The following is a 72,089-nucleotide window of genomic DNA, read 5'->3' as shown; positions in this document are numbered from 1 at the left end:
ATGAATTATTTTTTGGATAACCTTATTTCATTGATTTTCAAATATTTTCACATTTATATTTACATGGACAACCATACTTTCACATATAGCATCTTGAGACAGAATTGTTTTTATAGAAATTGATATAATATGTTACACTTCTATTTTTTTTTCTCTTTTAAAGTGGACGATTGTATTGCGTAATAAAAAAATGGATTTTTTAGAGACTTTTTAAATAACTCATTTTATTAAATCCCATGATCAGTCGTACAAGTGAAAATCGAATATTGATATAATTTATAACAATTTATGAGAAAGTCTTATGTTGATAGTTTCTCACAATGACTGCCCAAATATTTTTATTGTTTTATTATTATTATGGGTAAAAATTCGTTAAAGATAAGCATGTTTCTTGTAGCTTAAATATCCTTTCAGCCTCAATTAGTTTATAAGTGAGCATCATAGGTTCTAAATCAGCCTTTCAACTAATTTTCCAAAGACAACGGTTTTGAATTTAATAAAAATGTGTCGAACCATTAATCGATGAGGCATTAATGCGGTATCGAAGTCTTCGGAAGTTTAATTCCCAGGTGGTTTAATACTGTGTTTTTAATCATTGGATGAAGCAGACTGGGTGAGATGTAACTCTCGTCACAGGTCAGATGTGGATTCCGAAGTTGAAACCAAGTTTTGAAAGCTCATTTAGAAGTTTGGGATTTTAGGAGAGGATGATAATGAGTTGTATGAGGAAGAAATATGAAAGATGGATACGAGAGATAGAGAATGCAACTGCTTGAGGGAGAAGACTACATCGGGTGTCCAATGAGTTATTTTCCGGATGACCTTATTTCATTGATTTTATCATATTTTCACATTTATATTTACATGTAGAAAAAGTATTTCATGGACAACCATACTTTCTCACATAGCATCTTGAGACATAATTGTTTTTAGAGAAATTGATGTAATATGTAACATTTCTATTTTTTTCTTTTAAAGTTGACGACTGTATGGCGTAATAAAAAAATTGATTTTTTAGAGACTTTTTTAAATACTCATTTTATTAAATCCGTTGATCAGTCAAACAAAATAAAATCGAATATTGGTATAATTTATAACAATTTATGGGAAAGTCCTAGGTTGATAGTTTCTCACAATGACTACCCAAATATTATTATTTTTTCTTATTATTATGGGTAAAAATTCATTAAAGATAGGCAAGTTTCTTTTAACTTAAATATCCTTTTCGCCTCAATTAGTTTATAAGTGAGCATCATATGTTCTAAATGAGCTTGTCAAAGAATTTCCCAAAGATAACGATTTTGAATTTAATAAAAATGTGTCGAACCATTGAACGGTGAGGCATTAATGCGGTATCGAAGTCTTCGGAAGTTTAATTCCCATGTGGTTTGATACTGTGTTGTTAATCGTTGGATGAATCGGACTGGGTCAGGTGTAACTCTCGTCTCAGGTCAGATGTGGATTACGAAGTTGACAAGAAGTTTTCGAAGCTCAGTTAGAATTTCGGAATTTTAGGAGCTGATAATAATGAGGTGTATGAGATAGAAATATGAAAGATGGACGCGAGAGATAGAGATTGCAAGTGGTTGAGGGAGAAGACTATATCGGGTCTCCAATGAATACTTTTTCGGATAACCTTATTTCATTGATTTTATTATATTTTCACATTTATATTTACATGTAGAAAAAGTATTTCATGGACCACCATACTTTCTCATATAGCATCTTGAGACATAATTGTTTTTAGAGTAATTGATGTACTACGTAACACTTCTTTCTTTTTTCTTTTAAAGTAGACGACTGTATCGCGTGATAAAAAATTTGATTTTTTAGAGACTTTTTTAAATACTCATTTTATTAAATCCGATGACCAATCAAACAAATTAAAATCGAATATTGGTATAATTTATAACAATTTATGAGAAAGTCTTCTCTTGATAGTTTCTCACAATGACTGCCAAAATATTATTATTGTTTTCGTATTATTATGGGTAAAAATCCGTTAAAGATAGGCAAGTTTCGTGTATCTTAAATATCCTTCCAGTCTCAGTTAGTTTTCAAGTGAGCATCATAGGTTCTAAATGAGCTTGTCAACTAATTTTCCAAAGACAACGATTTTGAATTTGATAAAAATGTGTCGAACCATTGAACCGTGAGGCATTAATGTGGTATCGAAGTCTTCGGAAGTTTAACTTTAAGGTGGTTTGAATTGTGTTGTTAATCGTTGGATGAATCGGATTGGGTTAGATGTAACTCTTGTCTCAGGTCAGATGTGGATTACGAAGTTGACAAGAAGTTTTGAAGCTCATTTAGAAGTTAGGTATTTTAGGGGAAGATACTAATGAGGTGTATGAGAAAGAAATATGAAAGATGGATGCGAGAGATAGAGAATGCAAATGCATGAGGGAGAAGACAATATCGGGTGTCCAATGAATTCTTTTTTGGATAACCTTATTTCATTGATTTTATCATATATTCACATTTATATTTACATGTAGAAAATGTATTTCTTGGACAACCATACTTTCTCATTCAGCATATTAAGACAGAACTGTTTTTAGAGAAATTGATGTAATAAGTAACACTTCTATTTTTTTTCTTTTAAAGTGGATGACTGTATCGCATAATAAAAAAATTGATTATTTAGAGACTTTTTAAAATACTCATTTTATTAAATCCGATGATCAGTCAAACAAGTTAAAATCAAATATTGGTATTATTTATAACAATTTATGAGAAACTCTTATGTTGATAATTTCTCACAATGACTGCCCAAATATTATTATTTTTTCTTATTATTATGGGTAAAAATTCCTTAAAGATAGGCAAGTTTCTTGTAACTTAAATATCCTTTCAGTCGCAATTAGTTTATAAGTGAGCATCATAAGTTCTAACTGAGCTTGTCTACGAATTTTCCAAAGACAACGATTTTGAATTTTAAAAAAACGTATCTTAAATATTGGTAAAAATTCGTTAAAGATGGGCATGTTTCTTGTATCTTAAATATCCTTTCAGCCTCAATTAGTTTATAAGTGAGCATTATAGGTTCTAAATGAGCTTGTCAACAAATTTTCCAAAGAGAATGATTTTGAATGTAATAAAAATTTGTCGAACCATTGAACGGTGAGGCATTAATGTGGTATGAAAGTCTTCGGAAGTTTAATTCCCGTGTGGTTTGATACTGTGTTGTTAATCGTTGGATGAATTGAACTGGGTCAGATGTAACTCTCGTCTCTAGTCAGATGTGGATTTCGAAGTTGACAAGAAGTTTTGGAAGCTCATTTCGAAGTTAGGGATTTTAGGAGCAGATAATAATGAGGTGTATGAGGAAGAAATATGATAGATGGATGCGGGAGATAGAGAATGCAAGTGCTTGAGGGAGAAGACTATATCGCGTGTCCAATGAATTATTTTTTGGATAACCTTATTTCATTGATTTTCAAATATTTTCACATTTATATTTACATGGACAACCATACTTTCACAGATAGCATCTTGAGACAGAATTGTTTTTATAGAAATTGATATAATATGTAACACTTCTATTTTTTTTTCTCTTTTAAAGTGGACGATTGTATTGCGTAATAAAAAAATGGATTTTTTTAGAGACTTTTTAAATAACTCATTTTATTAAATCCCATGATCAGTCGTACAAGTGAAAATCGAATATTGATATAATTTATAACAATTTATGAGAAAGTCTTATGTTGATAGTTTCTCACAATGACTGCCCAAATATTATTATTGTTTTATTATTATTATGGGTAAAAATTCGTTAAAGATAAGCATGTTTCTTGTAGCTTAAATATCCTTTCAGCTTCAATTAGTTTATAAGTGAGCATCATAGGTTCTAAATGAGCCTTTCAACTAATTTTCCAAAGACAACGGTTTTGAATTTAATAAAAATGTGTCGAACCATTAATCGATGAGGCATTAATGCGGTATCGGAGTCTTCGGAAGTTTAATTCCCAGGTGGTTTAATACTGTGTTTTTAGTCATTGGATGAAGCAGACTGGGTCAGATGTAACTCTCGTCACAGGTCAGATGTGGATTCCGAAGTTAAAACCAAGTTTTGAAAGCTCATTTAGAAGTTTGGGATTTTAGGAGAGGATGATAATGAGTTGTATGAGGAAGAAATATGAAAGATGGATACGAGAGATAGAGAATGCAACTACTTGAGGGAGAAGACTACATCGGGTGTCCAATGAGTTATTTTCCGGATGACCTTATTTCATTGATTTTATCATATTTTCACATTTATATTTACATGTAGAAAAAGTATTTCATGGACAACCATACTTTCTCACATAGCATCTTGAGACATAATTGTTTTTAGAGAAATTGATGTAATATGTAACATTTCTATTTTTTTCTTTTAAAGTTGACGACTGTATGGCGTAATAAAAAAATTGATTTTTTAGAGACTTTTTTAAATACTCATTTTATTAAATCCGTTGATCAGTCAAACAAAATAAAATCGAATATTGGTATAATTTATAACAATTTATGGGAAAGTCCTAGGTTGATAGTTTCTCACAATGACTACCCAAATATTATTATTTTTTCTTATTATTATGGGTAAAGTGCCTATTGACATCATTATATACACATGTCCAAACTAAAAATATCAAATGGACTTGTTATACAATAGTGCCTAAAAATAAAAATCTAAGAACTATGTACAATATCTTCATTGTACACAACTCCACAGCGGAAGATCACGATAAACAACATCCCTTGAAACATCAGTAGACAACCTCTCTTGAATTCAACGTGCAAGGAATACATGAAAAATAACAACAATAATGGGATGAGATGATAATCTCAGTGAGTTCTCCTATCCTATGTGTCCACTCGGCTCTACAGGCTTTCTACTCGATTCTAACTCAAGTATCCACCTTCCGTTACTTGATCATCACTCGCACCTTGTAACTAGGACTTAGGTAACTAAGGGATAATCACAATGTATGGAAACATGTAACATCACTATTCGGATACACGAAATATCGATCCCCAACCGTACCTACGTCTAGGCCAAGGCTTGGTTCACGCATGCCCGTATGGTCCAACTTTCACGGTTGATACAGGTTCCCCTATAGGACTTGAATCCACTTTTAAGAACCATCACTCGTATGGGACTCGAATCCACTTTGAGTATCTTTCACTGTATGGGACTCTAACCCACTTAGGTGTCCACCTTTCCGCCATGTCCACCATGGTTGGGGCTCAAACCTAATTGAGGCACGAGTCATTGGTGCCACATTCCCACTTACTGCTTTACCTAAGCCCTTGAAGTGGTATGTGCATAATCATAACTAGTTTCGATAATGTGATTAATTCTCAATAACCAATAGGACTTTCGGAGCAACACTCCTCACCACATTAGGACTTTTGGAACAAAAGTTCCTCACCAAAATATCAAAAAAATTCTCATGATATCATATCAATTCTCATGGCATCATAAAATGATCCATTCTTATTACATAAAGTCACACATGTTCCATACAAAGCATATTAATTCATTTATCAGGTGAATACTTGTCCATGATACACACGTAGGTACTGTTGCGTCCAAGCATCATCGCATACCCATTTCCATAACCTAGATTATCTTCTAAGTTGTTAATCAAGTTATTCTCCTAGGTTTCCTCACTCATCTTCATAGGATTTTAAAACATGTTATTTCACATTCAACACAACAACAATGTTTAGCATTCATCATAATATAATTCATAGCATTTGTAAGGCACATAATATACTATAACATGGTACAAGAATAATAGTCTTTTACGTTATCTTTCTAACGCATCCGTCCGCGTCAAAAATGGAGTTACAACACTCAAATAATCTAACAATCTAACTTAATCAAGAATATAGGTTAACACTTGTTCCTTGCACACATATTCAACAACAGGAGCTTAGTCTAGTGGTAAGGCTTGCTTCATACCAAGGAGGTCCCGACTTCAACCCCCATTGGTGACATATTTTAATTTAACAAGGAATTAATTCATGTCAATGGATTGATCAAATAAAACCTGCATAAACTTCCTTTTTTTTCTAACACAACAATTCAATTGATTCCTAAAATAATACTCATCAAAGTTTCACCTTACATCATACAATCATTCCTTAATTTACCCAAGATCATGAAAACATAATCATAATAACAACAAGTTCATCATGGATTCATCAAGTTCATGGTTATGCATTACACACAAAACCTAACCCCAAATTTATAAAATTTCTTCCCCCCAATGCTACACTAGCTAAGAACTCACCTCGAAGATGAAGATGATGGAAAGGATTTGGTTTGATGGTTGATGTTTTCCATTTCTTCTTCAAGACTTCTTCATCCTCCAAGTTTCCTCTTCTCTCTTTCTCTTCTCCTTTTCTCTTCTTTTTCCCCTTTATTTCTTTTCTTTATTATATCTCTATCTCTAATACCTACTCTTCCTTTCTATCTTTATTCATATCCACTTCTTCTTTCTTTTCAATCACCACCACACAATATACATACATAATATATAACTATAATATATAATATCAAGTAGTGATAAAAATATCTCAATTGATATTTTGTCTTCTAGTACCAATTATTAATGTTATCAAAATGTCCCCTCTTGTACTTATTAATAATGGTCCTTCTCTTTTAATAAGGATTGATCTCTTCAGAGTTCACTTGTTACTCTATTGGTCCCAACTGACAAAAGATAGAGTACATAGGAACTCAATTGGTTTTAACTGATAACTAATTAAGTATTCAAGGGAATATGGGATATTACATTCTCCCCCCTTAAATTGAAATTCACCCTCAAATTTCCTCCTCTCGATAAATAAACAATTCTTGCATAAATGTCTTAGACCAACACTTGACTTCTCTTCAATTTCAAACCTCCTACATATTCATTCTTCCAACTTATTTTCCTTGGCAAACTTCTTTCTTATGTGAACTCTCAATACTTTATGGTCTTAACCATATCCTCATTCCAATACTGGATTAACATTTAAACTTGCTCCCACTTAATTCATCTGATATACCGCTCTACATCAGTTGGTCACTTTCCTCCCGGAAACCACGACTTCCCTTCCTTGCACTAAGTGACACAAAACATAATTACGACATCTTATCTTGATTTGGGTAATAAATACTCATTTAATCTTCATAAGAAAACTTATTGATTCCTTGATCACACACAATATTTATTGCTCTTCTTTTATTATTCCTTCAACAAATGCGACAAACTTTGGAATCCATCTATTGATAATCTCATCAACTTCACTTAATCTGATACTATATGCTGCAAGCCTTTACTCCTACTGTTTCACTTCTCTCATACTACTCCAATAAGATAACACCATTAACATGAGATTGTCTTACACCAATTCTTATGAGTAATTATCTCTCATATCCCTATAATCTTGATTAAGCTCTATCATCCATCACTTTTCACTACACTACTATAATTCCAACAGTCGAACACCTGGGATTCCTAGACATTATTGGTTAGCTAACAGTCTACATAGAGGACCACACCTATCCTCCAGAGTGCCCACCACCCAAAACAGTACTAGGACCTCACTGACATCTATTAATAGAATAAATTTCTTGTTGACATACAAAGGTTTAGAATATGACCAACACCCTCCATAAGATAGATATGCAGGAGCCACATAACTACAACCATAAAGGTGTATGACATTCAGATTTATCCTGTGCTTGAATGAACTTATCCAAATTAGCTTGACAATATCTAATTCTTGTTACTATATTCCATATCAAATCCTCTTATAGGGTTCTGATTCTTTCAAGGTTTCTGCTGACACATGATCTCGACCAATAACAAAATAACACCATCAAGGAACTTCGAGTCATCCATGAGACACCACTTCCAAAAGCCTTAAGCAATCTAGAATGTAACTATGAGTTTCCATACTAGTCTCTGAGACACACAATGCTTCACAACTTTAGAAATAACATTGCACTCCTTATCTAGACCCCTTAATCTTAACGTCTTGATCCATCTTCAAGAATCTTAGCTTAAGCACTTACTAATATACAGCATGAGTTACACGGTTAACTTCAGCAACATCTGATTCTCGTTCCTCCTCGAAAGTACAACTCGTGAATCCTTCCAATAGGGTAGAGTATCGTTGTATACAAAAAATACTACTCTCCCGGGGGCCTATATTCGAAGGCATGAATCCAAGAAATTATCGAATGTCATAATCTGACTAACCAATTTACACCTTACTAAAACATATGTAAAATACACAACTAACCTCCTCAAGATCACCACTCGATAAGTCTCTTCCATCTATGTTCCTTATAGTTATTCGTAGTCATAAGAATGTTACTTCCAAGACTTACTTAAATTGAGCATGGGTCACCAGGTGGGTCCTCCAAACATCTGACTTCTATGACATCTCTACAGATGACCAATTACGCATTACACCTTCAAAAATCCCAAATTCAAAACTATCAATCTGACTTATGGTAACTTGTAACTCCATCCTCAATTTGTACATCCACAACGGTACACTTATGAGATTTAGGATACCCTTAGCTCCAACAAGGTGTGAATGTTTATACTCTGTAACCAACCAACCGAACACTACTTAAGAAGATAAATAACAACTAGACTTCCAATAAGCCACCATTACTCTTGAAATTCAACAAGATGCACTTAAGATGAACCTTAGCATTACCACACACTTATGACTGGACTTTTCTTCTACACCAATACCTACTATACACTTCATCATACTGGGGTTACTCGTATAGATGACTTGCTACTAACATTCCTCATTGTCTCTCCATAAGCTCTTACAACATAACATATTTCACATCCTACACTTAGTCCCCATGCTCCAGCTTGGCTTGTCTTTCGTTGTCTATCATAAACTCAACTTCTCACAATACAAGACTCACTACTCAACAAAGTGTGTGTTACTTCACATCCATCTCAAGACAAGGAATCCATTACGCATACTTGTGACCATAATGTCGTTATCACATACTTCTCTTAATACCAAGGTTTAACTTTTTCCACTACACTCCCTCCTCGGTAAATATCCACATATGAATGATTATCAACCATACACCCCTATCTTAGCCTCAATAAAATCCTTATGACTCCATAGTCTCCTTATGTGAAGTTCATTCCCTTACGATGATTTTAGTGCAAGGTTTACACTACTCCCAAACTCTATGTCAACTTCTTTTCTATGGTAATGCCATTAACTCCAATAATAGAACCATTCTACTAGAATTTTCCTCATGGTTCTTTCTTTTTCCTCATAATATTGATTCCTCAAACAATATTCATCAAAGTTTCACCTTACATCATACAATCATTCCTTAAGTTACCCAAGATCATGAAAACATAACCATAACAACAACACCAAGTTCATCATGGATTCATCAAGTTCATGATTATGTATTACACACAAAACCTAACCCCAAATTTATTAAATTTCTTCCCCCCAATGTTACACTAGCTAAGAGCTCACCTTGAAGATGAAGATGATGGAAAGGATTTGGTTTAATGGTTGATGTTTTCATTTCTTCTTCAAGTCTTCTTCATCCTCCAAGTTTCCTCTTCTCTCTTTCTCTTCTCCTTTTCTCTTCCTTTTCCCCTTTCTTTCTTTTCTTTCTGATATCTCTATATCTCCTACCTACTCTTCCTTTCTATCTTCATTCATATCCACTTCTTCTTTCTTTTCAATCACCACCACACAATATACATACATAATATATAATATCAAGTAGTGATAAAAATATCTCAATTGATATTTTATCTTCTAGTACCAATTACTAATGTTATCAAAATGTCCCCTCTTGTACTTATTAATAATATTCCTTCTCTTTTAATAAGGATTGATCTCTTCAGAGTTCACTGGTTACTATATTGGTCCCAACTGACAAGAGATAGACTTCAACTTTGAGATCAAAATGTCAAGACTTCAAGCTTTCACATAAGAGTGTTAGAAAATCCAATATCTATATCACTTGCGTTATATACCATGCAACGAAATGTAAAGCATTGAACTTTTTCTGTTGTGGGCTAACTTAATTAAAATCAAATTGATCAATATTAATTTTTCTCATACATGGATGTTTGCAAATTAATCATTTTGATAAATATAAATTTTTTATAGAGGCAATGACTCTTTAGAACATCTCTCAATATATGCAGAGTTTCTCCATTTAGACTCATTGATCATATGGGATATGAAAATCGTTTTGATCATTAATTCTTTAGAGTAAATTAACCTTCTAAAATGATGCAAAATAAAGTGACTTTGCACAAAAGCACTTACAAAAAAGGCATTCTAAAAAAAGAAAAGACTTAAAATTTTCCATAATTATTCATTTTGCTACATGATTTTGTTTGTCTCTATTATACATTTCAGGTTGGTTTTAATACATTTTCCCCTCATATTTGTGCCATTCACATTCTTGAATCATTTAGTCATTCTCATCATTTCTTGAGTTGTTTCATTCATAATAATTTTGAGTGTATCTTCCTATGCTTAACTTTCTTATTTGTTTTCGAAAATTCTTCTTTTCTTGTCTTATAGTATTTTCTATTTAAACTCTATTGTTGAAAGCCTTTGTAGATTTGTTGCATTATATTTGAAGTCTTGATTGCCATTGTTACTTGGGTTCCTTTTTAAGAACTTGAAAAATGGACTTTGATTGGGAAAATTTAAGATGACAAATCTTTTAGAAGTCATAAATCAAGTGAAAAGACAATTGAAAAATCCAAGAGTGTGGACACATAGTTGACTGAAAATGTCCCTTTTAAACATGGGATTTTCCCACAATCGGCCAAAACATCATTTTAAAAAAAAAGAGCTTTTGCACATTATCAATTCAAAAACAGTCTACCAACAATCATCAATTTTACACAGACTCAACTGAATAACTTTATCTAGAGTTTTTACACAGACTCAACTCAAGAACGTTAACTAAAGCTTTTAACAGGTTCAACTCAATAAAATTCAATTATCTCTTAACATGCTATGCTTGTAACCTTTAAAATTATTACAAAGAAGACACAAGAGACTATGCTCTTGAATAAACACTTTCATCACAACAATTCTCAAATGGAACTTTTTACTCTTTTTTCGCTAAGACAACTCTAATGAAAAAAGAGTGACAAAAGAAGGCTTCTAATTAGAAAGAAGGCTTATATTTCGCTAAAAAAGAAAATAATCCATGGTCATTCTTAATGAATTAATCGATTAAACCTATGTATTAATCAATTAATCAAGTTAAAATATGAAAATTTGATTTTCTAAATCAGTTAATCGATTATCATCCTCTTTAATCGATTAGGATGCATTACACTTTCATTCTAATTGATTAAATGACCTCTTAACTTAGACATTGTATAATACATTTTTAATTGATTAAGCAAGCTTCTAATCAATTAAGTGCTTTCCTTAGGTGGTTTTAAGAGATTTTATCATAAGAGAAGAGGTTTAAAGACACATTTATCTCTGTGTACGCGCATTGCTTTAATACCTCAAATTTTACTCATATTCCTTAACAATTAAATTGATTATAACTAGAGAAAACTATGCGCATGACAAGAAAATATTTCACACTTTTAACTTTGAGATCAAAATTCAAGCTTTTACATAAGAGTGTTAGCAAATCCAACATCTATATCACTTGCGTTATATACTATGCCACAAAACGTAAAGCATTGAACTTGTTCTGTTGTGGGGTAACTTAAGTTAAAATCAAATTGATCAATATTAATATTTCTTATACATGGATGTTTGCAAATTAACCATTTTTATAAATAAAAAAATTTCATATTTGAAACATTGACTCTTTAGAAGATCTCAATTTGAGACTAATAACTAACTCTCATTTGCTTTATAGAGCAAGATTTCATATTTTCAACTTTGAGATCAAAATGTCAAGACTTCAAACTTTCACATAAGAGTGTTAGCAAATCCAACATCTATATCACTTACGTTATATATTATGCCACGAAATGTAAAGCATTGTACTTGTTCTGTTGTGGGCTAACTTAAGTTAAAATTAAATTGATCAATATTAATATTTCTTATACATAGATGTTTGCAAATTAATCATTCAGATAAATATAAAAATTGCATATTTGAAGCAATGACTCTTTAGAACATCTCTCAATATATGTAGAGTTTCTCCATTTAGATTCATTGATCATATGGGATATGAAAATCCTTTTGATCATTAATTCTCTAGAATAAATTAACCTTCAATGATATTTTTATCATGTCGTTTGGACGACTCAATCTTTAAACTTAGGCGTGCAATTTTTTTTAAAAAAAGTTCTCTCTCTTTTGATTTAAATTATTTTAACACACCACTTATAACCTTCTAAGGCATTTTCCTGATTTTTTTTACAAAATATTGTAATTTTAAAATATTGTGTTATTGAGATTCCAAGTTGAGAGTAATAACAATGAATACTCATTTGATTCATAAAGCAAGTATGAAAATTAAGTGAAATGAACATTTAGAAATACATTCGTAAATAATAAAATTATAACAACAGATAATCAGTTAACACTTTACAATTGATTATAGAAGAACAACAATAAATAAAATAATTAATTTAATTATAAAATATTGAAACGAATGATTTAATGAATAGAAATTGATTGTTTGTGATCAAGAAAGAATGTGAAGAATTAGTTGGCAGCACTGCAGATACGTCTAATGACTCCGGCGGATCCGGTTAATGGTTGAATATCTCCCATGTTTATCATAGCAGTTGCAAAATCAGACTTGAAAACCGTAGGATTTTGGCTGTATTGAGAAACGATAAATGAAGAACATGGGGATCTATATATGATGTCTAGAACCATTGTGAATCATCTCTTGATTGATCTCCTTGCATTGAGTGTCTTAAACCCTAGATATGAGCTTGATGAGGCATTGGTGGACACACACTACCTACAAACACAACAAACTATAGATGGATATATTTTTGGTATTTTGGTTAGTTAATAATGAAAAACAAAGTATGATACAATCAAATTGTGCTTGGTGATCTCTCCCAATGCAAACCCAATGAATGAGGAGGAAGGAGGATGCCAATGTGTGATCCCAAAACTAATGCACATGATGAGATAGCATGAGGGATCTTAGGGTCAAAATTGGGGTCTTACCCCAACACTTGCTTTGCTGCAGAGAGCAGTGAAAAATAAAAAGATGGATGAGGAACTTAAAGATGACAATAAACATTCCACTTCTTGATGTTATTAAGCAGGTTCCTAAATATGTAAAATTTCTGAAAGAGTTGTGCACACACAAAGGATATTAAAGGAAAATGAAAGAGTGAACATGAGACAAAACGTTTCAACTTTCATTCGATCTATGCATTTATTTGTAAAAGCCAAAATGGGCCAGAATGTTTTGTCTCTCACTCAGACCATGCCCTAAAAGTGAAAAGATTCAGGAAACTTTTCTATTCCACGAACTATTGGGGATACCAAGTTTGAAAATTGCATATTAGATTTAGTTGGTACTGACAAAGGTTTAATCGAGTGTAAAATATCTAAGCTCTGAAAAACACTCCATTTATGCACATAAAAAGCATCCATGTAAATCATACAAAGAACAAGATTTGAGACTAATAACAAATTCTCATTTGTTTTATAGAGCAAGATTTCACACTTTCAACTTTGAGATCAAAATTCAAGCTTTCACATAAGAGTGTTAGCAAATCCAACATCTGTATCACTTGCGTTATATACTATGTCACGAAATGTAAAGCATTGAACTTGTTCTGTTTTTGGCTAACTTAAGTTAAAATCAAATTGATCAATATTAATTTTTCTTATACATAGATGTTTGCAAATTAATCATTCTGATAAATATAAAAATTGCATATTTGAAACAATGACTCTTTAGAACATCTCTCAATATATGTTGAGTTTCTCCATTTAGACCCATTCATCATATGAGATATGAAAATCCTTTTGATCATCTAGAAATACATTTGTATATAATAAACACTAGTGAAGAAAGAAGATTTTACACCCGTTTTTTATACATATTACACCCGTTATGATAGGGTGTAAATTCAAAGGGTGAGATATGTATGAAGAATTTACACCCGTTTTAAAACGGGTGTAAAAAGAGAATATATTACACCCTATTTTAGATTTAAAAAAAGGGTGTAATTGGTAGATATATACATTAAATTTTAAGACATTTACACCCTATTTAATATAAAACGGGTGTAAATTGTCACCTATTACACCCTGTTTTAGATAAAAAAAGGTGTAATTGGTAGATATATACATTGAATTTTAGGACATTTACACCCTATTTAATATAAAACGGGTGTAAATTGTCACCTACATACATTGAAGTTAAACGAATTTACACCCTATTATAATTCAAACGGGTGTAAAATGACAAATATTTACACCCTATTTTTGATATATCAAATGTAAAATATCTTATAATTACATTTAATTTTAACACATTTACACCCTATTTTGTGTATGAAGGGTGTAAAATATCTCAATTTTTTTAAAATATTTTATTTGAAATTTCATTAAACCAAATATTTTTATATATTCCTGGATATTCAATAAAAAACAAAAATAACCAAAACAAACATTTCTCTAATCTTTAGAATCTTGCACCAAGTCATACATCAACAAAAATTGTATTCATGTAAGAAAAAAATTCAACCACTTTGTTCATGTAACTTGTACCAATAAATCATTCATGGAACAAAAATATATCTATATATAAGTTTTTTTTAATCGCTTCTGTTTTGTCATTAAATCTTTCTTTTCCTGGTTCTCTTGCTCTTCAACCTTTTGCAAAAAGAATTGAGCCCAAAGTTGTCGGATGTGATCAATAGACTCTTTTTCATATGATGAGGTGTCTGTGAATATCTGCAAGTTCAAACATATAATAAATTAAACAACTACATGTTAAAACAATAATTTACATGTTTTTCATTAAATATATGTAATATAAAATACCTCATTGAATCTTTCAACAATACAAGCATCAATAATGTCAAACATATTTTTCATGACATAATATCCACATGCCCATCCGTTATCTTGTTGATGCCCCTGCATATAAACTCCTAGTTACATTAAAGCCACCAAAAACAACAACATCACAAACTTTTTTCCTTTTTCACAAAATTTGTACCAACACTAACTTTCTTCACTCGACATAGAAACACATACAATTTTAGTTGGTTCAGAGCATGTACAACTATAATTTTATCACCATAAGTGCAATTCAGTAATAAATATACTACATGTTTATAATGATAACTTACAAATATATCACTTGCAATTATAAAATCGGAATTTTCTTTTTCTTTATCTCATTTATAATAATATAAATAATCAAGATATATGGGCATTTAATACCTCTTTATAAATGGTATCTTTCAAGAACTAAAAAATCAAGCCAACACACCAGTATTCCAAGAAACGACAATATAGTAAAACAAATCTTACCATAATATTCTTCCAATTAGGCTTCTTCTTCTTAATACCTCTTAATAAATGATAACCTTCTAGAGCTCTGATAAAAGAGTTGTCAACGAAGTAAGTTACAAATATAAAGACTATGTGTACAAAAATTTAGTATAAATGATATCTCTCTATTTAGGCTTCTTACCCCTCCAATATGACCTTAATATTTTTCTTAGGAGATCTGTTTAATGAACAAAACCAAAAAATAATATTATCTTCAGGACAAATGACAAACAATTGCCAGTGATTGCTGTAAATTTACAAAAAAAAAGTGTTAGAATCAATAAAATTTAAATATTACAAAATAACATATGAAAAACGATAAAACCTTGAAGGAAACATGTACTTACCTATTTAGCAATGGTCCTAAATAACATTTTTTTGGCTCTCCATCCAACTTATTTTGTATGTATGTTTGAATAACTTCGGCCGGTTTTGTGTGAACTAGTATCCTATTTGGATCGAGAAACCCAAATAGTTTGTTGAAATTCTTGGAGATACACATGCGATGTAGATATCTAAATTTTTGAAACAAATATTAATTATATTTGATACATAAAAAAAATAACTAACAATAGAATATGATACTTACGTGCACCATAAAGACAAGATAGATGTGGATAGCCATTTAATACCGGAAGTTAATTCATTAAGATCCACCCTATCAATAAAAACTGAGAGTTCACTTGTTTCATGATCCAAATCTAGAGAGAATGAATTTTCCTTGAGATTGTTAATCTTTTTGAGGTAATCTTCAGAAGCATCCATTTTTTTAGTTAAATCTTCAGTAGTCATAACCTTTGAGCAACTTCCGTTAGTGCTCGTACCCACAGATTCTACATGCTGTATCAAGTGAACATTAATTAAATTAATTTTTTTCTAATTTTTAGTAGATTAATTGTATCCAGTTACGCATACCTCTTTTATAAACATCTCTTTAGGCCTCTCGGAGCGGAGCTCCAATTGCATCTGTTGTAGGAGTTTCATTCCTTGTTGGATTTGAGCTCTCTCCTCTTGCATCTCTTTTTGCATTTGTTGTTGGAGCTCTGTTCTTTGTTGTTGGAGATGTTTTTGTAATTTATGTTGGAAATCTATATTCATTTTTTGCTCCAAGGCTTGAAGGTGGGCTAGAAGGTCATCTTGAGAGACACCTCCTAAGGTGGAGCGTGAACTTTTTCCATAGAATTTCTTAAAGCCCACACCCCTAGGAGCAGTGCGGATCCGACCAGGGTGTTCATTTATTCCAAGGGCAACAGTCAAGATATCGTCACGCCCTTCAAAGACAATAGTACCTTGTGTATTTTTTTCCACTAACTCTCCCTAAAACATTTAGATACATATAAAAATGATGTAAAATGATTACTAAGTTATGAATGAAATTTAAATTTATCAATAAATCTTTTATTACTTACAATCTTAGATGCTACTAAGTTTGTTGCCTCAGATGTAAAATTTCCCGATGGCTTCTGTCGAGCCATCAACCATGCCTCATATCGCTTTAGTTCGGGAGGGTCAACCATCAAACTTTCATCACCTTTGGCCTCTTCAATCACTTTTTTCCTCCTCTCTTCCATTACGGTGGCCCTAAGTTTTTCATAACCACCACGAGACAAAATATGAGGGTGGATATTCTTTGATGCATGTGTCTTTCCTTTTAGCCTTTTCTCCTATTACAAATAAATCACATTAAACTAAACGTCAAAAACCAAATCAATTTAGATAACATAAAAATAAATCTACAAATTTAACTAACTTGAAAATCTTCTTTTTGTCGAGTCTGGACAAACAAATCCCAATCTTCTTCTTTGATAAATTTATACTTTTCAAATGGAGTTGTATTTCCATGCTTATCTCCTTTCCCAAATATATAGACATTTGAGAGCAATGTCTTAAATTGCTTCAATCGTTCCCCCATATAAACAAACCAATGCTTCCTAAATTCTTTATCAGTGGGGCAAGTGAACTTACACTTCAAAACATAAGGAGTGTTAGTAATTGAAGCAATTATAGATAATAACTTTAAAATAATTAATTAAAAATGCATACCGTGATATCGTCCCATATCACGTCCTTCAACTTATCGCTTATCTTTTTCCATTGCTTTTCATTTATACTAACCTTGCTACGTGCAATGAATGACAAATAACTTTTAAACTTTGCAGCATACTGACCAATGGGTTGGAAGGTATCAGGATCAAAATCAATTTGGTATTTTTCACCATCAGGAAGTTTGGCAATGAAACGTAGCAATGCTGTGACACCTCTAGTCTTCTTTTTTTGGTGAAGAGCTAGATGGTTTATCCATAATTCCTGTTTAGAGAGAAAACAATATTAGTCAAAACTAAAATTAAAATGAATAATAAACATAATAACAATTTATTAACTAAAATATAGTTATTAGTAAAATATAGATGGTTTTTCTTGGTTATTTGTTATTATCCTCCAAAATCCCTTCTTGATGATCATAACGAATGGCATAAACATCATCAACTTCATTTTCATCATTAAAATAAGGCCTTTGTGTTGAAAAAGAAGTATTGTGATCAATGTCTAGAGTTGAATCTTCATTTTCATCACTATAATTCATGTTTCTTCTTTGGAGGACAACAGACCACCTAGTGTTCGAGGGATCCTTTACATAAAATACTTGTACTGCTTGAGCTGCCATGATAAAAGGTTCATCCTTATATCCTACCTTATCAAGGTCCACCAATGTAAATCCTAATTCATCAGTTTGCACACCATTGTTACTATTAACCCATTTACATTTAAAAATAGGAACTTTAAACTTAACATAATTGAGCTCCCATATCTCTTCTATAACGCCAAAGTAAGCTGTGGATGCCAAGACAGGGTTTTTATCCTTTGAACTAGAAAAGTGCATTGAAGAAGCTGTTATCATTACCCCACTATTTTGCATGGTACTCTTGTCATCCTGTGATTTTGTACAAAAAGAAAACTTATTTATATCGTACCCACTCCAACATAAAACATTAAAGCTAGGCTCGTATGCTAGAAACTTTAATGTATCAGAAGCATTATCATCATTCATAATCTTGGTTTTAAACCATTTTGAGAATGTTCTGTTATGCTCTTTCAACACCCATTTTTCATTCATACGAGGGTTTTTAGCTTTGACAATGGTTTGATGTGTACTCAAGTATGGATGAACCTCGTCAGTGTTATTCAATATATACAAATGTGCTTGAAAAACTTCCCCTTCGCCCATATGCTTAACCTTTAGACGTGTACCCTTACCGTCACATCTTCCATCATGACGAGACTTGGGTAGTCCTACAGGTTTTGCATCTGACAAATAGTTTGTACAAAATTCAATGGCTTCTTCGGTGATGTACCTTTCAACAATAGATGCTTCAGGACGATAATAATTCTTCACATAGCCTTTCAATATCTTCATGTATCGTTCAAAAGGATACATCCACCTTAAATAAACAGGACCACACAATCTAATCTCTCTAACTAGATGAACAATCAAGTGAACCATGATGTCAAAAAATGAAGGAGGAAAAAACATCTCCAACTGACACAAGATAATAATTGACTCGTTTTCCATCTCGTCCAATTTATCAGGGTCAATCACTTTGTTACAAATATCATTAAAGAATAAGCACAATCTAGTTATGGCATGTCGGACATTTTTTGGCAAGATGCCACGAATAGCCACAGGTAGTAGTTGTTGCATCAAAATGTGGCAATCGTGAGATTTTAAACCAATTAGTTTGAGATCTTGTATTGACACGAGACTTTTGACATTTGAGGAGTATCCATTTGGCACTTTCACACCTTGTAGACACTGGCAAAATTTTCTTTTCTCTTCTTTTGACAATGTATGACACGCCGGTGGCAAATAGGTTTTGTTACCTCTTGGTTGAGGAGCTAACTCCTCTCTTATTTTCATCTTAACCATATCTAAACGAGAATTTAAACCATCTTTGGTCTTACCTTGAATATTAAGAAGTGTTCCGATTACACTATCACACACATTTTTTCCACATGCATTACATCAATACAATGTCTTACATCAAGACTGGACCAATATGGAAGGTCAAAGAACACTGAACTCTTCTTCCATATATTATTACTTGTAATCTTTTTTTGTTTTTTTCCAAAACTAACACTTGTGTTCCTCACCCGATGATAGACTTCTTCTCCAGTTAAGGCCTTTGGGGCAACTTTATACTCCTGATATCCATTAAAAGCCTTTTTCAATCTTCGATATGGGTGATTATGATTAAGAAATCTTCGGTGTCCAAGGTAAACAGTCTTTTTTCCTTTCTCTAATTGATGGTAGCATGTATCTTTTTCACATATAGGGCATGCTTTATGCCCCTTAACTTTATAACCAGACAAGTTACCATAAGCTGGAAAGTCATTGATGGTGCAAAATAACATAGCCCGCAATTTGAAAGTTTCATTTGAAAAACTATCAAATACATCAATTCCTTCATCCCACAACTTTCTTAAGTCATCAATCAACGGGCTTAGATAAACATCTATGTCATTTCCTGGTTGTTTTGGTCCAGAAATCATCATAGATAACATAACATGTTTCCTCTTCATGCACAACCAAGGAGATAAATTATAGATAATCAAGAGAACGGGCCATGAACTATGGTTACTACTTAAACTACCATATGGATTCATTCCATCAGTAGAAAGTCCAAGCCTAAGGTTTCTTGGTTCAATGCCAAAGTCTGGAAATAAAGTATCAACCTTCTTCCATTGCAAAGAGTCGGCTGGATGCCGAATTTTTCCATCACACTTCCTTTCTTCTGCATGCCATCTAATATTCTTCGCATCATTTAAATTACCAAACAATCGCTTAAACCTTGGAATAATTGGAAGGTACCATAACACCTTTGCTGGAGGACCCTTTGTGGTCACATCACAACCTTCATCATCACTCTTCTTCTTATAGCGTGATGTCATGCACTTGGGACATTTTTCTTTCTCTTCATTATCTTTCCAATACAATATGCAGTCATTAGGGCATGCGTGTATTTTCTTATATTCTATACCCATTGGACATAATATCTTTTTTGCCTCATAGGCCCGGTTCGGCAACATGTTTTCTTCCGGTAACATTTCCTTCAACAACTCTAACAATTGTGTGAAGCTTTTATCTGTCCAACTATTAATCGCCTTCAAATTGAACAATCTTAGCACAGCCGACAGTCGTGTGAAGTTTTTACAATTTGGATACAAAGGGATTTTACTGTCATTGCAAAGAGTATCATGTATATTTGCCCGTTGAAAAGAGTCTTGTCCAATATCACGGATCATATCTTCTAGACGATCACCCATCTCTACATCAAACTCTTCTTTAGGAGAGGCCTTTGGCGCGTCAGACAATTCACCATGCCATATCCACTTTGTATAATTTTGACAAATCCCGTTAACTCCTAAGTGTTCCCATACGATGTGAGCCTCTAAAGGTGCAATATTTACACACTTAGCACAAGGACAGTGAAATCTTCCATTACTTTCAGGAAGATTAGTTTCAGCAAATTTCAAAAACTCTAACACTCCTTTCTTATACTCCTCGGATAGGCGATTTTTTTGCATCCAACTACGATCCATAACTATGTAAAGAACAAAAAGAATTGTAGTTAAAAGATGCACTTACAAGTATAATACAACTAGTGTTTCTTATAAATAATACAACTAGTCTTGTGAGGAAACCATAATTTTGATCATAAATGTGTTAAGTTAGTGACAACTAAATTGACAACTAAAAACACAGTTAGCAAACTAATTTTACAAACTCAGAAGCAAAACTAGCGAACAACGCTGAATTATAGCAGAGGAGGACAAAACCAAATCAAATGCAGCAGGTGCACTTAGCAATCTGGTTCGCAATTCTGACAGACTTTGTGGAGACATTGTGTCTAAAGGAGCGGTTCAGGTACGTACACACAACATTTTTGAAAGAACTGACGGTTTTTCTCCATATTTAGCTTCCAAAGTTCTAATGAATATTTAGTTTTGTTGGCATTTGTTAATGAATATTTGTATGATTAATATTTTATTTTGTAGCAGTGAACAAAGTGGATGCTCTGAAGCACTACAAATTTAGCTTAGCATTTGAAAATTCTAATAAGGAGGATTATGTAACTAAAAAATTCTATTTGCAAATGGGTAGTTGTTTGATTTATCTTGTAATGTATCTGACAGTTGACATTGTATATGCACACTACACTTTAGGATGTGACAACGTTAACATCTAAAATTGGAAAAAAGAATTATCCAAATATTGCTAATCATTAAACAACTCCAACCATATTGTGATATAACCTGTGGTTCTTTTACAAAGATTCCCCTTTAATTAGGTAAACAAAACCAATCTAAGTGGCAAAAATCACATTCAAAGAAAAACACCTTTTTTTATTTATTTATTTTTGCTCATTTTCTTTCTATTGATTCAATTTTTGACATATCTTATTTCTCTAAAAGTGAACCGTTTTGAGCTAACACAACTCTTAATATTTAAAGAATGGAAAAAATGAGATTGAATATATATTTATTTACAAGGGACAGTATGTAGACAAAATATATATTAAAAGAAAGGTTATTTTTGAAATCCTTTTGAGACTTGAGGCTATTGTTGGTATGAGTTCTAGCTTCCTGGTTGTCCTTTTTTGAATCTAATGAATCTATGTATTATGTATAAATTATGAGCAGAATGTTCCTGGAATTTTGTTATAAGTTTTTAACCATTTAGCTCAATTTTGAATAACTTAAAAAAATTTAAATAGATTGGCACTTTTAACCAAATTATGTATTATGTATTATGTATAAATTATGAGCAGAATGTTCCTATATGTGAGAGAGCATTGTCAAACATCACAATTATAGTATTCCTTATCAGAATAATACTACTTTAACCAAATTTAGAGAGTAACACTACAGCATGGTTATGAAATAGAAAGTTCATGAAAGAGCAATTTGCCAAACAACTATTTACAAGCTATAAGCAGTACTTCATGATTAAAATTTCAAGTTTCATCAACTCATTACTGGAAATCAAAATGGTTACAAACTTATAACAATAAAACTCTAGCTTCATATCAGGCATGTACATTTTAGCTGATGTCAACTACAACTGAGCAATACTATGGCTGCGAGTGTAAAACCTACCAAGAAACAGTTCTATATGGAAAGACACAAGGCAACCCCTAGCTTGGTTGTTTGGGTGATTGAAAAGTAAATTTAATTTAATTCTGAAGCATCAGTATTTCATAATGGATGAAGAGGAAAGTTCAACCGCAGTATGAATCAAAGCATATTGCAGTCAATTAAACAATTACTATAACTTCTAGGTAGTTTTCATCTTTCAACAGAGAAGCAAATGCCACACAAAGAAAGTATTGAGCTTAAATAGATTGGCACGGAAAATAGAATCCTACAAAGAAAGTATTGGGCACTGGTGCTCGGATGTCCTAGACGTTCACGGGGTTGGTTACTGCTCCACTAGGTAAGGTTGTATCCATATTGACGCTTCATAACTGTTTATCAGAATTGTTCAGTTGGCTAATCCTTTAAGCTATTTAAATCCATCTCCACAAAATATAGTTACCTATAATAGTGTCTGCATAATTGAGAAAGTTTTGCAATGGAGACTGATGCCATTCCATTGCAGCCCGTGTTGGCATTGCCAAAATTCTTATAACCATATATTGGAGACTGATGCATCGGGCATTTGAGTGGGGGAAGTGTTGGTTCAGAATGGACACCCTATAACCTATTTTTCAAAAATATTAGCACCTAGAATGTAGAAACATTCAGCCTACATCAGAGAGCTATTGGCAATTACAGAAGCACTAGCCAAGTTCAAACACAACTTGTTGGGAAACAAGTTTATTACTAGAACAGATCAAAGAAGTATGAAAATCCTGATGGATCAATCACTGCAAACTTCTGAACAACAGACGTGGTTACAGAAATTTCTGGGGTACGATTTCAAGATTGAATATAGACCAAATAGCTTACCAAATAGCTTACCATATGCAGACTCATGAACATAAAGAACAGGCATGCTCTGTTAAGCAGGCTTGCGACAAATCCAACAATCCTAATATAAAAGAACAGGCAGGCTCTGTTAAGCAGGCTTGCGACAAATCCAACAATCCTAATATAAAAGAACAGGCAGGCTCTGTTAAGCATGCCAGCAAATTCCAATGAAAATCCCATCTTGGAATTGTCGTTGGGCTTGGGAACTCGCGGAAAATGCCCTAAACGTTCAATCATAACATTGATACTACAATTTTAAATGAAAATCAAACAAGAAGCTGAAACATACTCAAACTGTTTCAGCATTACACAATCTGTGAAAGAGATCAGAATAATAGAACCATACGAAAATATACAAAAACTGTTTCAATGTTAATTCCAAACAGAACCAATGCACAAAACAATCAACACAACCAATGCACAAAACAATTAACACAACATTCAAAATCAACCATGTGTTCAAATATTATAGAGGCAGTGGGAAAAAGATTTACCTGATTGTCTCAAACTTGCAAATCAATAACCCGTTGTTGATGTTGCGTTATGTTTCTATGGAGATGAAAAAACCTTCTTCGATGAGTCGTCGAGCAGCTGCTAGTAGCTTTCGTAAAGATCGTCCAGCACAATGGTTAAAATAATTTTGATGAGTAAAGATCGTCCAGCACAATGGTTAAAATAATTTTGATGAGTAGATGAATGAAAACAAACGAATAAATGAATAAAGTACCTTCCAAGCGAGTTCGAAACTGATGGAATTAACGATGAAACTAGAAGAAACCCAGCAAAGAAAAGTAAGAACAACAACGAATGAATCAACTTTAATATCCAAAGCAGCGTAAAAGAGAGTATAGAAAACGGTAAAGAAGAATGATGAAGCCGTTGTGGGTTGTGAAGATTTCCGAGCAATCACGTTCTTTGTTCCTTTTTCACTATTTCTTGCACTTCATCGATGATGAAAAGTTTCTAAAATGTGAAATGAAAAGAAAATTTGGAACATGAGAAGTCATGGTTATATTTTAGGCGGTAATGATAAATTGTACTTAGGGATTCCTAAATTTACACCCTATTTTAATATAACGGGTTTAATATAAATTTAGTCATTTATATTGTTATAATTATACACCCTATTTTTAAATATAGGGTGTCTATTGTTATATTAATATTCCAAAATTTACACACTATTTTAATATAACGGGTTTAATATAAATTTAGTCATTTATATTGTTATAATTATACACCCTATTTTTAAATATAGGGTGTCTATTGTTATATATTAATATTAAAATTTATTATTTTTTTAAGAAAATTTAAGATTAAACAAATAAGAATAATAAAAGTTATTGTTTAAGGCACGAATATTTTATTTTTATTTTTAAATTTACACCCTTTTTTTGAATATCAGGTGTAATATAGAGTTGATAATAAATAATATTTGAATTTACACCCGTTATTTAAAAATAGGGTGTCTATTGTTACGAACTATTGGGGATACCAAGTTTGAAAATTGCATATTAGATTTAGTTGGTACTGACAAAGGTTTAATCGAGTGTAAAATATCTAAGCTCTGAAAAACACTCCATTTATGCACATAAAAAGCATCCATGTAAATCATACAAAGAACAAGATTTGAGACTAATAACAAATTCTCATTTGTTTTATAGAGCAAGATTTCACACTTTCAACTTTGAAATCAAAATTCAAGCTTTCACATAAGAGTGTTAGCAAATCCAACATCTGTATCACTTGCGTTATATACTATGTCACGAAATGTAAAGCATTGAACTTGTTCTGTTTTGGGCTAACTTAAGTTAAAATCAAATTGATCAATATTAATTTTTCTTATACATAGATGTTTGCAAATTAATCATTCTGATAAATATAAAAATTGCATATTTGAAACAATGACTCTTTAGAACATCTCTCAATATATGTTGAGTTTCTCCATTTAGACCCATTCATCATATGAGATATGAAAATCCTTTTGATCATCTAGAAATACATTTGTATATAATAAAATTATAACAAAAGATAATCATTTAACACTTTACAATTGATTACACAAGAACAAAAATAAATAAAATAATTAATTTAATTATAAAATATTGAAACAGACCATTTAATGAATATCAATGGATTGTTTGTGATAAAGAAAGAAAGAATGTGTAGAATTAGTTGGCAGCACTGCAGATACGTCTAATGATTCCGGCGGATCCTGTTAATGGTTGAATATCTCCCATGTTTATCATAGAAGCTGCAAAATCAGATTTAAAAGCGGTAGGATTTTGGCTGTATTGAGAAACGATAGAATCCGTAGATCCACCGCTGAAAAGAACTTGGTCTGATTGTAGAAGACCCTTCTTTTGAATTAAATTCTTAAAGTAGTTGTTGTCAAAAGAATTTGGTGTGACCAAGTCGAGTGCTGCCAACTTCTGATTGTTTGAAGTGGAACTGGAAGATGGACAACCACGTTGGCGAGTGGTAGCGAATCCAGCATCTATGTCACTTGCATTGTTGTATATCCTATCACGAAATGTAAAGCATTGAGCTTGTCCGATTGTGTGGGCACCTAAGTTAGTTAAAATGAAATTGATTAATATAAGCAAATATGAAAATATGGATGTTTGAAACTAGTAATAAATTTACCAGATAGAGCAACCATGTCTTTGGCAGTGAGACCTTTAATAGTAAATTTAGATATAAGAGTTTGAAGATCGTCGGTAAAGAATGGAAGGTCCGTATTGGCCAAACTTTTGCTTGCCGTAGTAGAATCTCTTCTTCCAAGTTTCACTGTCCATGATGGACCACCTACCTGTAATTGTAAATATGAAATTATTAATATATAGTCATGAAATTATTAATAAGCATGCAATGCAAATTGTAAACTTACAGCGAATGATGCATCACGTGCGGCTACAGCTACTATGTCTGCACAAGACACAACTCCGGGACATACTTTCTCTACCTGTGATTTTGCATTATCAATGACTTGAAATCCTCTTGCTGAGTTAAGATTTGGAAGTGCAGTCTTTTCGCTCTCGATTGTGGTACTGTCATCTAGCAAAATGGATGCATCACAGCCCTGCACAAAGCAGTCATGAAAATGAAGGCGAATGAGAGATGCAGCCATGCGACGCTCTTTAGAGACAGCTGTACGAATGGCAGTTCTAATGGTGGTTAGTGCATCGGGGCATGTAGTGTCGTAAAATGTAGAAGACAACTGTGCATCACATATTGTGGCTAGCAGCACCAATATTGTAACAACAATTCTATAAGCCATGTAAGTGTTGATTGATGATTGAATTTCAGAAAATAATATATGAATGTTAGCAAGATGATTATGAAATGATCGATCATGCATATATATATATATATATATAGTGTGTGTAATAGAAACTGCGAGAGAATGTTTCATGGTCACTCATGTCCGCTACCTTCAACGCGTTGCACTGCAAAGGTTTGCTAATTCGCTCCTCAACCTTTTCCATATTCACAATTCTGACCAATTCTCCCTTGGTTGGTTGGTTGACAAATAGTATTGTTTCTTGCCACTTCATCATCTCTACGTACATACTTTTCAATATTTTCCTTTGATTTGTATGTCTTAATAGTCAAAATCTATTATTTATTATAAACACTATCCCCTAACCTAGGTTCTATTTTCTTTTTCGGATAACCTTATTTCAGTATTTTATGGACAATCATACTTTCACATATAGCACCTTGAAACGGAATTGTTTTTAGAGAAATGCATATTAAACTCCTAATGATTTACTTCAAGAGTTCCGGTTCAGTTTTGAAAAAAAAAACGTTTCTTGCCTTGTCATCTCTACCTGCATACCTTTGAATTGTATGTCTTAATAATGCAATATTATATTTTTTCTTAAGAGTCAAAATCTATATCACCTTGAGACAAAATTGATTTTATCGACAACCATACTTTCACATATAGCACCTTGAGACAAAATTGATTTTTTAGAGACTATATTAAATACTCATTTTATTAAATCTGATGATAAGTCAAACAAGTTAAAATCTAAGATTGGTATAATTTCTAACAATTTATGAGAAAGTCTTCGGTTGACAGTTTCTCACAATGACAACCCAAATATTATTATTGTTTTCTTATTATTATGGGTAAAAATTCGTTAAAGATAGACAAGTTTCTTGTAATTTAAATATCCTTTCGATCTCAATTTGTTTATAAGTGAGCATCATAGGTTCTAAATGAGTTTGTCAACGAATTTTCCAAAGACAACGATTTTGAATTCAATAAAAATGTGTCGAACCATTGAACGGTGAGGCATTAATGCGGTATCGAAGTCTTCAGAAGTTTAATTCCCAGGTGGTTTGATACCGTGTTGTTAATCGTTGGCTGAATCGGACGCGGTCAGATGTAACTCTCGTCTCAGATCATATGTGGATTCCGAAGTTGACAAGAAGGTTTGGAAACTCATTTATAAGTTGGGAGTTTCAGGAGCGGATAATAGAGATGGATGCGAGAGATAGAAAAGGCAAGTGCTTGAGGAAGAAGATTATATCGGATGTCCAATGAATTGCTTCACATTCAATATAAGATGAGGTGGTAACAAGGTGAACTGACGTAAAATTACTAACATAATGTAGAAAGGTAACACTGATTTTTGTTTTTTCCACGAAACAAAATTACATATTTTCAATGATTTGTTAGCTGCTTCTTTTTGGGGTAAAAATTGTGTTGAGTCGTATGCTAATGAAGCTAACGGAGCGGAAGGTGGATTGGTTATCCTATGGAAGAAGGGTCTTTTAAGGAAAATTTACTTCATATCCATGCAGTTACACCAACACCCCTATATATTTTTAAAAATACCAAATTTACCCTTGTTTGTTTTTAACCAATTTACCATTTCACTTTTAACCGTTCAATTGAGACTTTCGAAAATTACACTATTCACCCTCATACCGGAACTCATTGGAAAAGATTTCCGGTATGTTTTTTTCCAAACCGGAAGACTTCATTAAAGACATTTAGTTTATTGCATAACGTGTTCCGGAAGACTTACTTGAAGAGTTCCAGTTCAGTTTTGAAAAAACAACGTTTCAGAACACTTATCATATGTGTTACGGTTAATAAAGTCACATACACTTAAAGTCTTTCACAAAGACTTCCGGTATGTTATTTGTATGATCTGGAACTCTTCCTTGCAGACTTCCGGTTTACATTTTTAAAAATTTTTTGACTTTTTTTTAAATATTTTTTATTGTACATGTATGTAAATTCTTTCCCAAATATGTGTAGGTACTTCTGATGCTTTTTTAACCACTCAAAGATTTGAAACAGACACTGAAACAGACACTGAAAAAGGTTCAAATCCATAATAAAGTAACTATGATCATCACTCGTTCAGATACTGAAACAGACAAGAGAGAGAGAGAAGTAACAAATTAATATTTGGTTGTGATAAAGGTGGGAAGTACAAGGATACTGATAGTGGAACCCAAAATGCGTCCAAAAAATACGGATGCCCATTTAAAATCAGGCCGACTCCGGCGAAAAATGAGTCTGGTTGGAAGATTGATGTAAAATATTGGGTCCATAATCATAGTTTACCTGATAGATTAGAAGGTCATTCCTTTGTTGGTAGGTTGACCACAAATGAGAAGCATCATATCGTTGATTTGACAAAGAGACATGTACCACCTAGACACATATTGCTTGCAAGACCGAGATCTAGAGAATGTCACTCGGATTACGCAAATATACAAGCATAAGAGTATGATAGAAAAAGAGATAAGAGGTCCTAGAAGTGATATACATCATTTGTTTAAGCTTATTAAGGATGCAAACTGTGTCAATCCGTGCATGACTTTCTTTTCTTTGACAAGTTCACAATCACCAAATGTCTCCATTTATTGCACTGGTTTTGTTAACCAAAATCATTGGGTTCAGGTACATATTTTATTTTAAATGACTTACTATTTTAATTATTTAACTTAGTTCACTTTATTAAATATATGTTATAATTATTGTTATCAGGTAAACATGAAAGAGGGGTTTTCGTTGCCACCGGTCACATTAGATTGGAAGAAGTTTCGTTGTCCAGCAGCAACGACTTGGATGTTAGGATTTGCAAAACGTCTACAACATTGGAAATTACTTAGGCCTATATTAGCATGAATCTGTAATCAAAACATGAATATTATATTATAAATATTATATTATGAATATTATGTCAGTTTTAATACATTCAGTTCTAAAAGTTAATACATAAATCAATGTGAACAAGAAATATGCAAAGCTTCAAATAAATCAACAAACTACAGATCTTCCTCTTCGGCATTAACTTGTCTCAAATAACGATGAATCAATGTAGAAACACGAGCCCAATTAGGACTAGGTGGTCCTGCTTCGTAAACATGAACTGTCACCTGTGTTGGTCCATCATGATGGGGCGGGACCAAACGAGGATGCGAAACACAATAATACCACTATAGGTATCCATCTTCTATATCAGATGGAGTGGTGGTCAATGTTATTGGACGGATCACAGCAACAACGCTTTGATGGTAACCAATCCAATCAACATCAATATCATTAGTCATCATACAATCAGGAGGTGGGGATGGAACATACTGTCTGTACCCGGACTAACGTATACATCTGTCAGGAAAGTATGGAACAACTGTGTCACCCCACTTCAAACACCCCCTGTACAGACATAACTCATCAAATTGACTTCATTCTCTATGATCCTCAAATGGACGCCATATGATGTCGATAGGTGTCAGCTCGTCCAAAATAGTTCACAAGTCATCCACCTTCAGGACTCCTTGCTTATATGATCATCTCATCCCTCGAGGAAGACCATAATTATCAACTGATTTCTAATTCTCTCCTCTTTTTCCAACAGTTGGAAAGTACTCGTGAATCCAGCACTGTTACAATATAAAAATATAATAAACAAAATAAATGAAATTAACATACTTTATAAAATTAATTAACACATAATAAACAAAATTAAATTAAATACATGTAGGAGAGTAGGATATCCACCGAGCTTCTTGCAACTGAACATGGACATATCTCCAAAGGTAACCAATGCAGTTGCTCCCCAACTGTATCCCGGACATCTATCTAAGTTCGTAATCAGTAAGAGATATCGTGCCTCGACAAGTGTAAAAGTCTTGTCGGCAAAAATTATGGAACCCACCAACATCAACAAATATGCTCTAGTCGCATATGTCCATATAGAAGCAGCTTTATGATGTACGAATAAATCGTATAACAACTCCACATTATAATAAGAACTCATGCAACTACGAACATGTCTCTGTGCCTCACTCTGTGACACTCCTAAGTAGTCAACAACAAGTTCAACAACAACTTCTTCAGTGACATCTTGAGGACTCCATAACACACCCCTGATGGGCAAGTGAAGCAGACAAGAGACGTCATCCAAAGTAATGCTCATCTCACCAAACGACATGTGAAATGAAGACGTCTCTAGATTCCATCTCTCCACAAATGCGGATATAAAGTTTGTGTCTATCTTCGTTAAACTAGTTCTTTGGAGTGAATATAACCCAGACCTAGAAACCCAACTGTCCATCTGTTGTGGAAGAGCTAGTGGAAGCCTCGATGTCAACTTAAGTCCGTGTCCAACAACCTTCAAATCTTTCTTCGGACCTATCTCCTGAAAACAATTAAAACACATGTTATAAAACACAATATAAAATATTCAAATATTACTCAATTAAAGCACATTTTTCCGATTAATGTTCAAAATCGTAAGTCTTGTACTAAGAGTTCTAGTATGTTGTTTGTGAACCGGAAGACTTACTCTATGAGTTCCGATTTACAATGGTAAAAATGTTGTTCTGAAAGTCTTGAAGCGAAAATGAAGTAAAAACCAATTTTTTTCAGAAATATAACCTATTTATGGGGTATGAGGTAAAATTTTCGTCTTTTAAACATGAAGTTTAGCTTCAGGGGCGAGGGGTTTGTTGGAGTCAATGTAGATTGTAAAGGTCAGAACTACTTCTTTCGAATGTGTATTCTCCTTGTAATATATAAGGGAATGTCATAACTTATTTAATTTAATTTTTATTATTCTTTTATAATCCACATGGATTTTATTTTATTTTATTTTTAATTTTAAAAAAAATATTAATTTCTTTTTTAATTTTTTTCATTTATATTTTGTGAATGATGAATTTCCTCTCACACTCACACCATTCCCCACACCTTTTTCCTTCTTCTTCCTCCATGAAATTCACCAATACATAATCCTAATAATCTCCATGATAAACTTTGTTCGGGGCACCGTTGAGAGTGTCGACTTTTGGTTATCCGTGTGTTGTTTTTAGTTGGATGACGATTCTTTTCGTGAAGCAACTTAAAGTGAACGAGGGTATTGCGTAATTAAATAAATTGATTTTTTAGAAAATTTATTAAATACTCATTTTATAAAATGTGATGATCAGTTAAACAAGTTAAAATCGAAGATTGTTATATCTTATTCGTCAGTCTTAGGCTGATTTATATAGTGAAGATACAATTATTACAATTGATTTTCTCCTTAATGGAGAATTAAGAAAAATAAAAGTAGTATTAAAGGCAATAATAAAATCGGAAATAATATATTTTCCAACACCCCCCTCAAGTTGGTGCATAGATATCTATCATGCCTAACTTGTCTATCAAATATTCAAAAGTAGGTCTTGCCAAACTTTTTATCAGGATATCTGCAGTTTTCTAACTTGAAATCACGAAGGGTAGACATATGATTCCCACATCTAACTTCTCCTTTATGAAATGTCGATCAATATCGATATGCTTTGTTCTGTCATGTTGAACTGGATTATGAGCTATGCTAATAACATCTTTACTATTAGAGTATAATTTCAATGGAAGCTCAATTTTCATCTTAAATTCTTCTAGGACTCTAAGGATCCATAATCCTTCACAAATACCTTGATACATATCTCTAAACTCGACCTCTGCACTACTCCTTGCTACAACTCCTTGTTTCTTGCTCCTCCATGTCACAAGATTACCCCAAACATATGCACAATATTCAGAGATTGATCTTTTATCTGTGACTGAACCTTCCCAATCGACATCGGTGAAGATAGACACATTTCTTTCACTAGTCTTAAAAAATAAACCCTTTCCATGATTTCCTTTCAAATATCTCAGTATCCTATAGACTGCCTCAAGATGTTCCTCGAAAGGAGAATGCATAAATTGACTCACTACACTAACTGAGAAAGCAATATCAGGTTGCATGTGTGATAAATAGATCAGTTTCCGAACCAGACTTTGATATCTCCCAGTATCAACAGAAACATTACCTTCTCCCCAAAGTTTAGCATTAGGATCCATAGGGGTATCTGCAGGACGACATCCACTCATTCATGTTTCTTTCAACAAGTTTAGAATGTATTTCTGCTGTGAAACCACAATACCATCTTTGACCGAGCAACCTCCATACCTAGAAAATGTCTCATGAATCCCAAGTCCTTGATTTCAAAGTCTACTGCCAATTTCTCTTTTAAGCTTGCCATGTCCACTGTATCGTCTCCAGTAAGGGCAATATTATAAACATAAACAATCAAGACAACAACTTTCCCATCGTGGGAGAACTTTGTGAACAAGGTGTGGTCAGCCTGTCCTTGGATGTACCCTTGTTTCTTCATGGATTGAGTGAATTTTTCAAACCAAGCTCTAGGGGACTGCTTTAATCCATACAAAGACGTATTTAGTTTGCACACATTTGATCCAAATTTATTTTCAAAGCCAGGAGGAATGTCCATATAAACTTCTTCTTCTAGATCGCCATTAAGAAAGGCATTTTTAACATCTAACTGATGCAAAGGCCAATCCATGTTAGCAGCAAGAGACAAAAGAATTCTGACAGTGTTCAATTTTGCAATAGGAGAAAATGTCTCTGAGTAATCAATACCGTAGGTCTGAGTAAAGCCTTTAGCCACCAAGCGAGACTTGTACCTTTTAATTGACCCATCTAAATTATAATTCACAATAAACACCCATTTACATCCAACTCTCTTCTTGCCATCTGGTAATGACATAACACTCCTAGTTTTATTCTTTTCAAGAGCTTTCATCTCCTCAAGTACAACTTCCATCCACTTTGGAATTTCTAGAGCAACCTGTATACTTTTTGGAATTTCTACACTAGACAATTTTGAAGTGAAGGCATACATAAATGAAAATAAATTTGAATATGATATAAAATTGGACATGGGATGTTTAGTGCAAGATCTGACAGGTTTTCTAATGGAAACATGATCATCTATATCCGGATACAAAATACGAATCTAAAAAACAAAGATAGACTTACCTTCCCTTTTGTTAGGAAGTTGATCATTCCCCGATTCAGATTCCCGGTAGTGTTGAGATGTGGATTGGTCATTTCCTTTATGGTGCTTTTTCATAAAAACCTTTCCTTTCCAAGTCCTGTTTCCTAATTCAAATTTATTTTGGTGAAATGACTCATTATTTTGTGGCATTTCAATTAGATCATCATTATCATCGTTTTCAGGATTCTCATTGTTTTCTACAAGAGAAAATGTAGGCTCGGATTCACAAGGTTCCTTACTCATAACAGGAGTAGAATCAGATAAAGAATCATGGCCATTTTCTACTGGTGCAGGAGTAAAAATCTCAGAATTTTGTGATGTTGGCTAAGATAAGTTATTTAAAAAACCCATGCCCTAAATTAAAACGAGTCTTCGTTTATCTCCCCCCGTTGAAGATGAGTGTCATCAAAAAAAGATTTATTTTCAAAGAATGTAACATCCATAGTGACAAACATTTTCTTATTTTTTGGATCAAAAAATTAATACCTTTTTGGGTTTGATTTGACCTCAAAGCAACTCGATTTGAGTTGCTTCGAATTGACCTCAAAGCAACTCGGTCTTGTTGCCTATATTGGTAGGACTTCAGACAACCAAAGATCAAGAAGAATTATGGAGAATTGAGTGAGAATCGAAGAGATGAAAATTTCTGGAAAACACCATCAATGCAGGTCTGTATAGACTCGATCTTGCTTCCACTTTCTCTTGATCTTGCTCAGGACACTTGGAGGAATGGAAATGAATCAATAAAAGGTACAAGACTCTTGGAGATTTGAATCTCAAAACAGTGAGATTCAAACTCAATTTCCAAAGGAAATTCTCAAGGTTATCCTTTGAATGAAAGGGTTTTGGAGATTGGGATTCAAATTTGGCGCACATGGTCCTTAATTCTGATCACAAGGGTCTCTATTTATAGCCATATGATTGCTAAATGCACACTTGAAATAAAGCTCCAAAAATAGAAATGTACATTGCATGGGTGCATGGGCGTGTGATAGGCCCATGTAATCATCTCTTAAGGTCCAAAAACAAGTACAAACATTGTTGAAGTCACATTGGTAAGCCATGCAATTGTGTATGAAAGTTTCAAGTTCACTTGTGCCAAATGGTCGTCCATGTTCAAGCCATGCGCAAGTCACTCATACTTTGTCCAAATGGGATGAAATGGGACTTTTTGGAAAGCTTAGATCAATAGGAACAACTTTTATGTTGGACACTTTTTAATTTGAAGCTTGGATAATGATTAATTTTGAGGTGGAAGTTGGGAAAATCAAACATGTCAAAAAAAAAAATTCTAAGTGTCAAGCCATATGTTCACTTATTCCAACTTGGCTAACTTTTTATGTGAGCTTCAAATGAAAAAGGTTCCTTCATCAAAATTGTATCTATCTGAAAGTAATTCAAAATGGTTACAAACTTGACCTCATTTGGATTTAATATGAAGGAGTTATGCATTTTTTAAACCCTAGATGTGAGCTTGATAGATCAATGGTGAGCACATGCCCTACCTACAATAGAGTTAGTTTATACAAAGACATATTTTTGGTATTTTGGTTAGTAAAGATGATAAAATACAAAGTATAATAATATCAAATATGCTTGGTGATCTTTCCCAATGCAAACCCAATGAATGAGGGGTAAGGAGGATCCAAGATGTGATCCCAATGCCAATCCATATGATGAGATAGCATGAGGGATCTTAGGGTTAAAATTGGGGTCTTACAAACCTTATTTCATTGATTTGATCATATTTTAAAATTTATATTTACATGCAGAAAAAGTATTTCATGAACAACCATACTTTCACATATAGCATCTTGAGACATAATTCTTTTTAGAGAAATTGATGTAATATGTAACACTTCTATTTTTTTTCTTATGAAGTGGACGACTGTATCGTGTAATAAAAAAATGATTTTTTAGAGACTTTTTTAAATACTCATTCTATTAAATCTGATGATCAGTCAAACAAGTTAAAATCGAATATTGGTAAAATTTATAACAATTTATTAGAAAGTCTTACGTTGATAGTTTAAGACAATGACTGCCAAATATTATTATTGTTTTCTTATTATTATGGGTAAAAATTCGTTAAAGATAGGCAAGTTTCTTGTAACTTAAATATCCTTTCAGCCTCAATTAGTTTATAAGTGAGCATCATAAGTTCTAAATGAGCTTGTCAAAGAATTTTCCAAAGACAACGATTTTGAATTTAATTAAAATGTGTCGAACCATTGTATGGTGAGGCATTAATGCGGTATCGAAGTGTTCAGAACTTTAATTCCGAGGTGGTTTTATTCTGTGTTATTAATCGTTGGATGAATCGGACTGGGTCAGATGTAACTCTCGTCTCAGGTCAGATATGGATTCTGAAGTTGACAAGAAGTTTTGGAAGCTTATTTAGAAGTTAGGGATTTTAAGGGCGGATAATAACGAGGTGTTTGAGGAAGAAATATGAAAGGTGGATGCGAGAGATAGAGAATGCAAGTGCTTGAGCGAGAAGACTATATTGGGTGTCCAATGAATTCTTTTTCGATAACCTTATTTCATTGATTTTATCATATTTTCACATTTATATTTACATCTAGAAAAAGTATTTCTTGGACAACCATACTTTCTCCTATAGCATCTTGAGACATAACCTTTTTTTTAGAGAAATTGATGTAATATGTAACACTTATATTTATTTTTTCTTTTAAAGTGGACGACTGTATCGCATAATAAAAAAATTTATTTTTTAGACACTTTTTAAAATACTCATTTTATTAAATCCGATGATCAGTCAAACGAGTTAAAATCGAATATTGGTATAATTTATAACAATTTATGAGAAGGTCTTATGTTGATAATTTCTCACAATGGTTGTCCAAATATTATTATTGTTTTCTTATTATTATGGGTTAAAATTCATTAAAGATAGGCAAGTTTCTTGTAACTTAAATATCATTTCAGCCTCAATTAGTGTATAAGTGAGCATTATATGTTCTAAATGAGCTTGTCAAAGAATTTTGCAAAGACAACAATTTTGAATTTAATAAAAATGTGTTAAACCATTGAACGGTGAGGCATTAATGCGGTATCGAAGTCGTCGGAAGTTTAATTCTAGGTGGTTTGATACTGTGATGTTAATCGTTGGATGATTCGGACTGGGTCAGATGTGACTCTCATCTAAGGTCAGATGTGGATTCCGAAGTTAACAAGAAGTTTTTGAAGCTCGTTTAGAATTTAGGGATTTTAGGAGCGGATAATAACATAGTGTTTAAGGAAGAAATATGAAAGATGGACGCGAGAGATAGAGATTGCAAGTGGTTGAGGGAGAAGACTATATCTGGTGTCTAATGAATTCTTTTTCTAAATGAGCTTGTCAACAAATTTTCCAAGGATAATGATGTTGAATTTAATAAATGTGTTGAATCATTGAAGGGTGAGGCATCAATGTGCTATTGAAGTCTTCAGAAGTTTAATTCTAAGGTGGTTTGAAATTATGTTGTTAATCGTTGGATGAATCGGACTGGGTTAGATGTAACTCTCGTCTCAAGTCAAATTGGATTCTGAAGTTGACAAGAAGTTTTGGAAGCTCATTTAGAAGTTAGGGATATTAGGAGCAGATAATAATGAGGTGTATGAGGAAGAAAGATGAAAGATAGATGGGAGAGATAGAGAATGCAAGTGCATGAGGGAGAAGACTATATCGGGTGTCCAATGAATTCTTTTTCCGATAACCTTATTTCACTGATTTTATCATATTTTCACATTTATATTTACATGTAGAATATGTATTTCTTGGACAACCATACTTTCTAATTCAACATATTGAGACATAATTGTTTTTAGAGAAATTGATGTAATATGTAACACTTCTATTTTTTTTCCAGTTAAAGTGGATGACTGTATCGCGTAATAAATCCGTTGATCAGTCAAACAAAATAAAATCGAATATTGGTATAATTTATAACAATTTATGGGAAAGTCCTATGTTGATAGTTTCTCACAATGACTACCCAAATATTATTATTTTTTCTTATTATTATGGGTAAAAATTCATTAAAGATAGGCAAGTTTCTTTTAACTTAAATATCCTTTTCGCCTCAATTGGTTTATAAGTGAGCATCATAAGTTCTAAATGAGCTTGTCAAAGAATTTCCCAAAGATAACGATTTTGAATTTAATAAAAATGTGTTGAACCATTGAACGGTGAGGCATTAATGCGGTATCGAAGTCTTCGGAAGTTTAATTCCCAGGAGGTTTGATACTGTGTTGTTAATCGTTGGATGAATCGGACTGGGTCAGATGTAACTCTCGTCTCAGGTCAGATGTGGATTACGAAGTTGACAAGAAGTTTTGGAAGCTCAGTTAGAATTTAGGAATATTTACATGGACAACCATATTTTCACATATAGCATCTTGAGACAGAATTGTTTTTATAGGAATTGATATAATATGTAACACTTCTATTTTTTCTCTCTTTTAAAGTGGACGATTGTATTGCGTAATAAAAAAATGGATTTTTTAGAGACTTTTTAAAATACTCATTTTATTAAATCCCATGATCAGTCGTACAAGTGAAAATCGAATATTGATATAATTTATAACAATTTATGAGAAAGTCTTATGTTGATAGTTTCTCACAATGACTGCCCAAATATTATTATTGTTTTATTATTATTATGCGTAAAAATTAGTTAAAGATAAGCATGTTTCTTGTAGCTTAAATATCCTTTCAGCCTCAATTAGTTTATAAGTGAGCATCATAGGTTCTAAATGAGCCTTTCAACTAATTTTCCAAAGACAACGGTTTTGAATTTAATAAAAATGTGTCGAACCATTAATCGATGAGGCATTAATGCGGTATCGAAGTCTTCGGAAGTTTAATTCCCAGGTGGTTTAATACTGTGTTTTTAATCATTGGATGAAGCAGACTGGGTCAGATGTAACTCTCGTCACAGGTCAGATGTGGATTCCGAAGTTGAAACCAAGTTTTGAAAGCTCATTTAGAAGTTTGGGATTTTAGGAGAGGATGATAATGAGTTGTATGAGGAAGAATTATGAAAGATGGATACGAGAGATAGAGAATGCAACTGCTTGAGGGAGAAGACTACATCGGGTGTCCAATGAGTTATTTTTCGGATGACCTTATTTCATTGATTTTATCATTTATATTTACATGTAGAAAAAGTATTTCATGGACAACCATAACTTTCTCACATAGCATCTTGAGACATAATTGTTTTTAGAGAAATTGATGTAATATGTAACATTTCTATTTTTTTCTTTTTAAAGTTGACGACTGTATCGCGTAATAAAAAATTGATTTTTTAGAGACTTTTTTAAATACTCATTTTATTAAATCCGTTGATCAGTCAAACAAAATAAAATCGAATATTGGTATAATTTATAACAATTTATGGGAAAGTCCTATGTTGATAGTTTCTCACAATGACTACCCAAATATTATTATTTTTTCTTATTATTATGGGTAAAAATTCATTAAAGATAGGCAAGTTTCTTTTAACTTAAATATCCTTTTCGCCTCAATTAGTTTATAAGTGAGCATCATAAGTTCTAAATGAGTTTGTCAAAGAATTTCCCAAAGATAACGATTTTGAATTTAATAAAAATGTGTCGAACCATTGAACGGTGAGGCATTAATGCGGTATCGAAGTCTTCGGAAGTTTAATTCCCATGTGGTTTGATACTGTGTTGTTAATCGTTGGATGAATCGGACTGGGTCAGATGTAACTCTCGTCTCAGGTCAGATGTGGATTACGAAGTTGACAAGAAGTTTTGGAAGCTCAGTTAGAATTTAGGAATTTTAGGAGCCGATAATAATGAGGTGTATGAGATAGAAATATGAAAGATGGACGCGAGAGATAGAGATTGCAAGTGGTTGAGGGAGAAGACTATATCGGGTCTCCAATGAATACTTTTTGGATAACCTTATTTCATTGATTTTATTATATTTTCACATTTATATTTACATGTAGAAAAAGTATTTCATGGACCACCATACTTTCTCATATAGCATCTTGAGACATAATTGTTTTTTAGAGTAATTGATGTAATACGTAACACTTTTTTCTTTTTTCTTTTAAAGTAGACGACTGTATCGCGTGATAAAAAATTTGATTTTTTAGAGACTTTTTTAAATACTCATTTTATTAAATCCGATGACCAATCAAACAAATTAAAATCGAATATTGGTATAATTTATAACAATTTATGAGAAAGTCTTCTCTTGATAGTTTCTCACAATGACTGCCAAAATATTATTATTGTTTTCGTATTATTATGGGTAAAAATACGTTAAAGATAGGCAAGTTTCGTGTATCTTAAATATCCTTCCAGTCTCAGTTAGTTTTCAAGTGAGCATCATAGGTTCTTAATGAGCTTGTCAACTAATTTTCGAAAGACAACGATTTTGAATTTGATAAAAATGTGTCGAACCATTGAACCTTGAGGCATTAATGTGGTATCGAAGTCTTCGGAAGTTTAATTTTAAGGTGGTTTGAATTGTGTTGTTAATCATTGGATGAATCGAATTAGGTCAGATGTAACTCTCGTCTCAGGTCAGATGTGGATTACGAAGTTGACAAGAAGTTTTGAAGCTCATTTAGAAGTTAGGTATTTTAGGGGAAGATACTAATGAGGTGTATGAGAAAGAAATATGAAAGATGGATGCGAGAGATAGAGAATGCAAATGCATGAGGGAGAAGACAATATCGGGTGTCCAATGAATTCTTTTTTGGATAACCTTATTTCATTGATTTTATCATATATTCACATTTATATTTACATGTAGAAAATGTATTTCTTGGACAACCATACTTTCTCATTCAGCATATTAAGACAGAACTGTTTTTAGAGAAATTGATGTAATATGTAACACTTCTATTTTTTTCATTTAAAGTGGATGACTGTATCGCATAATAAAAAAATTGATTTTTAGAGACTTTTTAAAATACTCATTTTATTAAATCCGATGATCAGTCAAACAAATTAAAATCAAATATTGGTATTATTTATAACAATTTATGAGAAAGTCTTATGTTGATAATTTCTCACAATGACTGCCCAAATATTATTATTTTTTCTTATTATTATGGGTAAAAATTCCTTAAAGATAGGCAAGTTTCTTGTAACTTAAATATCCTTTCAGTCGCAATTAGTTTATAAGTGAGCATCATAAGTTCTAACTGAGCTTGTCTACGAATTTTCCAAAGACAACGATTTTGAATTTAAAAAAAACGTATCTTAAATATTGGTAAAAATTCGTTAAAGATGGGCATGTTTCTTGTCTCTTAAATATCCTTTAGCCTCAATTAGTTTATAAGTGAGCATTATAGGTTCTAAATGAGCTTGTCAACAAATTTTCCAAAGAGAATGATTTTGAATGTAATAAAAATTTGTCGAACCATTGAACGGTGAGGCATTAATGTGGTATCAAAGTCTTCGGAAGTTTAATTCCCGTGTGGTTTGATACTGTGTTGTTAATCGTTGGATGAATTGAACTGGGTCAGATGTAACTCTCGTCTCTAGTCAGATGTGGATTTCAAAGTTGACAAGAAGTTTTGGAAGCTCATTTCGAAGTTAGGGATTTTAGGAGCAGATAATAATGAGGTGTATGAGGAATAAATATGAAAGATGGATGCGGGAGATAGAGAATGCAAGTGCTTGAGGGAGAAGACTATATCGCGTGTCCAATGAATTATTTTTTGGATAACCTTATTTCATTGATTTTCAAATATTTTCACATTTATATTTACATGGACAACCATACTTTCACATATAGCATCTTGAGACATAATTGTTTTTATAGAAATTGATATAATATGTAACACTATTTTTTTTTCTCTTTTAAAGTGGACGATTGTATTGCGTAATAAAAAAATGGATTTTTTTAGAGACTTTTTAAAATACTCATTTTATTAAATCCCATGATCAGTCGTAAAAGTGAAAATCGAATATTGATATAATTTATAACAATTTATGAGAAAGTCTTATGTTGATAGTTTCTCACAATGACTGCCCAAATATTATTATTGTTTTATTATTATTATGGGTAAAAATTCGTTAAAGATAAGCATGTTTCTTGTAGCTTAAATATCCTTTCAGCCTCAATTAGTTTATAAGTGAGCATCATAGGTTCTAAATGAGCCTTTCAACTAATTTTCCAAATACAACGGTTTTAATTTAATAAAAATGTGTCGAACCATTAATCGATGAGGCATTAATGCGGTATCGAAGTCTTCGGAAGTTTAATTCCCAGGTGGTTTAATACTGTGTTTTTAATCATTGGATGAAGCAGACTGGGTCAGATGTAACTCTCGTCACAGGTCAGATGTGGATTCCGAAGTTGAAACCAAGTTTTGAAAGCTCATTTAGAAGTTTGGGATTTTAGGAGAGGATGATAATGAGTTGTATGAGGAAGAAATATGAAAGATGGATACGAGAGATAGAGAATGAAACTGCTTGAGGGAGAAGACTACATCGGGTGTCCAATGAGTTATTTTTCGGATGACCTTATTTCATTGATTTTATCATATTTTCACATTTATATTTACATGTAGAAAAAGTATTTCATGGACAACCATACTTTCTCACATAGCATCTTGAGACATAATTGTTTTTAGAGAAATTGATGTAATATGTAACATTTCTATTTTTTTCTTTTAAAGTTGACGACTGTATCGCGTAATAAAAAAATTGATTTTTTAGAGACTTTTTTAAATACTCATTTTATTAAATCCGTTGATCAGTCAAACAAAATAAAATCGAATATTGGTATAATTTATAACAATTTATGGGAAAGTCCTATGTTGATAGTTTCTCACAATGACTACCCAAATATTATTATTTTTTCTTATTATTATGGGTAAAAATTCATTAAAGATAGGCAAGTTTCTTTTAACTTAAATATCCTTTTCGCCTCAATTAGTTTATAAGTGAGCATCATAAGTTCTAAATGAGCTTGTCAAAGAATTTCCCAAAGATAACGATTTTGAATTTAATAAAAATGTGTCGAACCATTGAACGGTGAGGCATTAATGCGGTATCGAAGTCTTCGGAAGTTTAATTCCCATGTGGTTTGATACTGTGTTGTTAATCGTTGGATGAATCGGACTGGGTCAGGTGTAACTCTCGTCTCAGGTCAGATGTGGATTACGAAGTTGACAAGAAGTTTTGGAAGCTCAGTTAGAATTTCGGAATTTTAGGAGCTGATAATAATGAGGTGTATGAGATAGAAATATGAAAGATGGACGCGAGAGATAGAGATTGCAAGTGGTTGAGGGAGAAGACTATATCGGGTCTCCAATGAATACTTTTTCGGATAACCTTATTTCATTGATTTTATCATATTTTCACATTTATATTTACATGTAGAAAAAGTATTTCATGGACCACCATACTTTCTCATATAGCATCTTGAGACATAATTGTTTTTAGAGTAATTGATGTAATACGTAACACTTCTTTCTTTTTTCTTTTAAAGTAGACGACTGTATCGCGTGATAAAAAATTTGATTTTTTAGAAACTTTTTTAAATACTCATTTTATTAAATCCGATGACCAATCAAACAAATTAAAATCGAATATTGGTATAATTTATAATAATTTATGAGAAAGTCTTCTCTTGATAGTTTCTCACAATGACTGCCAAAATATTATTATTGTTTTCGTATTATTATGGGTAAAAATTCGTTAAAGATAGGAAAGTTTCGTGTATCTTAAATATCCTTCCAGTCTCAGTTAGTTTTCAAGTGAGCATCATACGTTCTAAATGAGCTTGTCAACTAATTTTCGAAAGACAACGATTTTGAATTTGATAAAAATGTGTCGAACCATTGAACCGTGAGGCATTAATGTGGTATCGAAGTCTTCAGAAGTTTAATTTTAAGGTGGTTTGAATTGTGTTGTTAATCGTTGGATGAATCGGATTGGGTCAGATGTAACTCTCGTCTCAGGTCAGATGTGGATTACGAAGTTGACAAGAAGTTTTGAAGCTCATTTAGAAGTTAGGTATTTTAGGGGAAGATACTAATGAGGTGTATGAGAAAGAAATATGAAAGATGGATGCGAGAGATAGAGAATGCAAATGCATGAGGGAGAAGACAATATCGGGCGTCCAATGAATTCTTTTTTGGATAACCTTATTTCATTGATTTTATCATATATTCACATTTATATTTACATGTAGAAAATGTATTTCTTGGACAACCATACTTTCTCATTCAGCATATTAAGACAGAACTGTTTTTAGAGAAATTGATGTAATATGTAACACTTCTATTTTTTTTCATTTAAAGTGGATGACTGTATCGCATAATAAAAAAATTGATTTTTTAGAGACTTTTTAAAATACTCATTTTATTAAATCCGATGATCAGTCAAACAAGTTAAAATCAAATATTGGTATTATTTATAACAATTTATGAGAAAGTCTTATGTTGATAATTTCTCACAATGACTGCCCAAATATTATTATTTTTTCTTATTATTATGGGTAAAAATTCCTTAAAGATAGGCAAGTTTCTTGTAACTTAAATATCCTTTCAGTCGCAATTAGTTTATAAGTGAGCATCATAAGTTCTAACTGAGCTTGTCTACGAATTTTCCAAAGACAACGATTTTGAATTTAAAAAAAACGTATCTTAAATATTGGTAAAAATTCGTTAAAGATGGGCATGTTTCTTGTATCTTAAATATCCTTTAGCCTCAATTAGTTTATAAGTGAGCATTATAGGTTCTAAATGAGCTTGTCAACAAATTTTCCAAAGAGAATGATTTTGAATGTAATAAAAATTTGTCGAACCATTGAACGGTGAGGCATTAATGTGGTATCAAAGTCTTCGGAAGTTTAATTCCCGTGTGGTTTGATACTGTGTTGTTAATCGTTGGATGAATTGAACTGGGTCAGATGTAACTCTCGTCTCTAGTCAGATGTGGATTTCAAAGTTGACAAGAAGTTTTGGAAGCTCATTTCGAAGTTAGGGATTTTAGGAGCAGATAATAATGAGGTGTATGAGGAATAAATATGAAAGATGGATGCGGGAGATAGAGAATGCAAGTGCTTGAGGGAGAAGACTATATCGCGTGTCCAATGAATTATTTTTTGGATAACCTTATTTCATTGATTTTCAAATATTTTCACATTTATATTTACATGGACAACCATACTTTCACATATAGCATCTTGAGACATAATTGTTTTTATAGAAATTGATATAATATGTAACACTTCTATTTTTTTTTTCTCTTTTAAAGTGGACGATTGTATTGCGTAATAAAAAAATTGATTTTTTTAGAGACTTTTTAAAATACTCATTTTATTAAATCCCATGATCAGTCATAAAAGTGAAAATCGAATATTGATATAATTTATAACAATTTATGAGAAAGTCTTATGTTGATAGTTTCTCACAATGACTGCCCAAATATTATTATTGTTTTATTATTATTATGGGTAAAAATTCGTTAAAGATAAGCATGTTTCTTGTAGCTTAAATATCCTTTCAGCCTCAATTAGTTTATAAGTGAGCATCATAGGTTCTAAATGAGCCTTTCAACTAATTTTCCAAATACAACGGTTTTAAATTTAATAAAAATGTGTCGAACCATTAATCGATGAGGCATTAATGCGGTATCGAAGTCTTCGGAAGTTTAATTCCCAGGTGGTTTAATACTGTGTTTTTAATCATTGGATGAAGCAGACTGGGTCAGATGTAACTCTCGTCACAGGTCAGATGTGGATTCCGAAGTTGAAACCAAGTTTTGAAAGCTCATTTAGAAGTTTGGGATTTTAGGAGAGGATGATAATGAGTTGTATGAGGAAGAAATATGAAAGATGGATACGAGAGATAGAGAATGAAACTTCTTGAGGGAGAAGACTACATCGGGTGTCCAATGAGTTATTTTTCGGATGACCTTATTTCATTGATTTTATCATATTTTCAAATTTATATTTACATGTAGAAAAAGTATTTCATGGACAACCATACTTTCTCACATAGCATCTTGAGACATAATTGTTTTTAGAGAAATTGATGTAATATGTAACATTTCTATTTTTTTCTTTTAAAGTTGACGACTGTATCGCGTAATAAAAAAATTGATTTTTTAGAGACTTTTTTAAATACTCATTTTATTAAATCCGTTGATCAGTCAAACAAAATAAAATCGAATATTGGTATAATTTATATTAATTTATGGGAAAGTCCTATGTTGATAGTTTCTCACAATGACTACCCAAATATTATTATTTTTTCTTATTATTATGGGTAAAAATTCATTAAAGATAGGCAAGTTTCTTTTAACTTAAATATCCTTTTCGCCTCAATTAGTTTATAAGTGAGCATCATAAGTTCTAAATGAGCTTGTCAAAGAATTTCCCAAAGATAACGATTTTGAATTTAATAAAAATGTGTCGAACCATTGAACGGTGAGGCATTAATGCGGTATCAAAGTCTTCGGAAGTTTAATTCCCATGTGGTTTGATACTGTGTTGTTAATCGTTGGATGAATCGGACTGGGTCAGGTGTAACTCTCGTCTCAGGTCAGATGTGGATTACGAAGTTGACAAGAAGTTGTGGAAGCTCAGTTAGAATTTCGGAATTTTATGAGCTGATAATAATGAGGTGTATGAGATAGAAATATGAAAGATGGACGCGAGAGATAGAGATTGCAAGTGGTTGAGGGAGAAGACTATATCTGGTCTCCAATGAATACTTTTTCGGATAACCTTATTTCATTGATTTTATCATATTTTCACATTTATATTTACATGTAGAAAAAGTATTTCATGGACCACCATACTTTCTCATATAGCATCTTGAGACATAATTGTTTTTAGAGTAATTGATGTAATACGTAACACTTCTTTTTTTTTCTTTTAAAGTAGACGACTGTATCGCGTGATAAAAAATTTGATTTTTTAGAAACTTTTTTAAATACTCATTTTATTAAATCCGATGACCAATCAAACAAATTAAAATCGAATATTGGTATAATTTATAATAATTTATGAGAAAGTCTTCTCTTGATAGTTTCTCACAATGACTGCCAAAATATTATTATTGTTTTCGTATTATTATGGGTAAAAATTCGTTAAAGATAGGCAAGTTTCGTGTATCTTAAATATCCTTCCAGTCTCAGTTAGTTTTCAAGTGAGCATCATACGTTCTAAATGAGCTTGTCAACTAATTTTCGAAAGACAACGATTTTGAATTTGATAAAAATGTGTCGAACCATTGAACCGTGAGGCATTAATGTGGTATCGAAGTCTTCAGAAGTTTAATTTTAAGGTGGTTTGAATTGTGTTGTTAATCGTTGGATGAATCGGATTGGGTCAGATATAACTCTCGTCTCAGGTCAGATGTGGATTACGAAGTTGACAAGAAGTTTTGAAGCTCATTTAGAAGTTAGGTATTTTAGGGGAAGATACTAATGAGGTGTATGAGAAAGAAATATGAAAGATGGATGCGAGAGATAGAGAATGCAAATGCATGAGGGAGAAGACAATATCGGGCGTCCAATGAATTCTTTTTTGGATAACCTTATTTCATTGATTTTATCATATATTCACATTTATATTTACATGTAGAAAATGTATTTCTTGGACAACCATACTTTCTCATTCAGCATATTAAGACAGAACTGTTTTTAGAGAAATTGATGTAATATGTAACACTTCTATTTTTTTTCATTTAAAGTGGATGACTGTATCGCATAATAAAAAAATTGATTATTTAGAGACTTTTTAAAATACTCATTTTATGAAATCCGATGATCAGTCAAACAAGTTAAAATCAAATATTGGTATTATTTATAACAATTTATGAGAAAGTCTTATGTTGATAATTTCTCACAATGACGGCCCAAATATTATTATTTTTTCTTATTATTATGGGTAAAAATTCCTTAAAGATAGGCAAGTTTCTTGTAACTTAAATATCCTTTCAGTCACAATTAGTTTATAAGTGACCATCATAAGTTCTAACTGAGCTTGTCTACGAATTTTACAAAGACAATGATTTTGAATTTTAAAAAAACGTATCTGAAATATTGGTAAAAATTCGTTAAAGATGGGCATGTTTCTTGTATCTTAAATATCCTTTCAGCCTCAATTAGTTTATAAGTGAGCATTATAGGTTCTAAATGAGCTTGTCAACAAATTTTCCAAAGAGAATGATTTTGAATGTAATAAAAATTTGTCGAACCATTGAACGGTGAGGCATTAATGTGGTATCAAAGTCTTCGGAAGTTTAATTCCCGTGTGGTTTGATACTGTGTTGTTAATCGTTGGATGAATTGAACTGGGTCAGATGTAACTCTCGTCTCTAGTCAGATGTGGATTTCGAAGTTGACAAGAAGTTTTCGAAGCTCATTTCGAAGTTAGGGATTTTAGGAGCAGATAATAATGAGGTGTATGAGGAAGAAATATGAAAGATGGATGCGGAAGATAGAGAATGCAAGTGCTTGAGGGAGAAGACTATATCGCGTGTCCAATGAATTATTTTTTGGGTAACCTTATTTCATTGATTTTCAAATATTTTCACATTTATATTTACATGGACAACCATACTTTCACATATAGCATCTTGAGACAAAATTGTTTTTATAGAAATTGATATAATATGTAACACTTCTATTTTTTTTTCTCTTTTAAAGTGGACGATTGTATTGCGTAATAAAAAAATGGATTTTTTAGAGACTTTTTAAAATACTCATTTTATTATATCCCATGATCAGTCGTAAAAGTGAAAATCGAATATTGATATAATTTATAACAATTTATGAGAAAGTCTTATGTTGATAGTTTCTCACAATGACTGCCCAAATATTATTATTGTTTTATTATTATTATGGGTAAAAATCCGTTAAAGATAAGCATGTTTCTTGTAGCTTAAATATCCTTTCAGCCTCAATTAGTTTATAAGTGAGCATCATAGGTTCTAAATGAGCCTTTCAACTAATTTTCCAAAGACAACGGTTTTGAATTTAATAAAAATGTGTCGAACCATTATTCGATGAGGCATTAATGCGGTATCGGAGTCTTCGGAAGTTTAATTCCCAGGTGGTTTAATACTGTGTTTTTAGTCATTGGATGAAGCAGACTGGGTCAGATGTAACTCTCGTCACAGGTCAGATGTGGATTCCGAAGTTAAAACCAAGTTTTGAAAGCTCATTTAGAAGTTTGGGATTTTAGGAGAGGATGATAATGAGTTGTATGAGGAAGAAATATGAAAGATGGATACGAGAGATAGAGAATGCAACTGCTTGAGGGAGAAGACTACATCAGGTGTCCAATGAGTTATTTTCCGGATGACCTTATTTCATTGATTTTATCATATTTTCACATTTATATTTACATGTAGAAAAAGTATTTCATGGACAACCATACTTTCTCACATAGCATCTTGAGACATAATTGTTTTTAGAGAAATTGATGTAATATGTAACATTTCTATTTTTTTCTTTTAAAGTTGACGACTGTATCGCGTAATAAAAAAATTGATTTTTTAGAGACTTTTCTAAATACTCATTTTATTAAATCCGTTGATCAGTCAAACAAAATAAAATCGAATATTGGTATAATTTATAACAATTTATGGGAAAGTCCTATGTTGATAGTTTCTCACAATGACTACCCAAATGTTATTATTTTTTCTTATTATTATGGGTAAAAATTCATTAAAGATAGGCAAGTTTCTTTTAACTTAAATATCCTTTTCGCCTCAATTAGTTTATAAGTGAGCATCATAAGTTCTAAATGAGCTTGTCAAAGAATTTCCCAAAGATAACGATTTTGAATTTAATAAAAATGTGTCGAACCATTGAACGGTGAGGCATTAATGCGGTATCGAAGTCTTCGGAAGTTTAATTCCCATGTGGTTTGATACTGTGTTGTTAATCGTTGGATGAATCGGACTGGGTCAGGTGTAACTCTCGTCTCAGGTCAGATGTGGATTACGAAGTTGACAAGAAGTTTTGGAAGCTCAGTTAGAATTTCGGAATTTTAGGAGCTGATAATAATGAGGTGTATGAGATAGAAATATGAAAGATGGACGCGAGAGATAGAGATTGCAAGTGGTTGAGGGAGAAGACTATATCGGGTGTCCAATGAATTCTTTTTCAGATGACCTTATTTCATTGATTTTATCATATTTTCACATTTATATTTACATGTAGAAAAAGTATTTCATGGACAACCATACTTTCACATATAGCATCTTGAGACAGAATTATTTTTAGAGAAATTTTCGTAATATGTAACACTTCTATTTTTTTTCTTTTAAAGTGGACGAATGTAACGCGTAAAGTGCCTATTGACATCATTATATACACATGTCCAAACTAAAAATATCAAATGGACTTGTTATACAATAGTGCCTAAAAATAAAAATCTAAGAACTATGTACAATATCTTCATTGTACACAACTCCACAGCGGAAGATCACGATAAACAACATCCCTTGAAACATCAGTAGACAACCTCTCTTGAATTCAACGTGCAAGGAATACATGAAAAATAACAACAATAATGGGATGAGATGATAATCTCAGTGAGTTCTCCTATCCTATGGGTCCATTCGGCTCTACAGGCTTTCTACTCGATTCTAACTCAAGTATCCACCTTCCGTTACTTGATCATCACTCGCACCTTGTAACTAGGACTTAGGTAACTAAGGGATAATCACAATGTATGGAAACATGTAACATCACTATTCGGATTCACGCAATATCGATCCCCAACCGTACCTACGTCTAGGCCAAGGCTTGGTTCACGCATGCCCGTATGGTCCAACTTTCACGGTTGATACCAGGTTCCCCTATAGGACTTGAATCCACTTTTAAGAACCATCACTCGTATGGGACTCGAATCCACTTTGAGTATCTTTCACTGTATGGGACTCTAACCCACTTAGGTGTCCACCTTTCCGCCATGTCCACCATGGTTGGGGCTCAAACCTAATTGAGGCACGAGTCATTGGTGCCACATCCCCACTTACTGCTTTACCTAAGCCCTTGAAGTGGTATGTGCATAATCACAACTAGTTTCGATAATGTGATTAATTCTCAATAACCAATAGGACTTTCGGAGCAACACTCCTCACCACATTAGGACTTTTGGAACAAAAGTTCCTCACCAAAATATCAAAAAAATTCTCATGATATCATATCAATTCTCATGGCATCATAAAATGATCCATTCTTATTACATAAAGTCACACATGTTCCATACAAAGCATATTAATTCATTTATCAGGTGAATACTTGTCCATGATACACACGTAGGTACTGTTGCGTCCAAGCATCATCGCATACCCATTTCCATAACCTAGATTATCTTCTAAGTTGTTAATCAAGTTATTCTCCTAGGTTTCCTCACTCATCTTCATAGGATTTTAAAACATGTTATTTCACATTCAACACAACAACAATGTTTAGCATTCATCATAATATAATTCATAGCATTTGTAAGGCACATAATATACTATAACATGGTACAAGAATAATAGTCTTTTACGTTATCTTTCTAACGCATCCGTCCGCGTCAAAAATGGAGTTACAACACTCAAATAATCTAACAATCTAACTTAATCAAGAATATAGGTTAACACTTGTTCCTTGCACACATATTCAACAACAGGAGCTTAGTCTAGTGGTAAGGCTTGCTTCATATCAAGGAGGTCCCGACTTCAACCCCCATTGGTGACATATTTTAATTTAACAAGGAATTAATTCATGTCAATGGACTGATCAAATAAAACCTGCATAAACTTCCTTTTTTTTCTAACACAACAATTCAATTGATTCCTCAAACAATACTCATCAAAGTTTCACCTTACATCATACAATCATTCCTTAATTTACCCAAGATCATGAAAACATAATCATAATAACAACAAGTTCATCATGGATTCATCAAGTTCATGGTTATGCATTACACACAAAACCTAACCCCAAATTTATAAAATTTCTTCCCCCCAATGCTACACTAGCTAAGAACTCACCTCGAAGATGAAGATGATGGAAAGGATTTGGTTTGATGGTTGATGTTTTCCATTTCTTCTTCAAGACTTCTTCATCCTCCAAGTTTCCTCTTCTCTCTTTCTCTTCTCCTTTTCTCTTCTTTTTCCCCTTTATTTCTTTTCTTTATGATATCTCTATCTCTAATACCTACTCTTCTTTTCTATCTTTATTCATATCCACTTCTTCTTTCTTTTCAATCACCACCACACAATATATACATAATATATAACTATAATATATAATATCAAGTAGTGATAAAAATATCTCAATTGATATTTTGTCTTCTAGTACCAATTATTAATGAAATTCTGGTGTAGTTAGAGTTTAGATGTTCTACTCCAAGTAATGACATCTGATCTAACATTGTAACTAATACAGCAAGACAGTTATACAAATTACAACCTAGTACTGATATGCACACATTCACAGATGTCACGACATCTGCTACTATATCACCATAGAATGGAAGAACACCCAGTTCTGTCCATCTGGTACACAGGCACAGCAGAGATCAAACATAGCACTTACTTCTGTTGAGCCTGCACAGTTATCAGCATGATGTCTCAACATTGATTTGAACATCATCTGTTACAGCATTACAGGTTTACCTTATTTTATAACAGACAAAATTATAACATGCAAAAGGTAAAAACACAAGTAATTGTTAACCCAGTTCGGTGCAACATCACCTACGTCTGGGGGCATACCAAGCCAGGAAGAAGATCCACTATTAGTAGTATCAATTCAAAGCTAAACTCACCCGTTACAACTTATCACTTAATCCCTACCCAATGCAATCTATACCTAGGAACTCCTAGATAGAAACCTCCAGTTTCCATTCCTATCACCACAATTACAATGTAATGCTAAACAACTTGAACTTGCTTCACAGCTTCGTTCAAGAACATAATCACTCTTGCCTACAGGCTTTGAGTTACAAATACTCTCAACTTTGAACACTGAGAAAACAACTTGAACTTGCTTCACAGCTTTGTTCAAGAACATAATCACTCTTGCCTACAGGCTTTGAGTTACAAATACTCTCAGCTTTGAACACTGAGAAACACATGGTAACCATCCCACAGGTTGGGAGGTTTACCTCATACACACCCCTAAATTTTCATTCTAGGAGGCTTACAAAAACTAGGTTACAATATGCTATTTATAACCTAATCACCCAAGTGGATTTGGGCTTTCAGAAATCGCAGCAAACTTCTCCTTTGTTGTTACAACATCAGCAGAAACTTTCTGCTACAAACAAGGTCTTCAATCTTTTAGTTCCTAAAATATCTCCATATTTAGTTCCTAAAATATCTCAAGACCTCCACAAATAATGCCACATAGGATTCTAACTAATTTCCACATATTAGTGTGCTAACAAATAGGCTATTTGTTAGGTTCCTTAATTGTAGCTTGGTTGTTGGTTTCCTGGATTTTAGCCTGAGAAAAATGCTGAAACAGAAAAACTAAACAACCTACAATCTAGCATATGCTGTCAGGAATGAATGTTACAACATTCAGCTTGACATCAAGGACCATATGCTAAGTTTGTTTTTCCTGAAAACAGACTGTACAAGTTTGCTGAACTGTACAGGACCAAACTGTCCATTCTATAGTAACAGCTTACATTAATACATGTCAACGCATCCAATTTGACATTTACACATTTAGCCTTAAGTCAGTTCTGTTATCCTCTTGGAGAACAAACTAAGAAACATACTGAAGTGTAGCAGAACCCCACTCTGTCTATTATTCAGTATATACTGTCCATGATGAATGTCATAACATCCAATTTGACATTCATACAGTAGGCCTTATGCCAGGTCTGGTTCTTCCTTGATAACCAGACTGCAAATGAATACTGAGCTCTAACAGAACACCAACTGTTCTATTCCTCAGTAGCTGCTGACAGGGATGAATGTCACAGTCTCCAGTTTGACATTCAATAAATCCTGTATTAGCTAATCCTGCAGTAACTACTCAAGTGTGTCATGACATCAGTCAAGATATTAGAGTACAGTTAGATATTCTAACCTACAATGCAGTCACACATACACACCATGTCATGACATTAGTCAAGACATTAGAATCCAACTAGTGTTTTACCATATAATGCAGCCAATTAAACACCTACAAACTCCCCCTTTGGCAAATTTTTGGCTAAAACACTTTGATCCCCATAACAGAGTTCATAGCAGCGGAATCACACAACTAGCAGGAAATAAACCTAGCTAATACACTCAGAGTGGCAGCACACTCACATACATGGAAGTTAAATAAAAACTTCACAAGGCAGCACACATACAGAGGAGCAGAAGTTAAATACAAAACTTCAACACACATCAGCTGCAGGGGAGGGAATCTTCGAATCTGTCATGAACGTCTGTTTTAACAGAACAATCTGTTGTCTGGGGTATCACCTGTTACTCCCCCTTTTTGTCAAAAATGTTGCCAAAGACAACAACATAAACAGAAAACAACTGACAGACTTACAGACTTGGTTTTACTTCACAGTTTCAACCAAGTTAGCACCCCCTTGATCTTGCTTCACAACTTTGATCAAGTAATCACCCACTTTTGCTTTACTGTAGGTACACCCATATCAGATTCCATGACTTTGAGTCTGACATCTTGATCCACTCCTGCATGAACACTTTCTTGAACTCCAGCAGGCACATAAGATATCTTATGTTAAGACATCACATATGACATCTTGTGAATACTCTGTCCTTTTTGTTCTATCAGCAGTTTAAACCACATAATAGTAGTTTAATCAGCAACAGAAGCAAAAACGATTACTAGTTATGGCTACTAGTAATACACACGTGCACAAGGGTACTTCTCCTCCCCCTAAATCTTTGCAACAATCAGAATTACTAGTTATGGATGCAACTAGTAAGACACACAAATGTACAATGCACAAGGGTACTTCTTCTCCCCCTGTCATGAACAACCCACTCTCCTCTTAAAACTGGGAGATCGCACATGATCATATCCAACATCCCAAGGTTGGACCTTCACATACTTCCTGATTCAAAGAGAATCCAAACCACTTGATGAATGGAAAACATAAGACGCATCTTCATGTCTTCAAGAGCACACCCTCTGTTCAACCCTCTTAGCTGAACACATTCACACTCTGTGTCAATCTCTCTTCTAACCAGAACAGAAGACCACTTCACAAGATGTTCTAACATCAGCTGGGACATCCTTCATAACAGGACAAGGCACACCATCTGATAGTCTTCAGATATCACTGAGTCACCGGCTTGATCAAGAAGAACCCAGACATACATTGGGACATATACATTTTCGTCCCATTACAAGAGATAATCTTCCATAGATGGCTCAGAACTCCTACCACAAGCTCCAAGGGATGAATAGAAAACACCTCCTTTTGTCTTCAACTTACTACTTTTCTGCTCAAAAGTAATTTGTCTCAGACTTTCCTCAAGAATAATCAGCTGCCATATGTTGATTATCTTGATTCTTCGAACTCACTTCTGAGGTAGACCAACTGCCACTGGTTGATTACCTCCTTCATGAATCCTCCTATGAAAAAGTCAAATGCCACTTTTTGACCTCTCCAAGTTTATCAGACTTCTCCCAAAGATATTCTGACCTTCCAAGTGAGATTTGAACTTCAAGCCTGTTGAAGTGTCCAATCTACAACCCTGCAGACCCTTCTATCTCAAGTTGATGTGCCACTTCACCAACTAAGAATCTGATGTTGAACCAAATGTCACAACATTGTGTTTTGACATCCAGCTGTTGAATTCAGCTCCTTCTTCTGCCACTTGAAAGAGCTTCCTCCCTTCACAGAACAAGAGTTCAATGTTCTCATAGACTTGATTGTGGAACCAAGTTTGAGTAGACAACCTCCATCCTGCAGGTTTGCAGTTAAGTCATCCAAGTTCACACCTTGATGAATCTCTGCTTCTTCTCCAAAGACATCAGACACTCTGGTGCATGAGTCTTCAGAAGGACCAGTTAGCAACTAACCCTTCAGCTATACCAAGGATTCCACGTCCTAAGGCAAGGCTGTTTCCATGATGTCAAGAATGCTGCCACATGTTCTTAACTCCACTGTGTGCATTAGCCAATGCACTTCATTACCTAGATCAGAAATAAACTGATCCAAGTAACCACCATCAAGACTATGATGTCTTCTTCTTCTTGTACACACCAAGGCTGAACAAGTTTCTTGCCAGGAAACCTTTTCAGAGATCATATGCTTTCGCTGCCACCAAAGAGATAGATCATACACCAATGTATTATCCTTCCTGTGATTCTGCACAGGATCTTGAAGAAGAGATGTTCCAACATCTTTAAGAGCATCAGTTATCTTGAGCTCCAAGGATAATCAATTAAATACTTGTACTTGGCACAAGTAGACATTGATCTTAAATCCTTTCCCAATTATCCTTTCAGATACTTCCATCAAAAGAATATTTTGAAGATACTCTTCTTGTGTCAGCATCTTCTGCTTGCAAGCACCTCAACAGATTTGAGAATCTTTCCAGATTAGATTCACCCTTAGGAATGAGAGAGATGAATCCTTCCTTGCAAATGTGTCACACAACAACCAGAACCCATGTGACACAGGTCAACAGCCAACCAGACCCTAGGCTGACCAAACGTGAGGAGGTTGACCAAAACTCCCCCTCAAATTAACAATCATGGAAACTTCACACCAATATCCATGCATTGTACAAACATGTCTCAACATGACATACACCATCCCTACCAGTGGCACCTAACTCTATAAGTTATACCTATACATACTCCAATCACACCAATCAGACTTCAGCTGACCATAAGTACTAGTAAAACACAACACCAGTCAATAGTAGATATGCATTGCCAGAGCATACTACCTCAACCAACCTTTGAATCTTCATATTCTCACTCCTTGAAAGAACTGCCACTTCTGAATGTGGTGTTTGAACAACAAGATTCATGGTTCCAATCCTCTTAAATGATATAGTAATCAGGTTACCCCAATATTGACTTCTAACATTCAGGGGACTTGTCTTCCACCAATACATAGTACTTCAGGGAATAACTATCCCACCCTGATCAATCTACATGAGTAAGACAACCAGCAGAAAATTGCACAATGTCACACCTCAACCAGCTCCACTTCTAGAGATCAGACTTCTATGAGTGACCTTCTTGAGCACACACCCGGTTGACCCTGCCCTTGTCAACTGAGCACACACAGATGTCTCCTCTTCCAGGTCAGGAGTAGGTTCCAAACAAGAGTATCCCTTTGTTTGACACCTAAAAACATCTGTCCTTCAACCAGCAGCTGCATACTTGTTGAACAACATGTTCTAACATCACATAGAACATTGGTTCCACCTCCTTGGAACAAACCCTCCTTGAAAGACTTCAAGGTCTTCATATACACTACCCAAGAGTGTAAAAGAATCAGTGATCAGGTGATTCTTACCATCCTGACGTGAGAACATCATGATGAGTGGACTGGAGGGGACTCAAGTATCTTTGACATCTTCAGAGGTTATGATGAAGTCTTGACTACAGCAGCCTTTCATCCACATGAGGGGAAACTACATCAGAGTTTGAGTTTTGCCAGGTATTATGCAGCGGAGATCATAATACAACTCAACCAATGAACACACACTCCATCAGATCAGCCTCCAAGAGCATACCAAGTTTGAATATGATTCAATACTTGCACAACTGTCCCACACAAAGGCCAATTGCCAATCTCCAGAGGCAGGTGCACACAGTTCCTGTCATGAATAGTCCATCCACCTACTTCAAGGGACCATTCAGGGAAACCACAGAACCTTCTACAGGTTCCAACATCAGTACTAACATAACTTCTTGCAAGATACCAGAAAGTATCACCCATGGATCTCATCCAGAAACAGAACAGGATGCCTGCTCTGATACCATTTGAAATTCTGGTGTAGTTAGAGTTTAGATGTTCTACTCCAAGTAATGACATCTGATCTAACATTGTAACTAATACAGCAAGACAGTTATACAAATTACAACCTAGTACTGATATGCACACATTCACAGATGTCACGACATCTGCTACTATATCACCATAGAATGGAAGAACACCCAGTTCTGTCCATCTGGTACACAGGCACAACAGAGATCAAACATAGCACTTACTTCTGTTGAGCCTGCACAGTTATCGGCATGATGTCTCAACATTGATTTGAACATCATCTGTTACAGCATTACAGGTTTACCTTATTTTATAACAGACAAAATTATAACATACAAAAGGTAAAAACACAAGTAATTGTTAACCCAGTTCGGTGCAACATCACCTACGTCTGGGGGCATACCAAGCCAGGAAGAAGATCCACTATTAGTAGTATCAATTCAAAGCTAAACTCACCCGTTTACAACTTATCACTTAATCCCTACCCAATGCAATCTATACCTAGGAACTCCTAGATAGAAACCTCCAGTTCCCATTCCTATCACCACAATTACAATGTAATGCTAAACAACTTGAACTTGCTTCACAGCTTCGTTCAAGAACATAATCACTCTTGCCTACAGGCTTTGAGTTACAAATACTCTCAGCTTTGAACACTGAGAAAACAACTTGAACTTGCTTCACAGCTTTGTTCAAGAACATAATCACTCTTGCCTACAGGCTTTGAGTTACAAATACTCTCAGCTTTGAACACTGAGAAACACATGGTAACCATCCCACAGGTTGGGAGGTTTACCTCATACACACCCCTAAATTTTCATTCTAGGAGGCTTACAAAAACTAGGTTACAATATGCTAATAACAAACTCTCATTTGTTTTATAGAGCAAGATTTCATATTTTCAACTTTGAGATCAAAATGTCAAGACTTCAAACTTTCACATAAGAGTGTTAGCAAATCCAACATCTATATCACTTACGTTATATACTATGCCACGAAATGTAAAGCATTGTACTTGTTATGTTGTGGGCTAACTTAAGTTAAAATTAAATTGATCAATATTAATATTTCTTATACATAAATGTTTGCAAATTAATCATTCAGATAAATATAAAAATTGCATATTTAAAGCAATGACTCTTTAGAACATCTCTCAATATATGTAGAGTTTCTCCATTTAGATTCATTGATCATATGGGATATGAAAATCCTTTTGATCATTAATTCTCTAGAGTAAATTAACCTTCAATGATATTTTTGTCATGTCGTTTGGACGACTCAATCTTTAAACTTAGGCGTGCAATTTTTTTTTAAAAAAGTTCTCTCTCTTTTGATTTAAATTATTTTAACACACCACTTATAACCTTCTAAGGCATTTTCCTGATTTTTTTACAAAATATTGTAATTTTAAAATATTGTGTTATTGAGATTCCAAGTTGAGAGTAATAACAATGAATACTCATTTGATTCATAAAGCAAGTATGAAAATTAAGTGAAATGAACATTTAGAAATACATTCGTAAATAATAAAATTATAACAACAGATAATCAGTTAACACTTTACAATTGATTATAGAAGAACAAAAATAAATAAAATAATTAATTTAATTATAAAATATTGAAACGAATGATTTAATGAATAGCAATTGATTGTTTGTGATCAAGAAAGAATGTGAAGAATTAGTTGGCAGCACTGCAGATACGTCTAATGACTCCGGCGGATCCGGTTAATGGTTGAATATCTCCCATGTTTATCATAGCAGTTGCAAAATCAGACTTGAAAACCGTAGGATTTTGGCTGTATTGAGAAATGATAAATGAAGAACATGGGGATCTATATATGATGTCTAGAACCATTGTGAATCATCTCTTGATTGATCTCCTTGCATTGAGTGTCTTAAACCCTAGATATGAGCTTGATGAGGCATTGGTGGACACACACTACCTACAAACACAACAAACTATACATTTTTGGTATTTTGGTTAGTTAATAATGAAAAACAAAGTATGATACAATCAAATTGTGCTTGGTGATCTCTCCCAATGCAAACCCAATGAATGAGGAGGAAGGAGGATGCCAAGGTGTGATCCCAAAACTAATGCACATGATGAGATAGCATGAGGGATCTTAGGGTCAAAATTGGGGTCTTACCCCAACACTTCCTTTGCTGCAGAGAGCAGTGAAAAATAAAAAGATGGATGAGGAACTTAAAGATGACAATAAACATTCCACTTCTTGATGTTATTAAGCAGGTTCCCAAATATGTAAAATTTCTGAAAGAGTTGTGCACACACAAAGGATATTAAAGGAAAATGAAAGAGTGAACATGAGACAAAACGTTTCAACTTTCATTCCACCTATGCATTTATTTGTAAAAGCCAAAATGGGCCAGAATGTTTTGTCTCTCACTCAGACCATGCCCTAAAAGTGAAAAGATTCAGGAAACTTTTCTATTCCACGAACTATTGGGGATACCAAGTTTGAAAATTGCATATTAGATTTAGTTGGTACTGACAAAGGTTTAATCGAGTGTAAAATATCTAAGCTCTGAAAAACACTCCATTTATGCACATAAAAAGCATCCATGTAAATCATACAAAGAACAAGATTTGAGACTAATAACAAATTCTCATTTGTTTTATAGAGCAAGATTTCACACTTTCAACTTTGAAATCAAAATTCAAGCTTTCACATAAGAGTGTTAGCAAATCCAACATCTGTATCACTTGCGTTATATACTATGTCACGAAATGTAAAGCATTGAACTTGTTCTGTTTTGGGCTAACTTAAGTTAAAATCAAATTGATCAATATTAATTTTTCTTATACATAGATGTTTGCAAATTAATCATTCTGATAAATATAAAATTGCATATTTGAAACAATGACTCTTTAGAACATCTCTCAATATATGTTGAGTTTCTCCATTTAGACCCATTCATCATATGAGATATGAAAATCCTTTTGATCATCTAGAAATACATTTGTATATAATAAAATTATAACAAAAGATAATCATTTAACACTTTACAATTGATTACACAAGAACAAAAATAAATAAAATAATTAATTTAATTATAAAATATTGAAACAGACCATTTAATGAATATCAATGGATTGTTTGTGATAAAGAAAGAAAGAATGTGTAGAATTAGTTGGCAGCACTGCAGATACGTCTAATGATTCCGGCGGATCCTGTTAATGGTTGAATATCTCCCATGTTTATCATAGAAGCTGCAAAATCAGATTTAAAAGCGGTAGGATTTTGGCTGTATTGAGAAACGATAGAATCCGTAGATCCACCGCTGAAAAGAACTTGGTCTGATTGTAGAAGACCCTTCTTTTGAATTAAATTCTTAAAGTAGTTGTTGTCAAAAGAATTGGGTGTGACCAAGTCGAGTGCTGCCAACTTCTGATTGTTTGAAGTGGAACTGGAAGATGGACAACCACGTTGGCGAGTGGTAGCGAATCCAGCATCTATGTCACTTGCATTGTTGTATATCCTATCACGAAATGTAAAGCATTGAGCTTGTCCGATTGTGTGGGCACCTAAGTTAGTTAAAATGAAATTGATTAATATAAGCAAATATGAAAATATGGATGTTTGAAACTAGTAATAAATTTACCAGATAGAGCAACCATGTCTTTGGCAGTGAGACCTTTAATAGTAATTTAGATATAAGAGTTTGAAGATCGTCGGTAAAGAATGGAAGGTCCGTATTGGCCAAACTTTTGCTTGCCGTAGTAGAATCTCTTCTTCCAAGTTTCACTGTCCATGATGGACCACCTACCTGTAATTGTAAATATGAAATTATTAATATATAGTCATGAAATTATTAATAAGCATGCAATGCAAATTGTAAACTTACAGCGAATGATGCATCACGTGCGGCTACAGCTACTATGTCTGCACAAGACACAACTCCGGGACATACTTTCTCTACCTGTGATTTTGCATTATCAATGACTTGAAATCCTCTTGCTGAGTTAAGATTTGGAAGTGCAGTCTTTTCGCTCTCGATTGTGGTACTGTCATCTAGCAAAATGGATGCATCACAGCCCTGCACAAAGCAGTCATGAAAATGAAGGCGAATGAGAGATGCAGCCATGCGACGCTCTTTAGAGACAGCTGTACGAATGGCAGTTCTAATGGTGGTTAGTGCATCGGGGCATGTAGTGTCGTAAAATGTAGAAGACAACTGTGCATCACATATTGTGGCTAGCAGCACCAATATTGTAACAACAATTCTATAAGCCATGTAAGTGTTGATTGATGATTGAATTTCAGAAAATAATATATGAATGTATATATATATATATATAGTGTGTGTGTAATAGAAACTGCGAGAGAATGTTTCATGGTCACTCATGTCACCTTCAAGCTTTCACATAAGAGTGTTAGCAAATCCAACATCTGTATCACTTGCGTTATATACTATGTCACGAAATGTAAAGCATTGAACTTGTTCTGTTTTGGGCTAACTTAAGTTAAAATCAAATTGATCAATATTAATTTTTCTTATACATAGATGTTTGCAAATTAATCATTCTGATAAATATAAAAATTGCATATTTGAAACAATGACTCTTTAGAACATCTCTCAATATATGTTGAGTTTCTCCATTTAGACCCATTCATCATATGAGATATGAAAATCCTTTTGATCATCTAGAAATACATTTGTATATAATAAAATTATAACAAAAGATAATCATTTAACACTTTACAATTGATTACACAAGAACAAAAATAAATAAATAATTAATTTAATTATAAAATATTGAAACAGACCATTTAATGAATATCAATGGATTGTTTGTGATAAAGAAAGAAAGAATGTGTAGAATTAGTTGGCAGCACTGCAGATACGTCTAATGATTCCGGCGGATCCTGTTAATGGTTGAATATCTCCCATGTTTATCATAGAAGCTGCAAAATCAGATTTAAAAGCGGTAGGATTTTGGCTGTATTGAGAAACGATAGAATCCGTAGATCCACCGCTGAAAAGAACTTGGTCTGATTGTAGAAGACCCTTCTTTTGAATTAAATTCTTAAAGTAGTTGTTGTCAAAAGAATTTGGTGTGACCAAGTCGAGTGCTGCCAACTTCTGATTGTTTGAAGTGGAACTGGAAGATGGACAACCACGTTGGCGAGTGGTAGCGAATCCAGCATCTATGTCACTTGCATTGTTGTATATCCTATCACGAAATGTAAAGCATTGAGCTTGTCCGATTGTGTGGGCACCTAAGTTAGTTAAAATGAAATTGATTAATATAAGCAAATATGAAAATATGGATGTTTGAAACTAGTAATAAATTTACCAGATAGAGCAACCATGTCTTTGGCAGTGAGACCTTTAATAGTAAATTTAGATATAAGAGTTTGAAGATCGTCGGTAAAGAATGGAAGGTCCGTATTGGCCAAACTTTTGCTTGCCGTAGTAGAATCTCTTCTTCCAAGTTTCACTGTCCATGATGGACCACCTACCTGTAATTGTAAATATGAAATTATTAATATATAGTCATGAAATTATTAATAAGCATGCAATGCAAATTGTAAACTTACAGCGAATGATGCATCACGTGCGGCTACAGCTACTATGTCTGCACAAGACACAACTCCGGGACATACTTTCTCTACCTGTGATTTTGCATTATCAATGACTTGAAATCCTCTTGCTGAGTTAAGATTTGGAAGTGCAGTCTTTTCGCTCTCGATTGTGGTACTGTCATCTAGCAAAATGGATGCATCACAGCCCTGCACAAAGCAGTCATGAAAATGAAGGCGAATGAGAGATGCAGCCATGCGACGCTCTTTAGAGACAGCTGTACGAATGGCAGTTCTAATGGTGGTTAGTGCATCGGGGCATGTAGTGTCGTAAAATGTAGAAGACAACTGTGCATCACATATTGTGGCTAGCAGCACCAATATTGTAACAACAATTCTATAAGCCATGTAAGTGTTGATTGATGATTGAATTTCAGAAAATAATATATGAATGTTAGCAAGATGATTATGAAATGATCGATCATGCATATATATATATATATAGTGTGTGTAATAGAAACTGCGAGAGAATGTTTCATGGTCACTCATGTCCGCTACCTTCAACGCGTTGCACTGCAAAGGTTTGCTAATTCGCTCCTCAACCTTTTCCATATTCACAATTCTGACCAATTCTCCCTTGGTTGGTTGGTTGACAAATAGTATTGTTTCTTGCCACTTCATCATCTCTACGTACATACTTTTCAATATTTTCCTTTGATTTGTATGTCTTAATAGTCAAAATCTATTATTTATTATAAACACTATCCCCTAACCTAGGTTCTATTTTCTTTTTCGGATAACCTTATTTCAGTATTTTATGGACAATCATACTTTCACATATAGCACCTTGAAACGGAATTGTTTTTAGAGAAATGCATATTAAACTCCTAATGATTTACTTCAAGAGTTCCGGTTCAGTTTTGAAAAAAAACGTTTCTTGCCTTGTCATCTCTACCTGCATACCTTTGAATTGTATGTCTTAATAATGCAATATTATATTTTTTCTTATGAGTCAAAATCTATTATTTCATTCATTCTGTCATATTTTCACATTTATATTTACATATAGAGAAAGTATTTTATGGACAACCATACTTTCACATATAGCACCTTGAAACGGAATTGTTTTTTAGAGAAATTGATTTTAATATGCAACACTCCTGATGATTTACTTCAAGAGTTCCGGTTCAGTTTTGAAAAAACAAATGTTTCTTGCCTTGTCATCTCTACCTGCATACCTCTGAATTGTATGTCTTAATAATGCAATATTATATTTTTTCTTAAGAGTAAAAATCTATATCACCTTTAGACAAAATTGATTTTATCGACAACCATACTTTCACATATAGCACCTTGAGACAAAATTGATTTTTTAGAGACTATATTAAATACTCATTTTATTAAATCTGATGATAAGTCAAACAAGTTAAAATCCAAGATTGGTATAATTTCTAACAATTTATGAGAAACTCTTCGGTTGACAGTTTCTCACAATGACAACCCAAATATTATTATTGTTTTCTTATTATTATGGGTAAAAATTCGTTAAAGATAGACAAGTTTCTTGTAATTTAAATATCCTTTCGATCTCAATTTGTTTATAAGTGAGCATCATAGGTTCTAAATGAGTTTGTCAACGAATTTTCCAAAGACAACGATTTTGAATTCAATAAAAACGTGTCGAACCATTGAACGGTGATGCATTAATGCGGTATCGAAGTCTTCAGAAGTTTAATTCCTAGGTGGTTTGTTACCGTGTTGTTAATCGTTGGCTGAATCGGACGCGGTCAGATGTAACTCTCGTCTCAGATCATATGTGGATTCCGAAGTTGACAAGAAGGTTTGGAAACTCATTTATAAGTTGGCAGTTTCAGGAGCGGATAATAGAGATGGATGCGAGAGATAGAAAAGGCAAGTGCTTGAGGAAGAAGACTATATCGGATGTCTAATGAATTGCTTCACATTCAATATAAGATGAGGTGGTAACAAGGTGAACTGGCGTAAAATTAATAACATAATGTAGAAAGGTAACACTGATTTTTAGAGAATTTTTTAAATTCTCATTTTATTAAATCCGATGATCAGCAAACACGTTAAAATCGAATATTGACATAATTTATAACAATGTATGAGAAAGTCTTATGTTGATAGTTTCTGATAATGACTGCCCAACTATTATTATTTATTTTCTTATTATTATGGATACAAATTTATTAAAGATAGGCCAGTTTCTTGTAACTTAAATATCCTTCCAGTCTCAATTAGTTTAAAACTGAGCATCATATCTTCTAAATGAGCTTGTCAATGAATTTTCCAAAGACAGCGATTTTGAATTTAATAAAAATGTGTCGAACCATTGAACTGTGAGGCATTAATGCGGTATCAAAGTCTTCGGAAGTTTAATTACCAGGTGGTTTGATACTTTGTTGTTAATCCTTGGATGAATATGACTGGGTCAGATGTAACTCTCGTCTCAGGTCAGATGTGGATTCCGAAGTTAAGAAGAAGTTTTGGATACTCATTAAGAAGTTAGGGATTTTAGGAGAGGATAATAACGAGGTGTATCAGGAAGAAATATCAAAGGTGGATGCGAGAGATAGAGAATGCAAGTGCTTGAGGGAGAAGACTATATCGGGTGTCCAATGATTTCTTTTTCGGATAACCTTATTCCATTGAATTTATCATATTTTCACATTTATATTTACATGTAGAAAAAGTATTTCGTGGACAACCCTACTTTCACATACAACATCTTGAGACATAATTGTTTTTAGAGAAATTGATGTAATATGTAACACTTCTATTTTTTTCTTATAAAGTGGACGATTGTATCGCTTAATAAAAAAACTTAATTTTTAGAGACTTTTTTAAATACTCATTTTATTAAATCTGATGATCATCAAACAAGTTAAAATCGAATATTGGTATAATTTATAAAAATGTATGAGAAAGTCTTATGTTGATAGTTCCTCACATTATTATTGTTTTCTTATTATTAGAAGGAAAAATTCGTTAAAGATAGGCAAGTTTAGAAGTGAGCATGTCAACTAACTTTCCAAAGACAACGATTTTGAATTTAATAAAAATGTGTCAAACCATTGAACGGTGAGGCATTAATGCGAGATCGAAGTGTTTAGAAGTTTAATTCCTAGATGGTTTGATATTGTGTTGTTAATCGTTGGATGAATAGGATTGGGTCAGATGTAACTCTCGTCTCAGGTCAGATGTGGATTCCGAAGTTGAGAAGAAGTTTTGGATACTCATTAAGAAGTTAGGGATTTTAGGAGAGGATAATAACGAGGTGTATCAGGAAGAAATATCAAAGGTGGATGCGAGAGATAGAGAATGCAAGTGCTTGAGGGAGAAGACTATATCGGGTGTCCAATGATTTCTTTTTCGGATAACCTTATTCCATTGAATTTATCATATTTTCACATTTATATTTACATGTAGAAAAAGTATTTCGTGGACAACCCTACTTTCACATACAACATCTTGAGACATAATTGTTTTTAGAGAAATTGATGTAATATGTAACACTTCTATTTTTTTTCTTATAAAGTGGACGATTGTATCGCTTAATAAAAAAACTTAATTTTTAGAGACTTTTTTAAATACTCATTTTATTAAATCTGATGATCATCAAACAAGTTAAAATCGAATATTGGTATAATTTATAAAAATGTATGAGAAAGTCTTATGTTGATAGTTCCTCACATTATTATTGTTTTCTTATTATTAGAAGGAAAAATTCGTTAAAGATAGGCAAGTTTAGAAGTGAGCATGTCAACTAACTTTCCAAAGACAACGATTTTGAATTTAATAAAAATGTGTCAAACCATTGAACGGTGAGGCATTAATGCGAGATCGAAGTGTTTAGAAGTTTAATTCCTAGATGGTTTGATATTGTGTTGTTAATCGTTGGATGAATAGGATTGGGTCAGATGTAACTCTCGTCTCAGGTCATATGTGGATTTCGAAGTTGAAAAGAAGTTTTGGAAACTCATTTAGAAGTTAGGGATTTTAGGAGCGGATAATAACGAGGTGTATGAGGAAGAAATATGAAAGATGGAGGCAAGAGATAGAGAATGCAAGTGCTTGAGGGAGAAGACTATATCGGGTGTCCAATGAATTCTTTTTCGGATAACCTTATTTCATTTATTTTATCATATTTTCACATTTATATTTACATGTAGAAAAAGTATTTCATGGACAACCATACTTTCACATATAGCACCTTGAGACATCATTGTTTTTAGAGAAATTGATGTAATATGTAACACTTCTATTTTTTTTTCTTATAAAGTGGACGAATGTATCGCTTAATAAAAAAATGATTTTATAGAGACTTTTTTAAATACTCATTTTATTAAATTCGATGATCAGCAAATAAGTTAAAGTTGAATATTGGTATAATTTATAACAATGTATGAGAAAGTATTATATTGATAGTTTCTCATAATCATTGCCCAAATATTATTATTATTTTCTTATTATTATGGGTAAAAAATTGTTAAAGATAAACAAGTTTCTTGTAACTTAAATATCCTTCCGACCGCAATTAGTTTAAACGTGAGCATAATAGGTTCTAAATGAGCTTGTCAACGAATTTTTCAAAGACAACGATTTTGAATTTAACAAAAAAGTGTCGAACCATTGAACGGTGAGGTATTAATGCGGTATCAAAGTCTTCGGAAGTTTAATTCCCAGGTGGTTTGATACTTTGTTGTTAATCCTTGGATTAATATGACTGGGTCAGATGTAACTCTCATCTCAGGTCAGATGTGGATTCCGAAGTTGAGAAGAAGTTTTGGAAGCTCATTTAGAAGTTAGGGATTTTAGGAGAGGATAATAATGAGGTGTATGAGGAAGAAATATGATAGATGGATGGGAGAGATAGAGAATGCAAGTGCTTGAGGAAGAAGACTATATCGGGTGTCCAATGAATTCTTTTTCGGATAACCTTATTCCATTGAATTTATCATATTTTCACATTTATATTTACATGTAGAAAAAGTATTTCATGGACAACCCTACTTTCACATACAACATCTTGAGACATAATTGTTTTTAGAGAAATTGATGTAATATGTAACACTTCTATTTTTTTTCTTATAAAGTGGACGATTGTACCGCTTAATAAAAAAACTTAATTTTTAGAGACTTTTTTAAATACTCATTTTATTAAATCTGATGATCATCAAACAAGTTAAAATCGAATATTGGTATAATTTATAAAAATGTATGAGAAAGTCTTATGTTGATAGTTTCTCATAATGACTTCCCAAATATTATTATTTTTTTCTTATTATTATGGGTAAAAATTTGTTAAAGATAGGAAAGTTTCTTGTAACTTAAATATCCTTCTGGCCTCAATTATTTTAAAAGTGAGCATCATAGGTTCTAAATGAGATTATCAACAAATTTTCCAAAGACATCGATTTTGAATTTAATAAAAATGTGTCGAACCATTGAACTGTGAGGCATTATTGCGGTATCGAAGTCTTCGGAAGTTTAATTCCCAAGTGGTTTGATACTGTGTTGTTAATCGTTGGATGAATCGGACAAGGTCAGATGTATTTCTCGTCTCAGGTCAGATGTAGATTCTGAAGTTATTAAGAAGTTTTGGAAGCTCATTTAGAGATTAGGGATTTTAGGAGCGGCTAATAACTAGGTGTATGAGGAAGAAATATGAAAGGTGAATGCGAGAGATAGAAAATGCAAGTTCTTGAGGGAGAAGACTATATCTTATGTCCAATGAATTCTTTTTCACATAACCTTATTTCATTGATTTTATCATATTTTCAAATTTATATTTACATGTAGAAAAAGTATTTTATGGATAACCATACTTTCTCATATAGCATCTTGAGACAGAACTTTTAGAGAAATTGATGTAATATGTAACATTTCAATTTTTTTTTTCTTTTAAAGTGGACGACTGTATCGCGTAATAAAAAAATTGGTTTTTTAGAGACTTTTTTAAATACTCATTTTATTAAATTTGATGATCAGTTAAACAAGTTTAAATGGAATATTGGTATAATTTATCTCAATTTATGAGAAAGTCTTATGTTGATAGTTCCTCAAAATGACTGCCCAAATATTATTATTGTTTTCTTAGTATTAGTAGGAAAAATTAGTTTAAGATAGGCAAGTTTATAAGTGAGCATCATAGGTTCAAAATGAGCATGTCAACTACCTTTCCAAAGACAACGATTTTGAATTTAATAAAAATGTGTCGAACCATTGAACAGTGAGGCATTAATGCGGTATTGAAGTGTTTAGAAGTTTAATTCCTAGTTGGTTTGATACTGTGCTGTTAATCGTTGGATGAATAGGATTGGGTCAGATGTAACTCTCGTCTCAGGTCATATGTGGATTTCGAAGTTGAAAAGAAGTTTTGGAAACTCATTTAGAAGTTAGGGATTTTAGGAGCGGATAATAACGAGGTGTATGAGGAAGAAATTTGAAAGATGGAGGCAAGAGATAGAGAATGCAAGTGCTTATGGGAGAAGACTATATCGGGTGTCCAATGAATTCTTTTTCGGATAACCTTATTTCATTTATTTTATCATATTTTCACATTTATATTTTCATGTAGAAAAAGTATTTCATGGAGAACCATACTTTCACATATAGCACCTTGAGACATCATTGTTTTTAGAGAAATTGATGTAATATGTAACACTTCTATTTTTTTTTCTTATAAGTGGACGACTGTATCACTTAATAAAAAAAAGATTTTTTAGAGACTTTTTTAAATACTCATTTTATTAAGTCTAATGATCAGCAAATAAGTTAAAATTGAATATTGGTATAATTTATAACAATGTATGAGAAAGTCTTATATTGATAGTTTCTCATAATCATTGCCCAAATATTATTATTTTTTTCTCATTATTATGGGTAAAAAATTGTTAAAGATAGGCAAGTTTTTTGTAACTTAAATATCCTTCCGACCACAATTAGTTTAAACGTGAGCATAATAGGTTCTAAATGAGCTTGTCAACGAATTTTCCAAAGACAACGATTTTGAATTTAATAAAAAAGTGTCGAACCATTGAACAGTGAGGTATTAATGCGGTATCGAAGTCTTCGGAAGTTTAATTCCCAGGTGGTTTGATACTTTGTTGTTAATCCTTAGATGAATATGACTGGGTCAGATGTAACTCTCGTCTCAGGTCAGATGTGGATTCCGAAGGTGAGAAGAAGTTTTGGAAGCTCATGTAGAAGTTAGGGATTTTTGGAGAGAATAATACCGAGGTGTATGAGGAAGAAATATGATAGATGGATGGGAGAGATAGAGAATGCAAGTGCTTGAGGAAGAAGACTATATCGGGTGTCCAATGAATTCTTTTTCGGATAACCTTATTCCATTGAAATTATCATATTTTCACATTTATATTTACATGTAGAAAAAGTATTTCAAGGACAACCATACTATATAGCATCTTGAGACATGATTTTTAGAGAAATTGATGTAAATTGAAACACTTCAGTTTTTTTTTCTTTTAAAGTGGACGATTGTATCGCATAATAAAAAATTGATTTTTTAGAGACTTTTTTAAATACTCATTTTATTAAATCCGATTATCAGTTAAACAAGTTAAAATCGAATATTGGTATAATTTATAACAATTTCTGAGAAAGTCTTATGTTGATAGTTTCTCACAATGACTGCCTAAATATTATTATTGTTTTCTTATTATTGGTAGTAAAAATCCGTTAAAGATAGGCAAGTTTCTTGTAACTTAAATATCCTTTCAGCCTCAATTAGTTTATAAAAGAGCATCATAGGTTCTAAATGACCTTGTCAACTAACTTTTCAAAGACAACCATTTTGAATTTAATAAAAATGTGTCGAACCATTGAACGGTGAGGCATTAATGCGGTATCAAAGTCTTCGGAAGTTTAATTCCCAGGTGGATTAATACTGTGTTGCTAATCGTTGGATGAATAGGACTGTGTCAGATGTAACTCTCGTCTCAGGTAAGATGTGGATTCTGAAGCTGACAAGGAGTTTGGGAAGCTCATTTAGAAGTTAAGGATTTTAGGAGCGGATAATAATGAGGTGTATGAGGAAGAAATATGAAAGTGCTTGAGGGAGAAGACTATATCGGGTGTTCAATGAATTCTTTTTCGGATAACCTTATTTCATTGATTTTATCATATTTTCATATTTATATTAACATGTAGAAAAAGTATTTCATGGACAACCATACGTTCACATATAGCATCTTGAGACATAATTGTTTTTAGAGAAATTGATGTAATATGTAACACTTCTATTTTTTTTCTTTAAAAGTGGATGACTGTATCGCTTAATAAAAAAGTTGATTTTTTGGAGACTTTTTTAAATACTCATTTTCTTAAATCTGATGATCACAAATAAGTTACAATCCAATATTGTTATAATTTATAACAAGGTATGAGAAAGTCTTATGTGTATAGTTTCTCATTATGATTGCCCAAATATTACTATTGTAAATATTTGATAAAGATAGGCAAGTTTCTTGTAACTTAAATATCCTTCACGACTCAATTAGTTTAAAAGTGAGCATCATAGGTTTTAAATGAGCTTGTCAACGAATTTTCCAAAGACAACGAATTTGATTTAAATAAAAATGTGTCGAACCATTGAACTGTGAGGCATTAATGTAGTATCGAAGT

The 72,089-nt window shown here is 33.0% G+C and overlaps 2 protein-coding genes and 1 pseudogene across 2 annotated transcripts; all 3 read right to left on the bottom strand.

Moving 5' to 3' along the window:
• Window positions 1-25,423: 25,423 nt before the first annotated feature.
• LOC127107425 (lignin-forming anionic peroxidase) lies at window positions 25,424-26,876 on the bottom strand. The gene is made up of 3 exons (XM_051044703.1): window positions 26,441-26,876; window positions 26,197-26,362; window positions 25,424-26,119 (listed from the first exon to the last, which is right to left on the bottom strand). The coding sequence occupies exons 1-3, from the start codon at window positions 26,828-26,830 to the stop codon at window positions 25,722-25,724; spliced, it is 954 nt and encodes a 317-aa protein (XP_050900660.1). The 5' UTR covers window positions 26,831-26,876; the 3' UTR covers window positions 25,424-25,721.
• A 33,883-nt stretch (window positions 26,877-60,759) lies between these two features.
• Window positions 60,760-62,151, bottom strand: LOC127107029 (lignin-forming anionic peroxidase-like; annotated as a pseudogene).
• A 512-nt stretch (window positions 62,152-62,663) lies between these two features.
• On the bottom strand, window positions 62,664-63,870 carry LOC127107028 (lignin-forming anionic peroxidase). The gene is made up of 3 exons (XM_051044311.1): window positions 63,435-63,870; window positions 63,191-63,356; window positions 62,664-63,113 (listed from the first exon to the last, which is right to left on the bottom strand). The coding sequence occupies exons 1-3, from the start codon at window positions 63,822-63,824 to the stop codon at window positions 62,716-62,718; spliced, it is 954 nt and encodes a 317-aa protein (XP_050900268.1). The 5' UTR covers window positions 63,825-63,870; the 3' UTR covers window positions 62,664-62,715.
• Between the last annotated feature and the right edge of the window lie 8,219 nt (window positions 63,871-72,089).

This window comes from Lathyrus oleraceus, chromosome 7, assembly GCF_024323335.1.
Source record: "Lathyrus oleraceus cultivar Zhongwan6 chromosome 7, CAAS_Psat_ZW6_1.0, whole genome shotgun sequence".
NCBI lineage: Eukaryota > Viridiplantae > Streptophyta > Magnoliopsida > Fabales > Fabaceae > Lathyrus > Lathyrus oleraceus.
Note: the sequence above shows the minus strand (reverse complement) of the source record. Positions and strands in the feature narration are given on the sequence as shown.

Bases quoted from the DNA above. Each gene is read 5' to 3' on its own strand.
- LOC127107425 (XM_051044703.1), bottom strand. From the start codon at position 26,830: ATGGCTTATAGAATTGTTGTTACAATATTGGTGCTGCTAGCCACAATA. The intron at 26,363-26,440 runs GTAAGTTTACAA...TTACAATTACAG, and splicing joins CACGTGATGCATCATTCGCT to GTAGGTGGTCCATCATGGAC. The intron at 26,120-26,196 runs GTAAATTTATTA...TAACTAACTTAG, and splicing joins AGACATGGTTGCTCTATCTG to GTGCCCACACAATCGGACAA.
- LOC127107028 (XM_051044311.1), bottom strand. From the start codon at position 63,824: ATGGCTTATAGAATTGTTGTTACAATATTGGTGCTGCTAGCCACAATA. The intron at 63,357-63,434 runs GTAAGTTTACAA...TTACAATTACAG, and splicing joins CACGTGATGCATCATTCGCT to GTAGGTGGTCCATCATGGAC. The intron at 63,114-63,190 runs GTAAATTTATTA...TAACTAACTTAG, and splicing joins AGACATGGTTGCTCTATCTG to GTGCCCACACAATCGGACAA.